At 37.2% G+C, this 60,948-nt stretch overlaps 1 protein-coding gene across 1 annotated transcript; it reads left to right on the top strand.

Annotated features, from left to right (window-relative positions):
- The first annotated feature begins 24,703 nt into the window (after positions 1–24,703).
- On the top strand, positions 24,704–25,910 carry LOC141609089 (auxin-binding protein ABP19b-like). Its single transcript, XM_074428307.1, has 2 exons — positions 24,704–25,199; positions 25,750–25,910. Exons 1-2 carry the CDS (start codon positions 24,713–24,715, stop codon positions 25,908–25,910), a joined length of 648 nt encoding a protein of 215 aa, XP_074284408.1. The 5' UTR covers positions 24,704–24,712.
- The last annotated feature ends 35,038 nt before the right edge of the window (positions 25,911–60,948 follow it).

Raw genomic sequence — 60,948 nt, 5'->3', positions numbered from 1 at the left:
GTTTTGAGGGAGTTTGGAATTGATTTGGGTGAATTTGGTTGAGAAAATTGATTTTTATGGATGGAGGAATTGATGGTTTTGAATGTGTGTTTATGTTTTGAATGAAGGAAATGAAATGGGGAAAGGGGGTTTTAATCCCGTGTTTTTGAATTGCAACACAGGGAGATGAGCGTCTGCAGCACGGGACGCTCGGATTGTTGCCCAGTCAGTTTTATAAAATGTAACCCGTGCTGAGACGAGCGTCTTCAGCATGAGACGAGCGTATTACTGTATGGAGACGAGCAGATTCCTTTGAGGACGCTCGTATTCAAAGTCAGGGTGAAATCCCAAATTCTGATATAACCAAGACGAGCGGATCTTTACTGAGATCAGCGTCTTTTGGTTGAGACGAGCGGATTCCTGAGGAGACGCTCGGATTCATACCCAGTGCAAATTTTTCCTTTTCAGCTTTGCCAGGATGAGCGTATTTCAGTCCGGATGCTCGGATTTTCAGCCAAGACGAGCGGCTTCTTCTTGAGACGCTCAGATTGCTCCTGTACCTCACGTGTTCAGTTCCACCCGTGGGTAATTTCATAACTTAAGTCATTCCGCCTTCGTTCCTTTGGTCTTCATTGTGGGGGCACTACGAAGTCTTGGATAGCCTAGGCAATTGCTATCCCCACACTAAGTCAAAAAGCTACACATCAAGAAACATTTAAGTCCCTCCCTCACTTTCTCTCAAAATGATAATCTTGATAAAAGTAAAATGGTAAATCCAAAAAATGACAAAAATGCAATAAGTAAAATGTAAATTAAGGGGTTAGAATATTTACAAATGGTGGTTTAGGGAGGACTCCACCAAACTCTCATTCATGTATGAGATGTGAAGAAGGTATAGCTAAGGTGTTGTTGATGTTGCTCAACACCTTGAAGAAGTAGTCGAAGGCTTGTTCATTGTCACTATAAAGATCTTCAATAGACCTTTGCATATGTTGTTCTTCATTGTGATGATTTGAGTTAACATGATCACCAAAGCCTTGGTCCACAGTCATAGCATTACCAATATAGGGATTGAATAACCCTTCGAACTCATCATCCCATAAATCGTATACTTCATTAGCTTGCTTACCAATAGTATCATGAGTTGATGAGAACAACTCCTCTTCCTTCTTGTCATTATGGCCGATAAGGCCTTCTTCTTCTTTTTTCATGAGTGGTGGTGAGCTATTCAAGCTCTGATTCTTGTTGAAACTTTCTTGCTCTTTGGATGGAGCATCTTGGAGGTTATCCACATTCTTTTCCCATATGGGTGGTGATTCTTTACCCATAGCTTATGCTTTGTATTGAGATGCCAACTTCTTCCTATCACTTTCTCGGCTATAATGATCAATCATGAAACATGGCTCATGTAAGCGGGGAGCTCTCATTGTCTTGTCAAGGTTAAAAGTGAATGTTTCATCTCCCACTTCAAGTGTGAGCTCTCCATGTTTCACATCAATCACCGCTCCCGCGGTGTGTAAGAATGGTCTTCCTAAAATTATAGGAATGTTGGAGTCTTTCTCCATGTCAACAATAACAAAGTCCACCGGGATGAAGAACTTGCCAATTCTTACCGGCACATGATCCGAGCGACTTGAAAACAGGCACGAGCTCACTGGGGTACGATCCGAGCGGATTGTCAAGGGAGACGCTCGGATCTTCTTGCTTCAGGATGAGCGTCTTGGTCACGGGACGCTCGGATGGTGGTGGGGAGACGCTCGGATCCTCTGTGATCCGCTCGGATCCCTTGGCAGACAACATTTCTTCTTTTCTTCCTTCATAATCTGCGAGGATCAATCCGAGGATGCAAGGATCCTTTCGTCATTGCCCGTTTCACTTTATTATCTATATAGGCCTTTAAGTATCGTCTTCCCTTTGATGTTTGGTCATTAGATGCGATCAATTTAGCTCCATTTCGCCAAGTAAATGCAAGGTTTTTACTCCTCTCCTACCAAGGAAACAAAACCTCAAAGAATATGCAAAATGGGAAACTAAAGATAGTAAATGACTCAATTATGCACTATAAAGCATAGGAACGAGGCTAATTCGGGGACTTAATGTGCTCAAATATGAGTCACATCACTACTCCTAGCGGGTAAGCCACATCAGGCCTTGTACAACATCACAACTGAGTGTACAAAGATTGGGAGAGCCCAAGCAGCTTCCTGAATCTATCTCCATAGATTCTTATTCAAAGAATATAAGCCGCTTCTCCCAAATCCTTTATGGAGAACTGTTCAGATAGTCAAATCTTTGTCTCTTGCATGGTTAGCACATCATTTCCTATTAGCAATATGTTAGCCACATATAGCACTAAGAAAATTACTGTACTCCCACTAGCCTTATTTGAGAAATATTAGTCGGAAAGAAAACAATCCAATAAGAACTTAATCATACATCATCATGATATGAACTTCCTCATAATGATATATAAGAATTTTAAAACATGCATGAGCCCTCTGCTTGTCAGGTCGCTTCTCCTCATAATTAAAATTTATCTGATTTTATCTTATAAAATCATTTCAGGCTCTACACTACATAGTCCCCTGGTTGTCAGGTCGTTCCTATCGGTGTAGTTGAGTTTATCCACTCTAATGACAGAAAATTAATAAATGTCATACCCTCTGAGTTGTCCAGACTAAAAGTACAAGATTAGTTAACTTTTCTTCACCCCTTATCATATACAATAGACAATATTATTATATCTTCGAACTACAAGCCCCCTAGTTGTCACGTCGCTTCTTGTAAATGAAAATAAAATAATTTTATTGTCTACCTGAGTGGCAACCTTTGACAAAATATCTCATATTTTATAAATTAAAACTCAATAATTTTTAATTGGTCAAGTTTTAATGCCATTCAAACAATTTGAATAACACAAGTGCTTATATCTTATATTAGCACTTAACAATTATATCTTATATAACTATCGTACACAGTTATCACATAACCATATTACTACAAGTTTTATGTGTCTTTTAAACAATTTAATAACACACTTGGTTATATCTAATATAACCCAACTGATAAGACTAACCCTTATATCTCATACAAGAGCCCGCTCCTCTCAGCATATACTTTGCGTGCTAAATAGCAACCATAAGCTTTAAAACAGCTTATACACTCATATGTTACTTAAACATTACAATGACATTATATTACCAATAAATGATCAAAATGTAATGCTTGAAACAATGATTAACACTAAAGTGGAAACGCCTTTTATATCCACATAATAGACCAAAGCTATTTATGCATGCACGTAATAAATTCGTTTTTCAACGAATTGCGAGAACCATTCTCGCGAGACCCAAATTTACAAAATGTAAATGCAAAATCGGCTCTGATACCAATTGAAGGGACCGCGGTACATCACATGTACCAGCAGAAGACAGAAACGCGGTCCTCCTGAGACCTATTGCATTTAAAAACTTGTAAAACCGAGTAAAGGGACACATACTTTATGTGTAGACAATAAATTGGTCTAACCCCGAAAATACGGAGTCTCTAGTGTATCCACACCGGTAGATAGACTAACGTTCTCAACCCTTGAGATGACCTCGGAGTATAGAGAAAACACTTTTCTCACTTTGTATGAATGAGGTAAGATGAGATCAGAACTCTTTCCGATTATCCTTAAAAAAGTCCACGGCCAAGCCTTCTATTTATAGGCAAATGGAAAACTTAGCTACTAAGCAAAAAGCTATTAGTCAGCCTTTAACTTTGCTAAGAATACCACAAATGAATGGCACATAGCAATTTGTGAACCAACATGCCATGCAATGTTACAATTCATAAGGCACGTAACATTACGTGGATATGCATGCCAACGTGGAAGCCTTCAAGACCTATCCACATTTCCATCTCGATTTCTCATACAACCGTCTTTCTGATATTAACTATATTTCCGTGTTAGCGGACAATATAAAAATATGTCACCGATATTATTTAATTAATTATCTCATAACAAATTAAATAACCGTAAACGTTAAATATCGACCGTAAGTCTGTGACCACATAGATTCATCGCTAAACCAGTAGTAATCAATCTCATTAACTATTAATCAAGGTTAGCATCTAACAACACTCCCCGACCGCCGGATAGCGTGAATAATACCAATATTCACTGTACTTGAACCTAGTAAAGGATACTGTATTTATTTTCCTCCGTCATTCCAACTCCGGATCATCTTACGGTATGGTTTGACTGTCAAACCTCACTAGACGACCACTATGTTACATGTCGAACATTATTGGTCGGGAATGACTTTAAGAAACTCCTTTCTTAAATCATTCGTCTACCCTGGCCAAGGTTTTTATATGACCAATAAGATTAATAACAACATAGAGTTCAAACTCTTTACCTTGAGTTGACGGATTCCATCTTGACTCACCACTAATTACATAGGTACTCAATTATACCCAATGACCATTCAACTAGGATTTTCACATACTAGGTGATACCCGTCGTTGTGAGTACCAAAAATAAGATTTATAATTTCCTATTAAGACTAACCTAGGCTAGTGGTAACAGGGTCGAACCACAAGGAGGCAGATGTAAATTCTAGTTGTCTAAATTCAGTCTAAGGTAACAATAGTGGGGGTTGAGTTGAGATGGTCTATAGCTAAGAATAAATAAAGACAATAAGCTAAAAAGACGGTTTAACCAGGTAAAGAAGGGGTACTAGGATGATCGGTTCATTAAAGCTTCGGCGGCAGCATATTAAACAGGTCTAAATCGAACACAAGTGAGGCGGGAAACAAGAGGTCCTCTCGGTCCACTCTTAAGAGATAGCATCTTTCGATCTCGCTATAAGTCTCTAATATCACTAATACTGACTCTCGTCCTGAAAAGTGACTAACGGTCTAAACTATACCTATCTTTCGATCTCAGCACAGTTTAGTCGATTTAATTGGTGGTCTAACAACTTCCCCTATCTTTCGATCTAATGGGTCAGTCACAAATTAGGTATTTAACTGGTCGCATGCATTCGATTCATTAAATACAACATTAAAATCAATTAAAACGAAGGGTAACCTCACGAGGTCAGTCGATCGACCAATAATGTCAGTCGATCGACTGACACGCGAATCAGGCCATGTTCAATACTTTGATGCCTACGCTAAAATTCGCCTACATCCTAGTACAAACTATTTAGCTACTCATGCTAAGAGTAAAAACAATAACTTTAATAATGAAATTAACTAATGGATTCATGCTTGAAACGACAAAGAAAACAATTAATATAAACAATAAATTGGCTGCGGAAATTAACTAGCAATTCTATACTAATGACGAAATAAGTTATAATCTAGAAATTAGAACAGAAGGAATACCGAATTTCGCAGAAGGAATGTAACGGAGTGATTGAAAGCACAATGAAAATCCAATGCAAAATAATATCCCCAAACCCTAGTTAATAAACTAAAACTCAATGTAAAATTTCTGATAATAAAGCTTGATCCTAAACTAGGTGTCCTCAGTTACGTTATATAGAAAGTATACGTAATAATTATTCCAAAACCTAAACTTAATGGGCTTCAAGTTCCTCGGTCTTTTAATTCACGTCTGGAACAGCAGTGTGGTCGATCGACTAAGGTAGTGAAGGAAATGTAGATCTTTATACATACTAACATACTCATATATGTCTTAATTAATTTGTCATAAATTAAATATGGAACTTATGCATGCAAACAAAAGATAAAATAGAGGAGAAATCATGTCCTTACATTTGTGATTTCGGTTTAATGGGCACAAGAGAGATCACCTTTCTCTCTTGTTCTTGAGCTTTCCCTTATGGATGAACCAAGATCCAAGTATAGGATCTCTCCCTAAGCTTAATACCCAAGGCTTTCTCTTAATTCAAATTAATATTATAAGTACTAGTATAATATTAATCTAGTAGAAAATTGAACCAAAATATTATTTAACACTTGAATATCTCGGTTTTTATGAGGAGAAAATGGAAGCTTTTTATCTCTCTAAAAACTTGTTTTAGATGATTGGGAGAATGAATAATAATACACACCAAATGAATGTAGTGTATTAGAAGAATATAAGGAAAAACCCTTTTGTTTTTCTTTTGTGAAAAACCGGGCAAGGAAGAGGATGGAAGAAAAATAGAGCCAATGCATGCATTAGTTTGCCTTCACAAGGTTAATAGGGTTGCATGGCTACTCTTTCTTTTTAATCATTATGTTTACCACTTAATTATAAACACAATATTAAACCTAATACTCCTCCATTTTCGGCACTTTAGTTAATATGGATTCCATATTATTTTTGTCAATTGTCAATATGTCACATGTCACATGTCACATAAATTTGTTATGTATTTTTAACATATTAAAAATCAACGTATTAATAAAAATACGTCACATACAAAAATCGACTTAGTAATTTCTTAATTACTTGTGCCAAAATATTTTACCGTTTATAAATTACAACAGATTGTATTTATAATAATTCATTCAATTTCAATTGTTTCTTTAAACAATAATTTCATCCGAGTAATGATACAATTCAATTACTCAGACCGTATCTCATTTAATCACATTTCAATTTGATACGTAAATTTTTACTTCCAAAATCGTCCGTCAATTTTCAAGTAATTTAATTAACTCGTAACATTATACGATTAATCAAATAATCAATTAAGAGTGTTGCCCTATAGGTATGACCTAGGGGGTCAACTGATCACCACCGTCACATGACAGTAATGTCAAACTCTAGTCGACCAATCATTACCGATATATGTTGACGAGGTTGACAAGATAACAATATTACTTCCCAATTGTATTCTTTATAATGAGATTTAAACATGTGATCATCATGATCAACAGTCGTGATCGCATTATTGTCGGAGGACACATATTCCAACAATCTCCCACTTGTCCTCGACAAGTGTGCGTCACCAATTCTCTTGTCCTATTACTATCTCCCACTCAATGCAAGGTGTCTTTCAGGTCGTACTTGCAAGTGATCATATCGAGAGTGGTTTCCTCGATCTGGAGAATAACTGATTGACCGGACTTATCTATCATAGATACTTTCCGAGCGTGGCCACGCATTTCGATTCATTACTCCTCGAGTGGCCCCGAGATATTGTTATAACCCCGACTAGGGGTGGACAATTCCTATCGCACTCATTCCCTTCGACTAGCCACAGCCATCATAACCCAAAATATGCCCATTTGACCCCATTTACGAAGGTCGTAGTAACACAAATCAAAGTTAATCGAAAACTGTGCCATCTTAGGTGAACAGTCTTTAGTCAAAAGAATCGACTCATTTGAATACTATAGTAGCTCTCGCCACGACCAGGCTATATAAATTTGCCAGAACTCTATAAGCGGTCATAAGGCCCGACAAAATGTTCCTATATCGCCTATGTGATCGACTAGTCATCTCACATGACTCTATGGCACTTGAACTTGCCATCAATCGCATCACACTCTAGTCACTTCGAGACGTCACCTCATATAAGTAACTATGGGCAAATACAATGTTAATCCATGTTCACTTTAACGGGTTCAATTGTCTCTACAACCCGTTTGGATATAACAATGTACAAGGTGAGTTAATAATAACTCAAACGACAAATGTCGACATCACACTCGGGTAGTCAATATCATATTACAACCTTGTGATGTATATCGTAAGTGTAAACACTTATTGATTGCAATAGAAGTTTAACATGCCATGTGTCCATGTGTTCAAACTTCTTACACTTGCAATTTCCTTCACATTCATGTTCTCTCTCATAGCATGAATCTTACCAAGTACACATCAAGGTTCCCGACCTTGGTTTTTGGTTCTTTAACTTGAAAGAACTTTCTTATCGATTATCTCATAACGAACGAATTTGTGATGAATGATATAACTTGTACTGATCAAGTACTCCATCCACACACAATGCACTAGGTATATGTTTTGTAGAATCTTGTAACAATTGACAAGATTATTAGCTTAGCACTTCTCACAAGTCCTAGCTTAACTAGGAAAGATTATTTTTGAATAACCTCTTATTCAACCAAGCATCTTTCCAAAACTTCTCATTTCTCTTTCTAGGCTTGAAAGAATTGGGATTCTCATAAATCCTCATATGTGCTCGGATTTTCTACAATATGTGCAACCTCTTAACACACAATGGAACATTCCGTCAAACACTGAAATCGCTCATCGGATTCTACTTGAGAATTCATGACGTTTCTATTATGGCTAACCAATCAATCATCATGCTCTTATGCATATGATTTATAATTGGACATGTACATGATCATTCTAATGGCGGAAACATTAGTTACTAATAATCATGAGATCAACCGTTCATAGATTCAATGAACGACCATGCCTGCTAATGGCAATTTCATTTTCATCTACATGAATAACCTATGTTAATGTTGATACGATGTGTATCTCTTAATACTAATCCAACATCCCTTGATGTAATTGGATTCATCATAGTCCATTTTCATCCAGAATTGAAAACTCAAAAGCTTCTTTATGAAACAAGGTATTAGCTCGTCATTCTTTAATGAGTAATGAGTTTTATACATTCAAGGATGATAGCTCCCACTAAATTCCATGTCTTCACATGAGAATTTCCTAACTCCCACTCAATTCTACACATTTCGAAATTGACTTCTCAATCGAAATTTATTCAAGAATTGAAATATAAATTTCATTGCCAAGTTATTAGGATAAAACCATATATGTTCCAACATATCCTTTCAAAATACCTATTTTGAAGTGGTCTCATCTCAACCTTACGTAAAGAGATTTTAAATCTCCAACACACTCATATCATAATGATGTGTAGTAATGTCATTATTCAAATATAAACAATGTCTAGAATACGTCCTTCGCAAATACCCTTTTGGAAGGAGGCTTAACCATTCCATAGTGAGGTTAAGCAATGACATTTGCGTGGTTAAAACTTTGGTCATTGAAGATATCGGTATATCAATCTTTGCTACTCGATCATAACTAGTATGTAACTTTGATTCATTTAGGCTCTTAAGTAAATCTCAAGGTTGAAACTATTGGTCAAATGTTTCATAAACTTAGTCAAAACTTGTTAAGACTTTACATTAGTCATTTTTCTTCCAAAACTTTCTTTTGGTCTCCTCGTGTAGTTATCTTGAGAATATACTCTTATGATTACTTCACTTGATCTCTTTAGTCATATAGAACTAACTTGAGACCATAGATCTCATCTATTCGGTATACTATGTAAATAGTTATACCTTCATTCAAATCATTCTCTCTTGTGTAGATCTTCATATACACAAGTACACAATTTTATCTTGCCTTGTGTGTTGTGTCCTCATTTTCCTCCCACTCTATCTTTAGAATAAATACACTAAACATTCAAAGATAGCATATGAGACACAAATTAATGATGTTGAAGTATAAGGAGAACTATCTCATAGATAGACTAATAGTTATTTATTTCATATGTGTACTTGGTGATTGACATTCCTTTAAGAGAGTTCATAGACTCAAAATCGCTTCATAAATGATCATACACAAGCCTTAAGCATGTGGACATATAATGAAACCCGTCATTATATTTGTCTATTAGATCACTTTAAGTGACTAATCTTATGTTTCAAAGTGCAAGCATTTAAAGATGAATTTTAGAACATAAAGGATAAATGATAAAACGGGTGACTTGGGTTGCAAACCAAGTCACCATCATCCAAAATACAAACCATTATCCAAAATACCTTTCCATGTCGAACACGGAAACTTAAAGTTCTAAAGATTCAATACATAATTTAAAATAAGACAATGAAAAGCAAAGCTCCATAAAAGCTATCCTTAGCTTCTCCATGGTTTCTTATGCTTGCTTTTCCTTTCCCTTGTCTTTGCTTGGTGGAGGCCATATTTACAATAAAAAGGTAGATACATTATCACAACTTTGCATCATATTACCATAGTTGAATTAGAAACATAAAAGAAGGATAGTCATTTACCTACTGGAGTGATCTTTCCAGCTTTGATATCACCAAGATATTTGGAACAATTTCTTTTCCAATGTCCCATGCCATTACAATAATGGCACTTATCAAGAGGACTCTTCTTGACTTTTGAGGTGCTAGCTTCATTAGGCTTAGCTTTGGTGAATGTGGGAGCTAGCTTCTTGCCCTTTCTCCCATTCTTCTTGAACTTCCCTTTACTCTTAGTGCTTATGTTAAGCACATCCTTGGGAGGGTTCACATTTAACCCCATGTCCCTCTCGGCTTGCACAAGTAACTTGTGCAACTCCTCAAGAGACACATCCTTGTCTTGCATGTTGAAATTCACCCGGAATTGCACATATGCCTTGTCTTTGGACAAGGAGTGTAGAATCCTATCTACGATGAGTTCTTTGGGGATTTCAACCTTTTGAATTTTCAAGGTCTCGACAAGCTCCATGAGTTTGAGCACATGAGGGCTAACCTTTTGGCCCTCTTTGAAGTCGAGATCAAAGAATGTCGCGGCCGCCTCATATTGGACGATCCGCGGAGTTTGTGAAAACATGGTCACAAGTTTGGAGTAAATCTCATTAGCATTGCCCATTTTAAAGGCTCTCCTTTGGAGGTCCGCCTCCATCGCAAATATCAAGACATTTTTCATTGCGGCGGACTCCTTTTGGTAAGCCTCATATGCTTCCCTAGTGGCCGCGGTGGACCTAGTAGAGGGTTCGGGTGGAGAGGCCTCGGTAAGGTAACGAAGCTTGTCGTCACCTTCGGCGGCTAATTTGAGTTGGGCATCCCAATCGGAGAAATTTGACCCATTCTTTTCAAGTTTACATCGATCCATAAAGGATCGGAGCCATGATGAACTAGCGAGAGGTGTGGCATTAGGAGTTGGTGTTGGTGTTGCCATTTGTTATGAAAAAGAAGTGGTCTATAAAACAAAATATAAGGAGTAAAACAATTGTCGTTTTAATAATACTCGTAAAAAGCATGATTTAAACAAGTTTTATGCATTTTTCTAGTGACCTCTACCCAACTAGATAAATGATTCCAAGACCCAAATTCATATCGACTTAGGCACGGTGGGGCCGATTCATCCTTTATCAATACAACTTGGTGGATTAACGTTTAATCGATTCTACTTTTAGAACTCTTGGTCGATAATATTACATTAACAATTATCTTTAGCCCAAAACACATCCGACAAGGGCACGGTGGGGCCGATACATCCCTTATCAAAAACTTTTGTTGAGTTCAATCCAAATTTCGAATAAATGTGTCCATGATCCAAACCCACATTAACTTGGGCACGGTGTGGCCGATACATCCCTTATCAACATGAATTCGGTGGATTAACATTCATCACCCACTTCCCCTACGTAACAAGGTTTGTACCCGGTGGGGCCGAGCGCACTCCCTCGCGAAATAGGTTTTCATGGTTTCTACTATTTGGTAAGGCTATGTCTCAATTAATTGTTTTAGCGAGAGGTCATGTCAATTTATTATCTATCACGTTTTAAGTGAACTAAAGCGGTGAACTACGATAATTTTAATTGACACGGTCGATAAACACGATAAAATAAGGATGCATGTTTTAGTTATGGCGATTTAGCGATGCATGTGACATAAAATAAAATGCAAGCATAAAAATAAATAAATCCTAGTATGGCCTTTCCTAAAATAGAAAACTATTTAGCTATTACATATTCGGAAACCAACTCCATTGGTCCCTTGAACTTCGGTTGTGGCACGCATTTCGAGGTAACACCGTCTTTATGTATCGCCATTCTTGAAGAAATCCGTCTTTGGGAACTCCGGAATGAATAAAATTACATAATAAAATACATAATTTCCTATTATACATTTGTAACTAAAATAAAATAAATCTATTAAATTACAAAACGGTGATACGAGATCACAATAAAAATTACAACCGAATCGATATTCCCATACATTTCGGGAAATACCAATTAAAATCTAAGGCCATACTAAGTAAAATTACATAATTCAAAAATTACATAAATTAAAATTATGACAATCATAAAGAAAATGCAGCATTATAATATGTATGAACATGCTCAATTTTATGCTAAATCGCCTTTAATTAGCCAATATCGTATATTGCTCGGTTTTTACGGATTTGCGTGATTTCAACATTTTATAATCACAAAAATACATAAACTCATATTTATGCATAAGTTAATTACCCTAACCTCTTAGGACTCAAAATTTAGTCTTCACTAATAATTTGACCATAATTAACCCATATTTATAAAATTGTTCATAAATGGATCAAAAATTACAAAAATAAGCCATAAACTTCAAATAAATCACAAAATTTCAAATAAATTTGAAATTTAAAATTTAAATTCATGAACATTCTGGAAAAATACCATGACACTCATAATGTTCAAAATCTTAGGTTAAAAATTTCGAAATTTTTCCGGAAAAACAATGTTGCGGTTTATCAATTTTTAATAAAATAATCATAAAAACATGGAAAAATTATATTCACTAACTTTTCAATTTTAGATCTGAAAAAGATAATAAAATGCAACATTAGACGTTTTTCCTAAGTCATAGATTATGTTTTATTAATTTTCCACTAATAATGTCACTATTTATGCTATTTTTCTTCAAAAATCCATAAATCATGCAAAAAAACTTCTTTATAGCCAATTATTTTACACACATCTTGTAAAATTGCATGTGACAACATATTAATTTTCTATGACCAGATTCGAAATTTAACTCATATTAACCTATTTTTTCACCTAAATCCGAATTTAATAATGAAAAATCCATTTTTCGAGCATAACAAGTCCAAAAATTATGAAAATTTACAGGTTATCTCAAAATAATATATGTGACAACATATCCAAAAATCAACTGAAAGTATAGCTAATTTTAGACCAAAAATGACATTTTAACTCATAAAATCATATTTAAATGTCATTATAGTATAATATGAACAATAAAAATCCGTAAAATTAACCAAAATATCCTAAAACATTTTAGGACCAGAAATATTAACATGCATGGATTAATTTCGTGATATCTCATAATAACACAAATTTTACAAGTTTTATTTGTTATTCTTATAACTCGGAAAAACTTTTAACCGATTTGCATGCAAACAACCGTGGCTCTTGATACCGATTGAAGGAAATGTAGATCTTTATACATACTAACATACTCATATATGTCTTAATTAATTTGTCATAAATTAAATATGGAACTTATGCATGCAAACAAAAGATAAAATAGAGGAGAAATCATGTCCTTACATTTGTGATTTCGGTTTAATGGGCACAAGAGAGATCACCTTTCTCTCTTGTTCTTGAGCTTTCCCTTATGGATGAACCAAGATCCAAGTATAGGATCTCTCCCTAAGCTTAATACCCAAGGCTTTCTCTTAATTCAAATTAATATTATAAGTACTAGTATAATATTAATCTAGTAGAAAATTGAACCAAAATATTATTTAACACTTGAATATCTCGGTTTTTATGAGGAGAAAATGGAAGCTTTTTATCTCTCTAAAAACTTGTTTTAGATGATTGGGAGAATGAATAATAATACACACCAAATGAATGTAGTGTATTAGAAGAATATAAGGAAAAACCCTTTTGTTTTTCTTTTGTGAAAAACCGGGCAAGGAAGAGGAGGGAAGAAAAATAGAGCCAATGCATGCATTAGTTTGCCTTCACAAGGTTAATAGGGTTGCATGACTACTCTTTCTTTTTAATCATTATGTTTACCACTTAATTATAAACACAATATTAAACCTAATACTCCTCCATTTTCGGCACTTTAGTTAATATGGATTCCATATTATTTTTGTCAATTGTCAATATGTCACATGTCACATGTCACATAAATTTGTTATGTATTTTTAACATATTAAAAATCAACGTATTAATAAAAATACGTCACATACAAAAATCGACTTAGTAATTTCATAATTACTTGTGCCAAAATATTTTACCGTTTATAAATTACAACAGATTGTATTTATAATAATTCATTCAATTTCAATTGTTTCTTTAAACAATAATTTCATCCGAGTAATGATACAATTCAATTACTCAGACCGTATCTCATTTAATCACATTTCAATTTGATACGTAAATTTTTACTTCCAAAATCGTCCGTCAATTTTCAAGTAATTTAATTAACTCGTAACATTATACGATTAATCAAATAATCAATTAAGAGTGTTGCCCTATAGGTATGACCTAGGGGGTCAACTGATCACCACCGTCACACGACAGTAATGTCAAACTCTAGTCAGCCAATCATTACCGATATATGTTGACCAGTTGACAGTAACAATATTACTTCCCAATTGTATTCTTTATAATGAGATTTAAACATGTGATCATCATGATCAACAGTCGTGATCGCATTATTGTCGGAGGACACATATTCCAACAGGTAGGTGGTCGATCGACTGCTTGGCAGTGAACAGTAGCTTCTGTAACCCGAGGGTTGGTCGATCGACTGAGAGTGGTGGTCGATCGACTGCTTTAGCTGCTACTTGACTTCTATAAACTCGTGGACTTGTCTTTTGGGTCTTGAAATGCGCACCAAGCTCGTTCCTTAAGCAAATACTTCTCGTCACATGCAATGCAGGATACTCGGAGACGGATTTAGCTTGATTTCCGCTGGTTTCTTCACATTTCTGCAATAATGTACAAAAATACGGAAGTAGACGGAAATAGGGAGAAATGTAGTATAAACTACATGAATGAGCTCTGAAATGCGTGTAAAATGGGATGGAAAACATCATATAAAAGACACGCATCAAACTTCCCCAAACCAAACCCTTGCTTGTCCCCAAGCAAGAATTAGACTCAATCTAATTACCTAATGGAACGAGCTCAATCTCAGAGCGAATTACAAACTGCAAAGCCTAAACCATTTTAATGCATTAACCAACAATCAAATAGTAATGTGAATCATGCAAACGAGTTATGGAGTCGTTAAAAAAAGTTGTTGAACCATCAACTATAGAGACTTATCAATTCGGACTCTCACGGGTCGCTCATATCACACATAAGCACAGGTGAATATATAGGAGAATAGGAAGATTTCATTTTGTAAAGACTCTCACCTAACTGCGACCTATGAAGACATGCCAGCAATAAAATATGAAAATGACCTCTATGACCGTACATATGCATTTCAACCAACAGATGACCAATGACACATGCCGAGGTATATATGGGATATGTGAGGTGTGGGTAAGAAGAGGCAAAGATAATTATGGAAAAGTGGAGGTACAGGTGATCAAGCTAGTACCAAAACGGAACCATATGGCAACATCCAACTTCTTGCTCATAATCAAACGAAACGGTGCTATAGCAAGCACAAAACTCACAAATCTCCAAGCTAATAAATCAATAAGCTCCCCATAAAATATAAATGAATCATGGGAGCAAAAATCGCCAAATAATAAAGACTAAATCATGCGAATTGATTTTTCCTTTTTCTTTCTTTCGAACTCCAGTCGATCGACTATAAATGGCAGTCGATCGACTGCTTCTACAGTACAGAACTCTTTTTATTATTTTTCTCTTCTTTTTCGAATCATTTTTTTTCTTCTTTTGTTTCTTTCTTTTCTTTATTTCCTTTCTTTCATTTTCCAATCATCATCTCAACATGAGCGTATGCCACCAAAAACGTAGTGACAATCCCAACAACTAAACTACTAGCTTGACAAAGGATAGGCTAGATGTAGGATGTAGTCAACGGGACAAAAGGCTATTTTTGGCAGTGTGGAGCTTATGGGCAAAATAAGAAAAGGGAACCTCTACCACATGTGTCGACAAACCACGGACCGAATGCATACAGGTATTAAGCAGATCAAGTTCATATTTATGCAAATTAAGAAAACATGTCTCATAAGGAGTACTACTCACATTACTAAATAAACCGGTCATGAATGTCACCAGTTATAGGCTCTAAATCTCAGAAATATGATGTAGCTTGCCAATTTTCTAAGTTAAGTCTCAAGTTCAGCCGATAATTTAACGAAAACTCGTAGGTATGCACTTATGCGATTCTACTAATAACATGTTAATCAAGCAAGGCTCAGGCAAAACAAGTGCAAATGCAAAATCATCATGGAAATACTACCGTTCCGACTCGACCTACATGCTAAAATAAACGTGCATTTTACGGAAATTTTTGAAATTTTTCAATTGTTTTGAATTTTTGTATATATAAGAGAAATGAAATAAAACAATGCAAAACAAAATTAAACGTGAATGCAAACAAATGATATGCGACGCAAAACCCTTCCCCAAACCAAATCGCACAATGTCCCCATTGTGCAACATCATATAATAACGAAAAGAGAAATGGGAATTTGCGAGAAAAGAAATAAAATATAATGACATGAAGTAAAGAAATCAGGAACTCACAAGACTTTAGGCGCAGCAAAGGAAACCTCCCCAAACCAGCGTGAGCTAGGAGGTTTCAGTAGCCAGCAGTGCTACCAATAAGTGCCTTAAGTCCGCAAATCGACCAAACACAGCAGGGGAGAGGTCGTGAATAGGTACAGCAGTGTCTTCGGTCGATCAACCAAAAGGGGTAGTCGATCGACTAGATGAACAGGAACAGAAGCTCCTGGAAAGCGCAACTCAGTCGATCTACCAATGAAGCCAGTCGATCGACTGAAAGTACTGCTGTACTCCTTACTTCTTCATATTTGCTCAATAACTTGAGCAAATGAGGTCTAAAAACCTGCAAACGCACAATAATACGCGCCCAAAATTGCGCAAAACCCAGAATAAAGTCTAAAGTACTTAAAAATCCTAAGCAAGCGAAATAAAATGCGAAGTTTCGCGCACACAAAAGCAATAAAAATTATCTTAACAAAAGCAAATAAAATGAAGTTTATAACGAGCTCGATCAACTAATAGTTGATCAAGAAGGACCACGGTATGGCCCACTTCGTCGGCTTCTGGCTACTAGAGGTAGCCTCAATGGTGCTTATCTGAGCGGCTGCACCCTTCTTAGCTTCCACATCCGTATGGCTCAATGGATCAACACTCTCATCATCTCCCCGGTCAAGGATCTCTTCGGGCTTATCAGAATCCAGATCAGACTTTCTGGCTTTAACTGGCTCGTCATCAACTATCTCATCAATTCCATAGCTCAGGCAACCAAGACCTCCTCTTTGAATGATCGGCTTTTTACACTGGCACAACTTGCAAAGCACTTCTTTCCCCAAACCAGCTCCTGCATTATCTAAAACAACAGATTCGTCCTCCTTTTTGCTCCCAATCTGGGGCGGAGGGATTAGCACAGGAGTAGTAATAGAGATAGGTAAGTCAGGAAGCACAAAGTACGATTTCCTTTCAGAAACCGTGTTACAAGTCACCGGCCACATGGGGTCCTTTTTCTTAGCCGGTTGGGCAAAGACAATAGAATGCTTTCCCACTTTGAAAGTCAAGGTGCCTAGACCGACATCTATGACTGCACCAGCAGTGTGCAGGAATGGCCTACCCAAAATAATGGGTATATGAGCATCCTCAGGCATGTCAAGTACAACGAAGTCAATGGGGAAGAAAAACTTCCCTATTTGGACTGGAATGTCCTCTAAGACCCCTATTGGCTGGACCGCAGATCGGTCAGCCACATGTACTGTCATGTCTGTCACGGCGAACCTAGTCAATTTAAGCTTCCTAGCTAGACTCAAGGGCATGACGCTTATACTAGCTCCTAAGTCACATAATGCCTTCTCAATATAGAAGGTACCTATTTTGCAAGGAGCGGAAAAGCTACCCGGGTCCTCTAGCTTATGGGGTGCAGTGTGAGACAAGTAGGAGCAAGACTCTTTAGTTAACGCAACAGTGTGAACATGTTCAAGAGATTTTTTCTTTGACAATAACTGTTTCATAAATTTAGTGTATGCTGGCACTTGGTTAACTAACTCAAGGAAGGGTACCTGAACATTCAAGCTACGAATAACTTTCTCAAACTTACTGAAAGATACCCGTTCCTTTGTCGGTACTAGTCTCTCCGGATATGGGGTTGTAAGAAGTACATTAGCCCTCTCCTCTAGGTTGCGCATGCCGGCATCCGTGGACTTAGGCTGGAAGTCCACTGCTTTCTCCTTGTTGAAACTTGAACCCTCCTCAGACCATCTCAAATGTGAGCCATTAACCGTCATTGGGTCAAACTTCGGAACCGGGACGGACCTATCAGCACTCGGGGCTGGTCCTAACATCTTCGGAGTTGTCGTGCCCCGAAACAAATGGTCTCTCAAGTTATCGGGCATCGGAGGACGAAATTCCTCGCTATCAGCAGTAACCTTGGTCGATCGACCACTCTCCTCAGTCGATCGACCGTTGTGCACAGTTCCAGAAGCTCCTGTAACCCGTATGTCAGTCGATCGACCGGGTGTATCGGTCGATCGACTGATATACCTGGTAGACGGCTGTTTCTTTGATTTATTCGTTGAAGCTTTCTTTTGACTTGTTTCCGGCTCATCTTTTTCAACAGCGTCCTCGACCATGGCAGGACCATCAAGGGTGGACCCACTCCTCAAAGTGATGGCATTTAAGGTCTCCTTTTGGTCAGTTTGGGTCGGCAAGTGTCCGGGAGCTCGAGTGTTACTTTTGCTAGCCAATTGAGCAATTTGGCTTTCTAGTAGCTTCATCCCGGCCTCTCTTGCTTGGGACTCCTTTAGCAACAAGTTTTTAAGCTCGGAAAATTTGACTCTGCGATTGTTCCGCCGAGGCACATAGGGAGGTTTCGATATTGTTGTTGCTTTTGATGAGGAGGCACATAAGGTTGTTCTTTGCGGCGGAGGTTGAGTTGGGTTCGGGACATTTTGACTCCTCCAACTCAAGTTTGGGTGGGCATTCGGCTCATAGTAGGTGTTTGTCTGCCTATAGTGTTGAAAGGCAAAGACAAGACTCAAAGGGACTAGGCAGTTCTTCGAGACGTGCCCCTCAGCTCCACACCTTTCGCAGACGAAAGGACCGTCTAACACAAACATTTACTTGGTACATCCCACCTTTAGAAACTCCTCCTAGTTCATACTTGTCAAATCTTGCAAAGAAGAGCCTCAAGCGCAAAGAAAGAGAGGAAGATTCAGCAGCTCTCCTCTGGTTCCCTCCGGAATTACCATACTCGGCCTTGTGGGTGGCTAGATCGTCAATGATATTCCACCCCTTGGTTGCTCCCAAATTCTCGAAGAATCGGCCATTGGCTGCAAAGATCCAAAATGGCCCCCTCGATCGTCGTACAACCCATTGTAGAAATGATTGCACAAGCTCCACTTTTCGAACCCATGGTGCGGTATGGTTCGCACCAGCTTCTTAAATCGGACCCATGCCTCGTGGAAGTTCTCATCTGGCCCTTGTTTGAAACTTGTGATTTGGGCTCTAATAGCAATCGTCTTAGAAGCAGAAAAGTACTTCTTGTAGAATGCCAATGCCAAGGAATTCCAGTCAGTAATCCCATGAACGGCTCGGTCCAGATCTCTATACCACTCCCTTGCAGCATCACGAAGGGAGAAGATGAACATGGTCTCCTTGATGCGGTCCTGGGTCACACCGGTGGGTGGGGGTATGGAGCAGCAGTAGTCAATAAAGGTCTCCATATGCTTAGCTGCATCTTCATTTGCAGCTCCCCCGAACTGGTTTCTCTCAACCATGTTGATGTACGAAGGCTTTGGTTCGAACTTTCTGGCATCTCCTGGTAATTCGAATCCCTTATATAAGTTTTCAGCTGTCGGCTCAGAATGACTAGCTATACTCGCTTCCTCGGCCATGACTGGAATTTCTGGAGAAGTAACTGTCTCGGCTGAAGAAGTGGAAACGGGTGAAGACTGTGGGTCTTCTTCAAACAGGCCGTTCTCGTAATAGCTTGACAGAGTACTCAGCTCTTCCTCTGTCGGTAATACCCTTTGTGTTCGTCTCAACTCGCGCAAATATTTCTCTAACTCAGGGTCAAATGGTACTAGTTCACCACCCTGTGACCTGCGCATAAGAAGGAACTACAAAAAGAATATAAGAAAAGTTTAAGGAACAGAAGTCCCTTAAACTAAGGAAGACTAAAATTAAAACAACTAAAATTAGGACTATTGCCTCCCCGGCAACGGCGCCAAAATTTGATACCCGTCGTTGTGAGTACCAAAAACAAGATTTATAATTTCCTATTAAGACTAACCTAGGCTAGTGGTAACAGGGTCGAACCACAAGGAGGCAGATGTAAATTCTAGTTGTCTAAATTCAGTCTAAGGTAACAATAGTGGGGGTTGAGTTGAGATGGTCTGTAGCTAAGAATAAATAAAGACAATAAGCTAAAAGACGGTTTAACCAGGTAAAGAAGGGGTACTAGGATGATCGGTTCATTAAAGCTTCGGCGGCAGCATATTAAACAGGTCTAAATCGAACACAAGTGAGGCGGGAAACAAGAGGTCCTCTCGGTCCACTCTTAACAGATAGCATCTTTCAATCTCGCTATAAGTCCCTAATATCACTAATACTGACTCTCGTCCTGAAAAGTGACTAACGGTCTAAACTATACCTATCTTTCGATCTCAGCACAGTTTAGTCGATTTAATTGGTGGTCTAACAACTTCCCCTATCTTTCGATCTAATGGGTCAGTCACAAATTAGGTATCTAACTGGTCGCATGCATTCGATTCATTAAATACAACATTAAAATCAATTAAAACGAAAGGTAACCTCACGAGGTCAGTCGATCGACCAATAATGTCAGTCGATTGACTGACACGCGAATCAGGCCATGTTCAATACTTTGCCGCCTACGCTAAAATTCGCCTACATCCTAGCACAAACTATTTAGCTACTCATGCTAAGGGTAAAAACAATAACTTTAATAATGAAATTAACTAATGGATTCATGCTTGAAACGACAAAGAAAACAATTAATATAAACAATAAATTGGTCATGGAATTAACTAGCAATTCTATACTAATGATGAAATAAGTAATAACTGAAATTAGAAAGGAAGGAATACCGAATTTCGCAGAAGGAATGTAACGGAGTGATTGAAAGCACAATGAAAATCCAATGCAAAATAATATCCCCAAACCCTAATTAATAAACTAAAACTCAATGTAAAATTTCTGATAATAAAGCTTGATCCTAAACTAGGTGTCCTCAATTACGTTATATAGAAAGTATACGTAACAATTATTCCAAAACCTAAACTTAATGGGTTTCAAGTTCCTCGGTCTTTTAATTCACGTCTGGAACAGCAGTGTGGTCGATCGACTAAGGTAGGTGGTCGATCGATCGCTGGCGATGAATGTAGCTTCAGAACCCGAGGGTTGGTCGATCGACTGAGAGTGGTGGCCGATCGACTGCTTTAGCTGCTACTTGACTTCTATAAACTCGTGGACTTGTCTTTTGGGTCTTGAAATGCGCACCAAGCTCGTTCCTTAAGCAAATACTTCTCGTCACATGCAATGCAGGATACTCGGGGACGGATTTAGCTTGATTTCCATTTGGATTCTTCACATTTTCGCAATAATGTACAAAAATACGGAAGTAGACGGAAATAGGGAGAAATGTAGTATAAACTACATGAATGAGCTCTGAAATGCGTGTAAAATGGGATGTAAAACATCATATAAAAGACACGCATCACTAGGTGTCCGGTATCTAAGTACAATAAGTAGTCTATTAACTACAATGATGATCTTAGGTCAAAGGATAAAATATACAATTACTCCATAAGAGAATTTCCACATTGACAGTGCATAGGTAATAATAACCATTTGGGAAATCTCAATGTTGATCACGTTCAATAATCATATCTCCATATGCATTATCTATATTATAACTTAATGAATGAGATCCATTAATACTCATCATATGGGTACCGTTATCAATATATTGGTCTATCCGGATTATCATAGTCCCGTTGTGATGATCCAACGACCAACACTACTACAAATCCAGGCAACTACAACGCCCCTTTAACAACGTTTATGCACGAAAATCACAATAGACGTTGTAGAATGTATGGCGCGATTTTTACTAAACTTAATTACAACGGGTATGGTTATATAACCGTTGTTATAAGTTTTAACAACGGGTCAAATTTGCACAACCGTTGTTAATAATTTGGCGCAAAATTGGCGCAAAGTTAGTGAAAAGTAATCACAACGGGTATTTTTAAACCCGTTGTTAAAACTTATTTAACAACGGTTGTTGTTTTACAACCGTTGTTAAAACTTATTTAACAACGGTTGTTGTTTAACAACCGTTGTCAATACTTTCCATACTATAAACCACACAAACACAGATCAGCTACAGCCACAAAACACATACATAACCTAACACAAACACAAACACAGACAAACACAAACACAAACACAGCAAACACACTTTCTCATCGTCTCTTTCTCTCTTTCTCATCGTCGCTTTATCATCTCGCCCGTCCTTTGTTGGTTTCATCGTCTCTTACTTTCTCTAATTATCGGGTAAATTTCGCCGTCCTTTGTTGGTTTCATCGTCTTTCATCGTCATTGTTTTCTTTTTTAAATTATTTCATTTGCATGTATATATGATGGGTTTTTATCGATCATTATTATGTTATTATTCGCTTAATTAGCTCGTAAAACAAATTAAATAAAATAAAACAAAGAAGAAGCAAGATGATAGAGAGGAATGCATGATAAACTTAATTAATAATTCATTAATATATATATATACATATATATATATATATATATGTATATATATATATATATATATATATATATATATATATATATATATATATATATATATATATATAAATACATAAATTAAAAAAGAATTACATTTCTAAAAATGTAATTCTTATATTTTCATAGAGAGTCTTATTCTCTTCTATGATATCCCTCCTCTCCTCCTTAGCTATTTGGAGGTTTCGTTCGCCAGATTACTATATCGTCATATAGCCGCAACAACGCCGCGCTCTGTCAAGCCATTTCTTTTGGCGTCCTGAGTGCGGCTTGAGCATCCACAAGATAGCTCCTAAAACTGTCCTCGATGTGGAGCAACCGGCGGATGAAGCTGTTGTTGTTCTCGGTCATAGTAAGAGTTTTAAGGATGTAATCGTTCATTTTGTTGATGAACTTTGGAGTTGTTTGAAAGATTAATTAGGGGTTGGAGATTGTTTTAGCAGTTAGGGTTTGAAGATAGTGAGATAATCGAATGGCGGTTGAGATAATGTATGTATTTATACTAAGTAATGTGTCCTTTGAATTGTTTTTTAATTAATATAATATATGCATGTTTAGGAAGTTGTGCCATAATCATCATATCTCCCTGCTTAAAATCTTATGTAAACCCTTCTCATTCCATATATTGTCCATTCATATGCATAGTACAGGGATGGCAGTAATAATGCATGCATCGGAATTATAACGGGCCCCGTAATTATGCATGCATCTAGTAATATTTAATTTCATTTTTTTTTATTTTGTAAAAACAAACAACAACGGTTATGTAGAAACAACCCGTTGTCTTTAGTTATAACGACGGTTCTTTGTAAATTAACCGTTGTTATAACTTTCCCACCAAAATTGAGTCACACTTTCCACAACGGGTTTTGATACTTAAAACCGTTGTTAATAGTTTTAATAACGGGTTGCTTAAGAAAACCAACCGTTGTTAAAACCTTTTACAACGGACGCTTTAACAACGTCCGCTATTTTATATAACAACGGTTTTTAGCCGTTGTTATAGCCTGTATCTGTAGTAGTGCAAGAATACTTTTAGACCAAACTCTATAATACTCGACTCTCATTATCATAATCTTCATTATGATGTCAAGTATACCGGTTTAATCAAGGATTTATCATCGTATTAATACTTTAATAAGATAATACGAAAAAGCCATCTAATTATTAATCTCCGTTAATAATTATACTGTATGAAATTCGTTCAAAACGTTTCATAACGATTGCTCTGGGGCATAGTTCCAACAGTCGCCGCCCCCACTACCTTACCACCGGCACCGCAACGACACTACCAATCCCACCATTGTCGACGTTGTCCCTACCCTACACTACGTACAACTACATACCATGTTCGAAACCCCTGCTCTACTACCCTAACCAACACAACTAACCCCAAAAAAATCTCTCCCCACCATCGAAATCCCCTTTTGCACTTCTAAGAACACCAGATCTAATGTTCTTAGGAGTGGGAGAGGGGATATCGATGGTGGGGACAAGATTTTTAGGGGTTAGTTGTGGTGGTTAGGGTGGTAGGAAAGGTTGAACGACGGAGCAGAATGTGGCAGCTTGGGTGGACGTCGGTCATAGGAGTGGTGTCGTCCGCGATGTGGGCAATGTCGTCGACGTCCCGGGCTGATGAGGGTGGCGGCCTTAGCTATTGGTGGTTCAGGATGTATTGAGTGGTTGTTGTACTTTGTCTTATCCCTTTTTATAAATGAACCAAACAAGTAGGAAAGAAAAGGGTAATCCCATTTCTTACCCCACTCTTTCTCTTTAGTGATTACATTTTCTTATCCTTTTCGGAACCAAACCACCCCTGTTCTAAAATTTTTATATGGTTATAGACATATAGTAACATAAGCAAGCACAAGTGGAATCGCAAGCATAGCAAGATACCATATACAATCCTATATATAAGGTGACGCCTGATTAACACTAATCACTCCCAAAAATACAAAGTAAAACTAAAAACTCCTTTAATCAAAGTTTTCATCCAAATTAATAACATGGTAATATTGAGAGTTGTCTTCCTATTTTCACTCCTAGTCCTTTTAACCGTTTCATCTGCTATAAGTGTTGTGGAATTCTGCGTTGCAGACTTTAATTACCCGGTGGGGCCAGCCGGATATCCATGTAAGAACCCGGCAAATTTAACCGTTGATGACTTCATATTCTCTGGCTTAGGTGTCCCAGGGAACAATTCTAACCCATTCAAACTCGGTCTGACGTATGCAATCGACAAAACATTTCCCGCTTTAAATGGGTTGGGCATTTCAATGCTCCGGCAGGACATCGCTGTGGGTGGAGTTGTCCCAATTCACTCGCATCGAGTTTCAGAGCTGATTTTGGTAATTGATGGTCCAATCGTTTCTGGTTTCATTGACGGAAATAATGTTGCCTACTATAAAACGTTAAATAAGGGTGACATTATGATATTCCCTCAAGGTTTGTTGCATTTTCAAGTAAATATGGGTGATAAACCAGAATTTTTTGGCAAATTGGTGTTTATTAGCAAAATAATTAGGGAGTTGGGATTGGTTTGAAACTATTTAGATTTATGGTGTCCACGTCATCAGTTTTTATTTTTTTTTCAGTTTTTATGGTAAGCCGCTAAGTTTCTTAGCGGCTTACAATTTTTTTTTTTTTTTTTTTTTAAATTTTTTTTTTTCAAAAAAAAAAAAAAAAAAAGTGAATAGTAAAGCCGCTAAGAATCTTAGCGGCTTTACTATTCACTTTTTTTTTTCAAAAACCGTCACCTTCTAACACTGTTGACAGCTTATTCTAGAAATGAATAATCACCAAAGCCGCTAAGAAAGTTAGCGACTTCCTTATTTCTCTATTTTTCATAAACTTATGACATTTATTATCAAAAAAATGACAAAGAGACAAAGCCGCTAAGAAACTTAGCGGCTTTGCCTAAAAATTGGAAAAAAAATGAAACTGATGAAATGGACACCATAACTCTAAATAGTTTCAAACCAACCCCAACTCCCTAATTATTTTGCTAATAAACACCAATTTGCCAAAAAATTCGATAAACCAGCCCTTGCATTTGTAAGCTTGAACAGTGCTAATCCGGGTTTCCAAACTACTACTTGTTCTCTGTTTGCAAATGATTTGCCATCAAATGTTATTGAGAAGATCACTTTGTTGGATGCTACTCAAGTCCACAAGATGAAGGAACTCTTTGGCGGATCTAATTGATTAGTTTCTTTAAGTCAAATGCTTGAATTTTCTTCCTGTAATATGTGTGCCATTTATGTTTACGGTTCAATAATTCGGACTCTATTAAATGTGCTAAACTTGTTACTTGTATGATAAATAAACAAAGTTATTGTGCCATTTATTTTGTAATAATAAAGAAATTATTTGATCGTACGGAGTATTTGCTAATATGGTTATCCGATTAACGACTTGTATTTAATAAAACCTTTTTTCTTTGTGTTTTTTGTAAATAACTCCCTTATATTTACCTTTTTTTACAAATAACCCCCTTATATGTCCATCTTTAGTAATAACCCCCTTAAATCTCACCTAATCCTAAAAATTACCACCAAAACTGAATTACGCTAACGAAACTTAAAAACCTGATCCAACTACGACATTATGACTCAAACTTATGTAACATACCTAAACTACCCTTTTATTACATTTACACTACCCTAAAGTCTCAATTAATTAACAAAAAAGTTACTCCATCTTCAATTCAATTGAATTACTCCAGTGCACTCTTTCCCCCTTTTCTATCTTTGCTCCCTTTTCCCCCTTTCTAACAGTGCTCCCTCTTCAACAGTAACATCCATTTTTCTGACTTCAATTTCTACTTGTTAGCCTTCTTCACCCTTTTCACTTGTTAATAGTTTCACACATCCTACATAAAAATTGAATATCAAAATTAACAAATTAAAAATTTAAATACTATTAAACGCAGCAAATTTAAACCCAGCAAACACTATTAACACCTACTAATTGTGTTAGGGTTTTAAGTACATTACAAACTTCTTTGTTCATTTGGGCTTCAAAGAGAATGAATACTAAGTGTTTATTTTGTGTTCCATCAGCCTAATTTTCTAACAAAAGTGCAGAAATTTATGGGGCAAACACTATTAAACCCAACAAACAAATTTACACTGTAGAAAAAACGCAAAAAATTGAGGGAGGAATAGGAAATACTAACTTGTATAAGCCGCACAATTAAGAATCAACTAAACATTTGCTAAGAATTAAGGGAGGAATTGGAGATGAATTAAAACTAAGGTCTATAATCGGGGTTGAATGTCTTACCGAATGAGTGAGCGAGCGAATTGGGTAGAATGGAGTACGTTTTTGTGTTTTGTTAATTAGTTTGGGGTAGTGTAAAAAGTAATAAAAGGGTATTTTAGGTATGTTACATAAGTTTGTGTCGTAATGTCGTAATTGGATCGGGTTTTTTAAGTTTTGTTAGCGTAATTCAGTTTTGGTGGTAATTTTTAGGATTAAGTGAGATTTAAGGGGGGTTATTACTAAAGATGGACATATAAGGGGGTTATTTGTATAAAAAAACGTACATATAAGGGGGTTATTTACAAAAATACACTTTTTCGTAACTAGGAGTACTAGCTACAAAGTACATTGAATACACTAAAAGTTTAAAACAGTCTTAAACTCTGTAAATACTACTCCCTCTACATAAAAATGTTCATCCCAATTCTTTCTGCATAAGAATTAAGACAGCCTAATAAACAATTAAAAAATAATGAAAAGGTACATTTAGACTCTTGATAATCTATGCTTAAGAAAACTCAAAGCGTCTTGCTTGTGACGGACTAATCCCGTCATAAGCTGAAGACCTCTCACAAAAAGAGAGAGGGGATAAGGTGGGGCACCCCCCATGTGCTTCCCCACTCACCTCTCATGGGTATTTTGTGAGAGGAAATGGTATCCGTCACAAGCTTGTGACAGATATCGCTGTCTTCAATGAGATTTTGTGAAGAAAACTGGTTAAGACATGTTTAAGTTTTTGATTTTATTTATTTATTTATTTTTATTTTTTTGACAACGGTAAAGAAAAGTTTTACAATTTTATGGCATGGCGGGCCATGTCATGTGCTATAGTATTAAGATACCTAGGAATATAAGAGAAACCTATACAATGAAAGTAAACATAATGACTATTAAAATCCTGTAGTATGTCCTTAATGGTATGGTTTTCCTTCTCAAAGCCTGGTTTTGATTTTATAAAACTTGCAAGGGGATTGACAATGCCCACCTCCCCTCCCCTTCACTCCAAAAAAAAAACACAAAAGAGAGGGAGATTTGAAATCTCATAAATGTTACCCCCAATTTCTAGTTCTCATACAACCCTTAAAAACAATCCATTTACAACATAAGCTTAATAAAATTACAAGTTAAAAAAAAAAACACATTATTTCATCTCTTCTTTCTTCTTCAACTCTTCCATCTTTTCGTTCCTCTTCATCTCTTATATCCTTTCTTTGAAAATTGGCCACGAAACTGCACTTTAAAAAAACGTTAATGCAATAATCAAAAATATAATCAAAAGAAAGAATACTATAAAGAAGTCTTGTTCAATCCTTAATCAAATTACTTCAATTTTGCATTTTGATTTACATGCACCATGGGAAATAGAAAAATGAAGATGCTAAGCACAAATTTACTACATTTAACATCATAAAATTATGTAAACTTCATCAACCTCTTTGTTTTTCTTAATTTAACAACTAAAAAACGTCTGTTTCACAATAAAAATAAATTCAAAACCATAAAATTAAGTAAACATGTTCATTTTATTCATTTTTACTCCAGATCTATCATTTTTACTTGAGATCTATCATTTTTAGAACCTCAAATTAACGATTGCAAAAAAGATAGGTGTGTAGAGGGAGTAATATAAATTAGACTCTTTCAAAAGAATGATTTGTAACAAACAGTCAATCTGCTTGTTGGCCTTATTGTAAAGCTCGTTTTGTTTTACACCCGCACGATCTTCATATGTAGGCTATGCACGATGTTCATGTGTAGTCTTTGCAGTCGTGTGGGTGCTAACCTAAGCTCTTGGCTAGTCTAACAATTGAATGTTATCAGTCAATCTGCTTGTTGGCCTTGTTGTAAAGCTCGTTTTGGTTTACACCGCACGATCTTCATATATAGGCTATGCACGATGTTCATGTGTAGTCTTTGCAGTCATGTGGGTACTAACCTAAGCTCTTTGCTGGTCTAACAATTGAATGCTATCAGACTCATCTTCAAGTACTAGTCTCTTAAGGGCCAATGTAATACATTATTGTTCCTAGAAAGAGTAGTTTAGGGGCCGTCTTCAATCGGTTCATGGGATTCCCAGAGAAGTTCTTGAACTATCATAAAGAATTTCCTGTATCCTAATAATTATAGGTTAGCTATGAGAGAATGAACTTGAAAATCCATGTTGATCAATAGAATTCAAATCTATACAATTTGGATACAAATCAGAATCTATTACTTAGATTTATTTAGAGGATGACAATAGAGCGCCAACGGGTGGTACTGAATTTGAGTACACCCTAATTAAAATAATCATTAAAAATGTAATTATAAATTCTTCATTTTGATTAGGGCCAAAAAAAAAGGTTAGGAGTATAATTCGACATCGAATTTAGGAGTATAATTCGACATCGAATTCTGTATGCATATTAGGCCATGTTCTTTTGGACTTAAAGTTGCTGAACTTAACTTAATTTTTCTGAACTTAACTTAATTTTGTTGAACTTAACTTATTTTTGCTGAACTTTTCTGAACTTAATTTTTCTGAACTTAATTTTGCTGAACTTAATTTTGCTGAATTTTGTTGAACTTAACTTATAATAGCTTAACTTTTCTAAATTAAAATAATCTTACTTAAATTAACTTAATTTAATTTCACTTACTACTACTACTACTACTACTACTACTACTACTACTACTACTACTACTACTACTACTACTACTACTACTACTACTACTACTACTACTAATAATAATAATAATAATAATAATAATTCCCTTCAAAAAAAAAAAAAAAAAAAAAAAAAAAATAATAATAATAATTCCCTTCAAAAAAATAATAATAATAATATTTAATAATAATAATAATAATAATAATAATAAAATATAACTAAAAACACAAAAATACTTTATTTATGTAAGTTAATATTTTCGTACACATTACCTAATACATAAAAATAAAAAGTAAATCACATTATTTTTTTTTCTTTCTAATCATCTAGTTCCATATTATCATCTTCCTCGTCACTTTCTTCATCTTCATTTGAGCTCACCCCGTCAAATCCATTGCCTCGCCAAATGTTCTTGACTATGTTATTTCGCACCTTGTACATAGCTTTTTTCCGCTTCTTATCAAACATGCCTAAATCTTTTGTCCCTAGAACGTTCTCATGTTGTATAACAGGTATCCCATGAGTGTGCATCGGTATAAAATTATGAAGTGTGAAATTAGAAACAATAATGGACATTTGATACTTAGGTGACATTTGAGGCATAACTTTTAACACCTTCCACCTTTTTTTCAATTGACCAAGTGTCATTTCAACTTTCATTCTCAATGACGAATGTCGGTAATTAAAATGCTCTAACATACCTTCGGGGGATAGGTAAGAATTCGGCTTTAAATAAATGTTTTTTTTTTTTGAAAAAATTATATAGAATAATAATTAATCTCGGATTGTTTATACAACCGATTTGAACGAAAATTGTATCTATTTTTTAAAACTCGTCAATATTATGAAACTTATTATTCTGCTTAACTTTTCTGAACTTAATTTTCTTGAACTTTTCGAACTTAATTTTTTTGAACTTTTTCGAACTTAATTTTGTTGAACTTAACTTAACTTAATTTTGCTGAACTTTTCTGAACTTAACTTAATTTTGCTGAACTTAACTTATAGAGAGTGACTTTAAGTCCAAAAGAACAGGGCCTTAGAGAAGGATTGGGTAAATGGCTATTAAACAAACAATAAGTCTCCCTTTTGACATAGACTATCCGTCACAAGCGAGTGACGACTCGGGTTACATATCATCTTATGTTCAAGTGGGTAAAGCTGCCCCATTTTGCTTTCCATATTATGCAGCCATAAAATAATAGGCACGATGTTACTGTAGTAGGGTGATTTGACTCATCACCATATGTTTGGGCTAAAATCTGCATGTTGACCCATTGGGAAGCAAGCCCAATTGGTTTGGTTTAAGCAAATTGAGTCGAGAAGCTTGGCTATTACAAGAGGCCCATGAAAGGAAGGAGCCCGCGTATTATGGAATCGTCAGAGAGAATTCAGGGAGATCAGGAAGAATAGGGCGTAAGAAAGCGTTTATGGAAAGAAGCGTGGTAGGACTAATATTGCTTACCATCAACGGAGTAGGATACGTCTAGGATTCTTGCCCTATAAATAGCAAAAGAGACAAGGAAGAAAGGGCATTCAAGAACTACCATACAAACATAACGTGTTGTACTAGCTAGATTACATTCCGCCTCCTTTGTACTCATTCCCATATTAATAGCTAGTGCAATCCTTGGAAGGGTACCGTCCCTTCCCGCGGTCGTTTCCCACATTGGGTTTTCCGCGTTACCAAATCTCAGGTGTCAACTTTTATTTACGTATTTAATTCCTTTACATATCATTAACATAAATATTCGCCCAACATACAACGAGTAAGACCACATTCACCTTACTAAACTTAATTCGGTAGAAAATTACCAAAACAGTTTGGCGCCCACTATGGGGCATTGTAGTCGTCAATCATTAATTACCCAGACATATAATGGACAAACAAACATCAGCAGCTGTGTCAGGAAGCGGTCAGCCGTCGATACCACCAAATCCAGTTCAAAATCCAGCATCAGCGGCACAAACTCAGGCCCCCGGACACACGCCAAGAACCACATCCGTGACAAAAGTCACTCTGCCTCCTAAAACTCCTGCTGTGGCGGCACAGCCCAGATCAGATAGGGGAACAACACGTTCATGCCTCACCCTACCGCCGAGTCCAACACAAACCATGCTTAGTGGCATGGAAAACCTTTAGAAGGTCATGGAAGGTATTCTAGAAGACCAGAAGAAGGCAGAAGCTGAGGGGAGGAAGAGGAACAAGAGGGAACTCTGGGCCCAGATAGACATCTTGAAGCAACAGTCCAGCACACCAGCAAGCGCGGGGGATGAAGGTCGGGCCCCAGTAGTAGATCTCACCCAGGGGGCATCAGGCAGCAAGAGTCAACTTCGACAAATACCAGCTGAATTGGTAACAAGATTAGATCTGACAACAATACCAACAAGAGAAATGATAACCCCGCAAGGACTTGGATACCTCACACCAGACAGCTGGCAGCCTGCCAGCCGCGTGGAAGTACAACCAGGTAACATCCCAGTTGTTAACCTCGTGATAACTAACCAAACACCCGGTGCAGGATCCACAAGTGGCCCGCGGGTAAGCTGGCACCAGGGAAATCTCATGACCTCAACCCCATTAGGTACCACGCTGCATAAGAACCTTCAAGAATTCAGGCCTGGAAGCAGCACTCCAAGTCAGCAGGTAGTAGGCAGACGTATCTCGGACTCAGGAAGCCTGACCAACCAGCAGTATCTAGAGCTGAGGGAGATGCTAAGCAGGGTCCCAGGACTGCCACCTCCACTTGAGAAGGCAGCACCCGATAGTTATGCTGACTCGCCATTCGTGGATGCCATATCTGTTGTTGCCATGCCAAAGGGATTCACAAATCCAAACATGCCTCTCTTTGATGGCACGACAGATCCCTTTGACCACATGAGCCAATACAAGCAGAAAATGAAGACAGTGACGGCTGTAGGACACGTAAAGGAGGCCTGTATGTCAAGGGGTTTGGATCCACACTGTCGGGGCCAGCACTCCGATGGTTCGTAAGTTTGCCTAACAGATCAATATCTATGTTTGCCGACCTGGTAAACGCATTCACTCAGCAATTCGCAAGCAGCCCGAAGCCGCAGAAGCATGCAGGCGACTTGTACAGAATTGTTCAAGGAGCAAGTGAGACCATTGGAGAGTACAACACTAGATTTAACAATGAGAAGGTAGCGGTACGGGAGTGTGACGTGTCAACAACAGTGGAAGCTTTCAGAAGAGGCTTGCACCATGAGTCAGACTTGTATAAACAGCTAACCATGCACCCTTGTCATAGCTTTAAAGCGGTACAGGAGAAGGGAGCGGCTGCAATCAGACTAGAAGAAGATATCTTAGCCAGAACCAGCATACGAAGTACGCCAAGCGTATCCAACACATCGGCCATGGAAAAATCAAATAGAAAGCAACCCACCAGTAAGAAAGATGAAAGATACATGCTATATTGTAGGGGAGTCAACAGAATTGATAACAAAGAAGAGAATCAGTGTAACACCCGCGAATTTCCCTTTTTGACATTTAAAATTTATTAAACCGTTTAATCACTTTATTATATATTTTGAATTATTCAATTTAAGTAATTTTATGTCAAACACGATTTTTATAAACGTATTATATAAAAGCTCATTTTTATAAAAATACGTATTATTAAATTATATTTTTAAGACATAATTTATATAAGAATATATGTATACGTATTTTTGGCCGGACAATAATAGTGACAGTAATAATATTAGTTTCCGTCTCAAGTTAAAATAAACTCGAGACATTTTTCCGTCTAGCTATAGACGTCACATTCCATTTTGTACCTACTTTAATCCGGGCCAACCATTTATCGACAACACAACACACCCACCTTACTTCTTACACTCTACTTTAATATATTATTATTATTATTATTATTATTATTATTATTATTATTATTATTATTATTATTATTATTATTATTATTATTATTATTATTATTATTATTATTATTATTATTATTATTATTATTATTATTATTATTATTATTATTATTATTATTATTATTATTATTATTATTATTATTATTATTATTATTATTATTATTATTATTATTATTATTATTATTATTATTATTATTATTATTATTATTATTATTATTATATATTAACATTATTATTATTATTATTATTATTATTATTATTATTATTATTATTATTATTATTATTATTATTATTATTATTATTATTATTATTATTATTATTATTATTATTATATATTAACATTATTATTGTTGTTGTGCCTTACCGTGTCCCAATAACCCCACACCCCTGCATCTCCCTTCCCTCACTTTCGTCCTCTTCTTATTCATTTCAAAAGAACAGCAGCCACATAACAACCCGTACCACCTCCATTTCTATTGACCTTCAACCTCCATTTTCTCCCTTATTTCTCAACCAAACTCCATTATTTTTGTACCATTAGCTTCCTCGTCCCTTCCTCGTTCTTTTAAGGTAAGAAAGCTTTGATTTTGTTAAATTTTCGAAATGGGCATCTTCTTACAAACTCGTTTTGTGACCCATGTTACTCGTATTTCCTCCTTTTTAGTTGAAGACTGAAGATAGGCTCGTGCTTTGGACGTTTTTACTCGAGAATTCGCGAGGTTATGAGGTAACGGTGATAGGTTACTCGACATATGTCGAAATCTATTGTTTTATGTCGTTTTGTGTGCTAAGCTCGTGTGTTTAAAGTTCAGTTACTGTAAAGTCTCATCCTTTTTTTGGTTTAACTTCTTTTTGTCTGAAAATGGCGTCTTAGCCGGGTAAGAGTTCAGCTCATTTGTATTATGTCTGTCGTCTTAAAACAACTCGTCTTTGGGACTGCTTTAGGCGTGAAAAACAGAGGGACTGGGGTACTGTTTTGAACCGTAATTTTGGCGTGGTGTGAATAGTGGTTGCGGGTATTCTGTTACGGTCTAGGTTGAGTCCATTGTGATGGTTTTAGCTGTGTATTTCTGTCTCAAATGGCATATTAAAGCGGCCGGTTTTCCTGTATTTTCGAGCAGTGCCAGAACGGGTATAGTGAGGTGATTTGTGTTTTAGTTGTGCTTTGTTTGCATCTCAAAAACCGCCTTCCATGCCTCTCGATATCGACCTGTTATGGACTGTTGGACTCTGTTTGGTGCTGTGAAATGACCAGTTTGGACCCTGTTCGGGGACGGATATGGTACCTGCCGGGACTATTTATCATGCTTGCCCTCTTCGTGTAAATCGTCACATGTTTACTCGGTTTTGGGTGGCTGTTTGGACGGGTTTTTGATAGCTAGTGGTGGATTTAATGTGGCTGTTTTGGGTAGTAACCGGAATTGGTTGGGGTTGGGTATGGCAGCTTGCGTAAGTCGTGTATGGTTGTGTATAGAGGTCGTGTATAGTGCGGCCAAATGACATGTTTGAATCGTTTCATGAATTGTTTTGGCGCTAGTTTAGTTTATTTGAAATTGTTTAATTTCCGTCTCGTACTTTATATAACGTAATTCGTTAATATCGTTCTTTCATATATTTAATTTATTGGGCTCATTTGACCTTGTTGTTGAGCTTGTTATACTTTACTAAGTTGGACTTGTTGTATTTTAATTATTGGACTTCACATGACAATTTATTTGGGTCTTACATGATCAAATGGTTGGGTTTCACATGATTAAGATATTGGGCTCCTTTAGTTTTGTTTGTTGGACTCATTCGGCTTTAAGTTTTGGACTTGTCATACTTCTTTGTTGGGCTTCATATAACTTAATTGTTGGGTTTAACATGAATTGATTATTGGGCTTAATGTGTCCTATTCATTGGGGGTCACATTGTTTGCGTATTGGGCTTCTTATAGCTTATTTGTTAGGCTCATAAACGAGTCACTTGAGTCGGTCACATTTTATTCCGTAATTTCACATAACGTAATTTATTCATTATCATTTATTATATTTTATTTAACCGGCATGTATAATTATGAAATGAAATGTTTATTTTATATGTTACAAGTATGAAAAATATTATTATAAATAATTACTTGTAAGAGTCGTATTCTTGTAGAAATGTCATATTACCATCGTATGTGCTTGACATACATTTTTGCCCTGCTTGTGTTGTTCTGGCAAGCACGGGTTTAACCTACTTGTGCTGTTCTGGCAAGTACGGTTTTGGCCTACTTGTGCTGTTCTGGCAAGTACGGCTTTTGGCCACTTGTGCTGTTCTGGCAAGTAAGTCGTATCTTAGTCTTTCCGCCACTTTCGTGCTGTTCTGGCGATTGGGGTACTCGGTCTCCTTAGTAGTCGAGTCTTGTGCGTGCGTCTTTGTCTTTGGCGCACGTCGAATCGGGATGTACACCCGAGAATCTGCAGATTTAGACTAGGACCGTATTATTATCATAGTCCTACCCGGGGAAATTATAGTCTAAGAGTGATAAATGTCTTGCATTATTTGGATGGTTACTTTGGTCATATCTCCTTGAAATACGTGCTCGTGGCTAAGTGGTCGTATCTGTTTCCTTGTCTTTTTTCTCCATTTATTTATTGTTGCTTATGCCTTACCTATTTATTCCATCATTTCTTTATTCCTTGTTGGTTTAAACACGTATGATCCCATGTTTAGTTATGATTCGATTCACTCATGTCTTATCTAATATGATTGTTTGGTTATGTTCTTTGTTATGTTCGTTTCGACATATTGTGGCTGGGAGAACCTTGAGTTACTCCCCACTGACTGTGGCGTTCATGTTTACATGAATGACAGGTGGTGAAGATGCTTACGTAGGGAAGACGTGTGGGCTAGCGAGAACTAAACCCTTGGGCCTTAGTTGCTAGTTTAGAAACCCCTTATATGTTTATTCGTGGGATATCTTTTCTCCGTTTTCTAGACCTGGGTTGTAATAACCTAAATTTGTCTATTGTTGTATTTGTTTCTTTTCGTTAGTGGCACCCGCGTGCTATTCTTTAACTAGTAATTTTAAAAGTTTTTAAAATATCACAAATTTCCGCTTCAATTTTATTAGTTATATTTTTCCGCTTTATCGCGGGGTGTCACAGTTGGTATCAGAGCCTATGTTGCTCCCGACGCACACACGTGTACCCCAAATTTAAACTTGAACTTGACTTTGAATAATGAATGAGAGATGGGTACACTTAAGGACCTAAGGTGGTAGTCTGTAGTGTGTTTGCTCTTTATTAGATTCTAACATGTTTGTTGATTGTCAATTATTTTTGTACCCTTGGATCAATGACCGTAAACTTACCAATGTGGTGATCAAGAGTTGGTGCCTATTCTTTGAGGATTGAAGATTTGTTCCACCTTTGAAGAATGCTCCTACTCCTTCGGAGATGTTTCTCATTCTTGTGTATCTTGCCTTATTCTTTATCTTTTGGTGCTTATCCTCCTTCTAAACTCTCCTCTGTTCTACTTTGAAAGTTACTCTTGTATTTCCTAACTTGTCATTTGTTCCTTGCTTATCCTCCCTTAACGTCTTTTTATAGTACTCTTTCTTTTGAGGAATGTTGACCTTGGTTGAAAATTTTGACTTTTGAGGAGTTTGTTTGTGGTTAACCCATAATCCTGATTTTGAGAGGATTTGATGTTAGGAAGGCTTAGGTAGTGTGATGAGGCATACTTGATGGTTCTTATACCTAGATCATTGATAACGTGTGTATATCTGCTTGGTGGGTTTTGTGTGTCAAGTGTGAGTTGCATTGGTTACTAAGGTTATAGAACTTGGCTTCGTTGTCTATGTTTGGGATACTAGTGCTTAGTACTTGACCTGAGGTGGATGAAATTGAATGGTGGATTTGAGGATGTAGGATTGACTAAGTAAGTCGAGTTTTTGATTGGCTTAATCACTTTGGACATGAGGGTTTGATAATGTATATGTTACCATATGAGAAATGCTTATTGTGGGATTATTATTGGGTTTAAGTGAGTGATATTGATTACTACTTGAGGTATGGTATGAGAGTGAGAGTAAGCTACATTGTTGGGAAGTCTTGGCACTTGTTTTAGTAACTAGAAAGGATAATGGTATGGTTGACACTAATTGTTAAATTAAAGGACATAGTTTCAATCTATGGTGTTAGAATAAGATTATAGGAGGTGGTAAAACGTTGTTACAACTAAGACCTTGTTTCTTGAGAACCTTGTGGAATATTTGAGGAACCTTTTATGGGAATTTAGAGCTTGGTATTGGGATTTTTGATTGAGGGTTTTACCATTTTGAGAAACCCATGGTTGACACCAGTTGGATACGAGTATAGCTTTGTCGGAAACCTTGACCTTGATCTTATGGAAGTTGTTTGTGGATGTTTGAGGATCTAGAGTGATGATATCACACTTATTGTGGAGTACCTTGTTTCATGGGATAACTTAGGGTGAAGTAACATAAGTGTTCTGAGGATTCTTGGGAGTGTTGTGATTATAAGTTTTGTTACTAGGGAGTTTTTTAATCGTTTAGGATGATGTTGTGGTTTGAGTACTGGCGCTTCCTTCTTGTATAACTCCCTTCTTCTTTGACCATAAACGTTACCGTTCATACCTCTCTTTCCTCGCTTCATCTTGCTCCTCCCTTGAGTTTGATGCTAGTGACCTATAAAACCCTACCTTTGACTTTCTTAGTGACTTGACTTCAATTCTTACCCTATGAAATTTATCATAGCTCTTTTGTTGGTTAAGTTTGGACTCTCTTAGCGTACCTGGTATTTATGTTGTCTAAATTGCTTTTCATTTAATACAATTCCTAAATATTTCAAGCTACCAGTTTCGATTCGTTGATTAAAAGTTGAGGTTACTTTTGAAAAAAACCTTACCTATTTTATGGATTTGAAAATGAAAATTTGATTTAATTTCATATTTGTTCCTTGAGTATAGACTTCTTTATCATGATTTTAATTGCTAAACCCGAGATTTCTTTAAATTTTATCCAATTTCGGTTAACTTTGATCTGTTTATGATTTCTTGGTGAAAGTTTAATGTTATATTTACATGAATTTGACTCCCTTTTTTAGTTTAAAAGTGAAACCCTTACCTCCATTTGGCTTTTGCAAAAGAAATTTTGAGTAGATTATCTTTTCTTTTAATTTTTAACGTTGACCGGATGTTGAACTCGTTATTGGAGACGTTTGATAACTTGTTCTACGCTTGTCGGCGAGTGATTTTTGTTTTAAATTGTCTTTGACTTGGAAAGATAGCGTTCTTGTGTGCACGACAAGAGAAATTTCGTTCCATGAATGAGACTTACACTTTTGAAAACTCTTCGTTAATGTTTTTGAAAGTGTTTTGATTTTGATTTATACAAATGAATTACCTTTCGATCGAGTTTTGTCGGAAAATTTTATTTGAAGCTTTTGAAAGAATTTTAATTCTTACGATAAATGACCTTTTTAATGTTTTGGTTACCGATTCCAAAATTCCAGTTTTATTTTTATAACCTTTCATTTCTACTTTCAAGTTTCGAGGACGAAACTTTTTAAAAGGTGGGGTGATTGTAACACCCGCGAATTTCGCTTTTTGACATTTAAAATTTATTAAACCGTTTAATCACTTTATTATATATTTTGAATTATTCAATTTAAGTAATTTTATGTCAAACACGATTTTTATAAACGTATTATATAAAAGCTCATTTTTATTTGGATGGTTACTTTGGTCATATCTCCTTGAAATACGTGCTCGTGGCTAAGTGGTCGTATCTGTTTCCTTGTCTTTCTTCTCCATTTATTTATTGTTGCTTATGCCTTACCTATTTATTCCATCATTTCTTTATTCCTTGTTGGTTTAAACACGTATGATCCCATGTTTAGTTATGATTCGATTCACTCATGTCTTATCTAATATGATTGTTTGGTTATGTTCTTTGTTATGTTCGTTTCGACATATTGTGGCTGGGAGAACCTTGAGTTACTCCCCACTGACTGTGGCGTTCATGTTTACATGAATGACAGGTGGTGAAGATGCTTACGTAGGGAAGACGTGTGGGCTAGCGAGAACTAAACCCTTGGGCCTTAGTTGCTAGTTTAGAAACCCCTTATATGTTTATTCGTGGGATATCTTTTCTCCGTTTTCTAGACCTGGGTTGTAATAACCTAAATTTGTCTATTGTTGTATTTGTTTCTTTTCGTTAGTGGCACCGCGTATTCTTTATTCTTTAACTAGTAATTTTAAAAGTTTTTAAAATATCACAAATTTCCGATTCAATTTTATTAGTTATATTTTTCCGCTTTATCGCGGGGTGTCACAGTTGGTATCAGAGCCTATGTTGCTCCCGACGCACACACGTGTACCCCAAATTTAAACTTGAACTTGACTTTGAATAATGAATGAGAGATGGGTAGACTTAAGGACCTAAGGTGGTAGTCTGTAGTGTGTTTGCTGTTTATTAGATTATAACATGTTTGTTGATTGTCAATTATTTTTGTACCCTTGGATCAATGACCGTAAACTTACCAATGTGGTGATCAAGAGTTGGTGCCTATTGCTGAGGATTGAAGATTTGTTCCACCTTTGAAGAATGCTCCTACTCCTTCGGAGATGTTTCTCATTCTTGTGTATCTTGCCTTATTCTTTATCTTTTGGTGCTTATCCTCCTTCTAAACTCCCCTCTGTTCTAATTTGAAAGTTACTCTTGTATTTCCTAACTTGTCATTTGTTCCTTGCTTATCCTCCCTTAACGTCTTTTTATAGTACTCTTTCTTTTGAGAAATGTTGACCTTGGTTGAAAATTTTGACTTTTGAGGAGTTTGTTTGTGGTTAACCCATAATCCTGATTTTGAGAGGATTTGATGTTAGGAAGGCTTAGGTAGTGTGATGAGGCATACTTGATGGTTCTTATACCTAGATCATTGATAACGTGTGTATATCTGCTTGGTGGGTTTTGTGTGTCAAGTGTGAGTTGCATTGGTTACTAAGGTTATAGAACTTGGCTTCGTTGTCTATGTTTGGGATACTAGTGCTTAGTACTTGACCTGAGGTGGATGAAATTGAATGGTGGATTTGAGGATGTAGGATTGACTAAGTAAGTCGAGTTTTTGATTGGCTTAATCACTTTGGACATGAGGGTTTGATAATGTATATGTTACCATATGAGAAATGCTTATTGTGGGATTATTATTGGGTTTAAGTGAGTGATATTGATTACTACTTGAGGTATGGTATGAGAGTGAGAGTAAGCTACATTGTTGGGAAGTCTTGGCACTTGTTTTAGTAACTATAAAGGATAATGGTATGGTTGACACTAATTGTTAAATTAAAGGACATAGTTTCAATCTATGGTGTTAGAATAAGATTATAGGAGGTGGTAAAACGTTGTTACAACTAAGACCTTGTTTCTTGAGAACCTTGTGGAATATTTGAGGAACCTTTTATGGGAATTTAGAGCTTGGTATTGGGATTTTTGATTGAGGGTTTTACCATTTTGAGAAACCCATGGTTGACACCAGTTGGATACGAGTATAGCTTTGTCGGAAACCTTGACCTTGATCTTATGGAAGTTGTTTGTGGATGTTTGAGGATCTAGAGTGATGATATCACACTTATTGTGGAGTACCTTGTTTCATGGGATAACTTAGGGTGAAGTAACATAAGTGTTCTGAGGATTCTTGGGAGTGTTGTGATTATAAGTTTTGTTACTAGGGAGTTTTCAGAATCGTTTAGGATGATGTTGTGGTTTGAGTACCTGGCGCTTCCTTCTTGTATAACTCCCTTCTTCTTTGACCATAAACGTTACCGTTCATACCTCTCTTTCCTCGCTTCATCTTGCTCCTCCCTTGAGTTTGATGCTAGTGACCTATAAAACCCTACCTTTGACTTTCTTAGTGACTTGACTTCAATTCTTACCCTATGAAATTTATCATAGCTCTTTTGTTGGTTAAGTTTGGACTCTCTTAGCGCACTGGTATTTATGTTGTCTAAATTGCTTTTCATTTCATACAATTCCTAAATATTTCAAGCTACCAGTTTCGATTCGTTGATTAAAAGTTGAGGTTACTTTTGAAAAAAACCTTACCTATTTTAAGGATTTGAAAAAAAAATTTGATTTAATTTCATATTTGTTCCTTGAGTATAGACTTCTTTATCATGATTTTAATTGCTAAACCCGAGATTTCTTTAAATTTTATCCAATTTCGGTTAACTTTGATCTGTTTATGATTTCTTGGTGAAAGTTTAATGTTATATTTACATGAATTTGACTCCCTTTTTTAGTTTAAAAGTGAAACCCTTACCTCCATTTGGCTTTTGCAAAAGAAATTTTGAGTAGATTATCTTTTCTTTTAATTTTTAACGTTGACCGGATGTTGAACTCGTTATTGGAGACGTTTGATAACTTGTTCTACGCTTGTCGGCGAGTGATTTTTGTTTTAAATTGTCTTTGACTTGGAAAGATAGCGTTCTTGTGTGCACGACAAGAGAAATTTCGTTCCATGAATGAGACTTACACTTTTGAAAACTCTCCGTTAATGTTTTTGAAAGTGTTTTGATTTTGATTTATACAAATGAATTACCTTTCGATCGAGTTTTGTCGGAAAATTTTATTTGAAGCTTTTGAAAGAATTTTAATTCTTACGATAAATGACCTTTTTAATGTTTTGGTTACCGATTCCAAAATTCCAGTTTTATTTTTATAACCTTTCATTTCTACTTTCAAGTTTCGAGGACGAAACTTTTTAAAAGGTGGGGTGATTGTAACACCCGCGAATTTCGCTTTTTGACATTTAAAGTTTATTAAACCGTTTAATCACTTTATTATATATTTTGAATTATTCAATTTAAGTAATTTTATGTCAAACACGATTTTTATAAACGTATTATATAAAAGCTCATTTTTATTTGGATGGTTACTTTGGTCATATCTCCTTGAAATACGTGCTCGTGGCTAAGTGGTCGTATCTGTTTCCTTGTCTTTCTTCTCCATTTATTTATTGTTGCTTATGCCTTACCTATTTATTCCATCATTTCTTTATTCCTTGTTGGTTTAAACACGTATGATCCCATGTTTAGTTATGATTCGATTCACTCATGTCTTATCTAATATGATTGTTTGGTTATGTTCTTTGTTATGTTCGTTTCGACATATTGTGGCTGGGAGAACCTTGAGTTACTCCCCACTGACTGTGGCGTTCATGTTTACATGAATGACAGGTGGTGAAGATGCTTACGTAGGGAAGACGTGTGGGCTAGCGAGAACTAAACCCTTGGGCCTTAGTTGCTAGTTTAGAAACCCCTTATATGTTTATTCGTGGGATATCTTTTCTCCGTTTTCTAGACCTGGGTTGTAATAACCTAAATTTGTCTATTGTTGTATTTGTTTCTTTTCGTTAGTGGCACCCGCGTGCTATTCTTTAACTAGTAATTTTAAAAGTTTTTAAAATATCACAAATTTCCGCTTCAATTTTATTAGTTATATTTTTCCGCTTTATCGCGGGGTGTCACAGTTGGTATCAGAGCCTATGTTGCTCCCGACGCACACACGTGTACCCCAAATTTAAACTTGAACTTGACTTTGAATAATGAATGAGAGATGGGTAGACTTAAGGACCTAAGGTGGTAGTCTGTAGTGTGTTTGCTCTTTATTAGATTATAACATGTTTGTTGATTGTCAATTATTTTTGTACCCTTGGATCAATGACCGTAAACTTACCAATGTGGTGATCAAGAGTTGGTGCCTATTGCTGAGGATTGAAGATTTGTTCCACCTTTGAAGAATGCTCCTACTCCTTCGGAGATGTTTCTCATTCTTGTGTATCTTGCCTCATTCTTTATCTTTTGGTGCTTATCCTCCTTCTAAACTCTCCTCTGTTCTACTTTGAAAGTTACTCTTGTATTTCCTAACTTGTCATTTGTTCCTTGCTTATCCTCCCTTAACGTCTTTTTATAGTACTCTTTCTTTTGAGGAATGTTGACCTTGGTTGAAAATTTTGACTTTTGAGGAGTTTGTTTGTGGTTAACCCATAATCCTGATTTTGAGAGGATTTGATGTTAGGAAGGCTTAGGTAGTGTGATGAGGCATACTTGATGGTTCTTATACCTAGATCATTGATAACGTGTGTATATCTGCTTGGTGGGTTTTGTGTGTCAAGTGTGAGTTGCATTGGTTACTAAGGTTATAGAACTTGGCTTCGTTGTCTATGTTTGGGATACTAGTGCTTAGTACTTGACCTGAGGTGGATGAAATTGAATGGTGGATTTGAGGATGTAGGATTGACTAAGTAAGTCGAGTTTTTGATTGGCTTAATCACTTTGGACATGAGGGTTTGATAATGTATATGTTACCATATGAGAAATGCTTATTGTGGGATTATTATTGGGTTTAAGTGAGTGATATTGATTACTACTTGAGGTATGGTATGAGAGTGAGAGTAAGCTACATTGTTGGGAAGTCTTGGCACTTGTTTTAGTAACTAGAAAGGATAATGGTATGGTTGACACTAATTGTTAAATTAAAGGACATAGTTTCAATCTATGGTGTTAGAATAAGATTATAGGAGGTGGTAAAACGTTGTTACAACTAAGACCTTGTTTCTTGAGAACCTTGTGGAATATTTGAGGAACCTTTTATGGGAATTTAGAGCTTGGTATTGGGATTTTTGATTGAGGGTTTTACCATTTTGAGAAACCCATGGTTGACACCAGTTGGATACGAGTATAGCTTTGTCGGAAACCTTGACCTTGATCTTATGGAAGTTGTTTGTGGATGTTTGAGGATCTAGAGTGATGATATCACACTTATTGTGGAGTACCTTGTTTCATGGGATAACTTAGGGTGAAGTAACATAAGTGTTCTGAGGATTCTTGGGAGTGTTGTGATTATAAGTTTTGTTACTAGGGAGTTTTCAGAATCGTTTAGGATGATGTTGTGGTTTGAGTACCTGGCGCTTCCTTCTGGTATAACTCCCTTCTTCTTTGACCATAAACGTTACCGTTCATACCTCTCTTTCCTCGCTTCATCTTGCTCCTCCCTTGAGTTTGATGCTAGTGACCTATAAAACCCTACCTTTGACTTTCTTAGTGACTTGACTTCAATTCTTACCCTATGAAATTTATCATAGCTCTTTTGTTGGTTAAGTTTGGACTCTCTTAGCGTACCTGGTATTTATGTTGTCTAAATTGCTTTTCATTTCATACAATTCCTAAATATTTCAAGCTACCAGTTTCGATTCGTTGATTAAAAGTTGAGGTTACTTTTGAAAAAAACCTTACCTATTTTAAGGATTTGAAAATGAAAATTTGATTTAATTTCATATTTGTTCCTTGAGTATAGACTTCTTTATCATGATTTTAATTGCTAAACCCGAGATTTCTTTAAATTTTATCCAATTTCGGTTAACTTTGATCTGTTTATGATTTCTTGGTGAAAGTTTAATGTTATATTTACATGAATTTGACTCCCTTTTTTAGTTTAAAAGTGAAACCCTTACCTCCATTTGGCTTTTGCAAAAGAAATTTTGAGTAGATTATCTTTTCTTTTAATTTTTAACGTTGACCGGATGTTGAACTCGTTATTGGAGACGTTTGATAACTTGTTCTACGCTTGTCGGCGAGTGATTTTTGTTTTAAATTGTCTTTGACTTGGAAAGATAGTGTTCTTGTGTGCACGACAAGAGAAATTTCGTTCCATGAATGAGACTTACACTTTTGAAAACTCTCCGTTAATGTTTTTGAAAGTGTTTTGATTTTGTTTTATACAAATGAATTACCTTTCGATCGAGTTTTGTCGGAAAATTTTATTTGAAGCTTTTGAAAGAATTTTAATTCTTACGATAAATGACCTTTTTAATGTTTTGGTTATCGATTCCAAAATTCCAGTTTTATTTTTATAACCTTTCATTTCTACTTTCAAGTTTCGAGGACGAAACTTTTTAAAAGGTGGGGTGATTGTAACACCCGCGAATTTCCCTTTTTGACATTTAAAATTTATTAAACCGTTTAATCACTTTATTATATATTTTGAATTATTCAATTTAAGTAATTTTATGTCAAACACGATTTTTATAAACGTATTATATAAAAGCTCATTTTGGAGGAGGAGTTGTACATGGTACAACCCGAAGGTTTCATAGATCCTGAAAATCCTAAGAAAGTGTGCAAGCTTAAGCGTTCCATTTATGGACTTAAGCAAGCTTCTCGGAGTTGGAATCATCGTTTCGACCAGGTGATAAAAGAGTATGGTTTCACTCGATCGGTCGAGGAACCATGCTTATATATCAAGTCGAGTGGGAGCAAGATTGTTTTCTTGATATTGTATGTCGATGACATACTCTTGATTGGGAATGACATTCCTCTCTTATCTTCGGTTAAAGGATGGTTGAAGAACCATTTCCAGATGAAAGATCTGGGTGAGGCACAACGCATATTGGGAATCCGTATCTATCGAGATAGATCACGACGGATGTTATCACTGAGTCAGGAGTCTTATTTAGATAAGATTCTTGAAAGGTTCAGCATGACCAACTCCAAGAAGGGGAACCTTCCAATGACGTCTGGGATGCATTTGAGCAAGTCTCAGTCACCCACGACACCTAAAGGGATTGAGCGCATGAGTCGTGTTCCTTATGCATCAGCAATAGGATCAATCATGTATGCCATGATATGCACACGTCCAGACATGGCATATGCATTGAGTATGACGAGTCGGTACCAAAATAATCCAGGTGAAACACACTGGATAGCTGTTAAAAATATCCTTAAGTACCTACGGAGGACTAAGGATTGGGTATTGACTTATGGAGGAGATACTAAGCTATGTGCAATCGGTTACGCAGATGCTAGCTTCCAAACGGATCGAGATGATTCAAAATCTCAGTCCGGGGTCGTCTTTACTCTTAATGGTGCTGCGGTCAGCTGGAAGAGTTCCAAACAGGAAGTTGTAGCAGATTCTACTACTGAATCTGAGTACTATGCCACTTCGGAAGCAGCAAAGGAAGCTATATGGATGCGTCATTTCTTACAAGGACTTACCATAGTTCCTAGTTCGAATGACCCGATCACCATCTATTGTGACAATAGAGATGCCATCTTTCAGGCCAAGGAGCCTAAGTCTAGAAATAAGTCTAGACATGTACATCGGAAGGCTCACCTGATCCGTGATTACGTGGAGCAAGAGGAGATAGTGATTGACAAGATTGCTTCGGATGACAACATCGCGGACCCTCTCACTAAACCATTAAGATATGATAAGCATGAAGGGCACGTTATTTCCATGGGAATTAAACGTGTTCCTGAGTTGTAGTAGTTGATTATGGATTCGATACATTATCTTTTTCATATACTATTTATAACTTCATCGTTTTATTATAATATTTTGTTTTTCATGTGGATTGTACGACAACATTGAACGCCACAAAGTGAACTGAATTACATTATATTTGTTTTGGTCCGTAATCGCCTACATGAGCTGCTAACTCTGGCTATTATTTTGTGAAGTTGATTGATGGTGGGTTCAACGAGCCATAAGTCAAAAAGTTGGCTGATCGATCACAGATGCGAGTTATAACGATACCTCGTAGGACCAAAATTGTGACAACGTAATGGAGTCCTAAATGTTTAAAAACATTCGGTGCCAGGTCGTGGATTGGACGTCCATTGTGTTCCTAGAGTCGATTCTTTTGACTATCGACTGTCTCTTGAGATTAAGGCAGTTTTTGGGTGACTTTGGTTTCTTTCTCATGGTCTGCCGTAACAGGAGGCTAAGCAGATTGTCACTGGGTCATTTCATACTGTGCTTATATCTGCAGAATTCGAGTTGAAGAAAATATCCAACCTTTATCAGGTTTAGTTATTTCTCAGGGCCACTCGAGGAGTTGTAACTGAAATGCATGGCCATGCTCGAATGATGATTCGTTTATCAGTTAAGTTACTCTCTAGTCGGGAAAACCACTCTTGATATTGATCACTTGTAAAATACGACCTTTGTGAATACGGATTTTGCAAATTGTTTTACATTGAGTGGGAGAAATTTTAGGATATGAGAATCGGTTATCGCACATACACTTGTGAGGACAAGTGGAAGATTGTTGGAGCTAGTGTCCTCCACAATTAGTGTGATAACATTTATAAATATCTTATAGGTTCACAAGGGTATACTTAGTATTTTATCAGTTGATTAACGTTTACTTAATAACGGTTGACTTGCTAGAAGTTTGACGTTATTATCATACTGATGGCGGTGATCAACTGGTCCCTAAAAGTCACACCTAAAGGATGTGTATGAGAGATTTGATTGTATGAAAATATAATCACATTGATGCCTGACTAAAAGGTTAGTCCATGTATTTGACTAAACAGTTAGTCAATGTGATGATGAGACGATTATTTAATACAATTAAATAATATTAGCTGAGACGAATTAACTGTCAATTCGTAAATTGAATATAATATATTATATTTAATTATTGTATATAATGTTAGCTTAAATGAATTAAGATGTTAATTCGTAATTAAATGTAACCAGTTATATTTAATAAGAAAATTATAAATATGCGATATTTATAGTTAATGTATATATTATACGATATTGTCACAATAAATATTGACAGACCGGTATTAATAAATCGACTGCAAACTGTTATAAGTGGACTTATTAATACATGTCGATATAATAGACAATTGATAAAATATACACATTATATATAGTTTGACAATAACCGAAAATAAGAGGATTTTATCCTTATTTTTGGTTGTTGCTAAAACCGAAAAAAGGAAAGAAATATCTCCCCTTATTCACTCATTTTACACGGTTTAAGAGGGTGAGAGGTAGATCATTTTTCTTGACCGAATTTTTGACCTAATTCTCTCATCACTCACACAAAAACCCTAAAAATTTCATAACAATTTTGGGGATCTATTCTAGCAAGAACAAGGGAATTTCTCATCACATTTTGGGTGCAACGATTAGGAGAATATCGATTTCGATATTGTTCTTAGGCCAAATTTGCTAGGACCAAAGGTTGATTCATATCTCTATACTTTTGTTTATGTAATTTCATTTATGACTCGTTTTTCATTATTATAATTTCGTTATAATCCTAAAATTTATAGAGGAAGTATACCGATATTTCCCACATAATCAAGTTCCTACAAGCCAATATGGATTGTTTCGTGTGGTCCCATGACGACATGATAGGAATAGACCCGTCCATCATAACGCACAAACTCAGCGTAGATCCAGGATGTAAGCCCGTCCAGCAGAGGAGAAGAATGTTCGCGGCTGAAAGGAACAAAGTAATCAACCAGGAGGTAGACAGCCTGCTAGCGGCAAACATGATAAGAGAGGTAAAATATCCAGAATGGTTATCAAACGTGGTAGTGGTGCCCAAAAAGAATGGGAAATGGAGGGTATGCGTGGACTTCACCGACCTCAACAAGGCATGCCCCAAGGACCCCTTCCCGCTACCACACATTGACGCAATGGTGGATGCAATAGCGGGATATGAAATGTTAACATTCTTAGATGCCTGAAGCGGTTACAATCAAATCAAAATGGATCCAGCAGATCAAGAGAAGACATCATTCATGTCTGAGAGAGGAATATACTGCTATAACGTCATGCCCTTCGGCCTGAAAAACGCAGGGTCCACATATCAAAGGCTGGTCAACCGGATGTTTAAAGAGCAGATAGGAAAAACCATGGAGGTTTATATTGACGATATGGTGGTGAAGTCAAAGAAAGCTAAGAATCACATGCAGCATCTGGTAGAAACATTCAGCACCCTCGGAGAATACAAAATGAAGTTGAATCCATCCAAATGCACCTTTGGAGTTTCTTCCGGCAAATTCCTGGGCTACATCGTGACTCAAAGGGGAATAGAGGCCAACACCAAACAGATTAAAGTCATATTACATCTAGAATCACCAGAAAAAGCGAAGGATGTGCAAAGGCTATCTGGCAAAGTGGCAGCTTTGAGCAGATTCATCTCGAGATGTTCGGACAACTGCAATCTATTCTACGACATATTGAGAAAGAGCCAGAAGTTTGAATGGACTGCAGACCACGAGCAGCCATTCAGGGAGCTGAAGCACTACCTCAGCACCCCACCACTACTATCAAAACCAGAGTAAGGAGAACCATTGTTCCTCTATCTAGCTGTCACAGAGGTAGCAGTAAGTGAAGTTCTAGTCAGAGAGTAGGACAAGGAGCAAAAGCCAGTCTACTATGTAAGCAAGTCTGTGCTGCCAGCGGAGACCAGGTACACATCTCTTGAAAAATTGGTACTAGCACTCGTAATTGCATCTTACAAACTGCGCCCCTACTTTGAGTCCCACACCATACATGTCGTGACCAATTATCCACTGAAATCTGTAATGAGGAAGCCTGAGCTGTCAGGCAGAATGTCAAAGTGGTACGTACATCTTAGTGGATACGACATCAGGTATGATCCAAGAACAGCAATAAAGTCGAAGGCACTGGCAGACGTTGTGTCAGACTTCAGCCCAGCTATCCAGAATCTGGCAGACGAGGAGATCCTAACCCTCAAAGAGAACAAGGAAGCAGAAGTCTGGCAGATGCACATCCATGGAGCCTCCAACCAAAGGAGGGCAGGTGTAGGACTAATCCTACGATCACCGCAGGGAGATCTGATAGCAAAAGCAGTAAGATGCGAATTTAAGGCAACTAACAATGAAACAGAATATGAAGCCCTATATTAGGAATGCAGCTAGCTCTGGAGTTAAGAGTCAGGAACCTACAGATATTCAGTGACTCTTTACTAATAGTCAGCCATATGAATGATGAATTCATAGCCAGGGACACAAAGATGATCGCCTACTTAAAAGTGGCAAAGGAGCTAAAACAAAGATTCAGAGATTGCAAGCTCAAGCAGATCCCCAGAGACCAGAATGTGGAGGCAGATGCCCTAGCAACTTTGGGGCAACCTTCAAACCAACCGAGATGGCTAACATCCCCATCGCGCACATGTTGGAACCTTCCATCCAAAAATTAGAAGAGGCTGACAAAGGAGAACTGGAGGATCAGCAAGATGGGGCAGCAGTTCTACCAACCACGGATGGCCAGACAGCTGTCCAGCCAGGCAATCAGCCAGATGGCCAGACAGCTGCCCAGCCAAACAGTCAAACAGTTTACCAGACAGATGATTGGGACTGGCGGTCACCATACCTAGACTGGTTGCGACACAGCAGGCTGCCAGATGACAAGAAGGAGATAAGGGGTTTTAAATTTAAAGCCTCCAGATTCATACTAATGGACGATGTGCTTTTTAGAAAGTTACTAGCAGGACCCTACTTACGGTGCCTGGATAAACAAGAAGCACAGACTATGTTGCATGCCCTCCACAGTGGCGAATGTGGAAACCATGCAGGGGGCAGGAGTCTGTCAAACAAAGCCCTCAGTCAAGGCTACTTCTGGCCCACAATGAGGGCAGACTCGACAGAATATGCCCGGAAGTACGACGCCTGCCAGCGCTCAGCACCGATGATCCATCAGCCAGTAGAGCCCCTACATCCCATCATTTCTCCCTGGCCATTCATGACGTGGGGAATGGACATAGTGGGTCCTCTGCCTAAAGCCACGGGAAACAGAATATGGCTGCTAGCAATGACAGACTATTTTTCCAAATGGATAGAAGCAGAAGCGTTCACGGAGGTAAAAGACAAACAGGTAATCTCTTTTATCAAACGTAACATCATCTGCAGGTTTGGTATCCCGTCAGAAATTATATATGACAATGGATCACAATTCATCTCAAACGATGCGAAAGGATACTGTGCCAGACGGAACATCACTCTGAAAAAGTCAGCACCCAGGACTCCAAAATCCAACGGGCAAGCTGAATCCAGCAACAAGATCATCATGGATAACTTAAGAAGAAGGTTACAGGAGTTAGGAGGAAAGTGAGCAGATGAATTGCCACTAGTGCTATGGTCAGACAGAACGACACCAAAGACGGCGACAGGCCAGACACCCTTCAGCCTGGTGTTTGGTGCAGAAGCAATAATTCTATCAGAGGTTCTAGTTCTAACTTATAGGTATGGATTTTTGACAGGGGAACTAGACAGTGCAGAGATGATCAGGAGCCTGGACACGATAGACGAGTTGCGAGTAAGCGCAATAATATGTCTGGCTGCCTACAAGCAGTTAGTCGCCAGAAGTTACAACAAGAACGTAAAAGTCAGGCTCCTGGAGGTAGGAGACCTTGTTTTCCGTGAAGTGTTCCAAAACAGATAGAATCGTAAGGCAGGCAAATTTGCCTACAAATGGGAAGGACCATACCAGGTAGAAGGCGTTGTTGGCCATGAGCGTAAAGATTAATGACCATGGACGGTCAAATCATACACAAACCATGGAACATACTTCACCTGAAGAGGTATCACTTTTGATAGTAAGTAGAGTTTAGTGTACAGTGTAGTGTATTAAGAAAAACCAAAAAAAAATGGTAGTAGGCATACTACCAATTTTGTGTCGTTTTCTTTTCTTTTATCTCTTTAAACTTTGAAAGCTACTATTGGAGTTGTGTGGTATGTAAGCTTCTTGGGACCACAATTGCTCTGGCGTCCCATGAGATGGCATCAGGTACTTCACATCACTCTAGTAGAATTTCCTATTTTCAGGCTTCTCTAAATGCATCACTCTGGACTGTAATATCTATGGTACATTGAAAGAGTTGTTAGCAGGACTGTCAACTGCAAACGCGGGGTGACAAGGCACATGACACTCCAACATGCCTAACCTAAATTCTCCAGTAGGAGCACCCTCACCAGGCGGCTTGTGGAAGATATGAAGGGGAGCTTGGCTCACAGCTTAAAGCTCATCCAGCTACCCTGGATACCACCCCCAAAACGTAGCTCGCAATACCGAGTACTCGACGCAATCAATCTGGGCCCCAGCATATATGCACAAACATATGGAGCGCAGGGATCTCTGAGCTACCAGAATCCTACAACGTTCCACTGGTCCTAGAATGACGATAAACTTGCCTAAGGTACGCCCATGTTGGCTTTAAACATGATGAACACACCTTGCGTCATGAACAAGGTTAAGTAGTCAGAATGCGGCGTATGCCTAAATCAGTCATTGGACTGACACGACAGCTAGCTAAGTCTAAATCAGCCTTTTCAGGCTGACACGACTGGTCTAAATCAGCCTCATAGGTTGACACGGCCACTTCACCCAAAATGCAGCATATGCCTAAATCAGTCATTAGACTGACACGACATCTAGCTGAGTCTAACTCAGCCTCAACAGGCTGACATGACCAGCCTAAATCAGCCAGCAGGCTGACACGGCAGCTTCCTAAGCTAAAGTGCATAAAATAAAAGAAAATCAGCACTAGTTATGACATAAACGAAACTTGCCAAAACTAAGGCAAGGGGCATTTTAAAATATGGCCAAAACACGACCCCAAGTTCAGTCAACCGCCACCATGGCGGAAAATGCAAGAACAAAATATTTAAAAATTTTCTTACAAGTCTGCACCACACAGGGTCAGACTACCATTAACAGAAATAATTTTTTTGAACTGGAGGCCAGATTAATGACCTCCCTTTCTGGCACCTCCTCTGTCTTCTCCTGCTGACCTCCCATTTCAGGTATATGACCAGGTTGCACACCCTCAGTACTAGTGATACGTGTCGTTAAGCGTATACAAATTAATAATTTATAAAACCTATCTTAACCTCAAAAATAACAACGTAGTAAAGGATAATTAGGGTCGATCCCACGGAGAGACTGGAAAAACTAATTAACTATTGAGTACTTTTATTCACTAACTTACATATATACCATTTATTTACATATTTATGGCTATTAACATTATATACGATTAAGGGGGGTTTCATTGTAGTTTTGAACTAAACTTAAAGGACTAAATACTAAAGCTAGATGCGAAGTTAAATACCCCATTAAGCTCATATTCTTATGGTAATTTTAGCTTGTCAACCGATTATTGTTTACGTCAAATCTTAAGTATATTTATAGATTAATTGCGGAATCCAAGATAACAAGAACTCCCTATCTTCTCTTAGATTACAACCGACCTGAACTAAGCCTAGACCGATTCTTAACTAACCGACCGATGTAAGTTTGTCACGCCTTACTAAAGACCGTATCAGAAGCATTATCGAACCAAAAAGACGTCATTAACCCAATTAATCCCTTCAGTGTCGTCACTACCTAAAGATTAATATACCAAATTTTACTCCTAACTTAAACTAACCCCAATTCGCAGAGATCAATCTAAGGTAGCTGCCACACGTATTATGCAACTCGAACTAAGCCAGAATCACACAAATAGCAGAAGTATACAATTCCAATCATAATAAGATAACAAATTACCACTGAAAATTGCAACTGTCAATAAAGATTGAGTAAAGCTTTGGATACAAATTACTGAACGATTAACAATTAAACAACAACGGTTTCAATACTAAAATTAATCAACGAAAATAAACCATAAATTGAATACTAGAGAGGTAGAGAGAACTTAATTACTGCCCGGAATTTGTAGTCGGAACTTCGGATGTCGCGCCTCAGAAACCGCTTCAAATTCGCCCTTACTCGAACGTGTGCTAAGACTCCGACCGAGAACGGTCTCCTACTGCTCTCATGACCCAATTAGGTCTCAAAACGTCACTCAGTTCCGCTCAATTTCTCTAAATAATATCTGGGTATTCGGCTCTTCGCCTCTCGCCTCCTACTCTGACTGATAAAATAGGTATTTATACTGATCTTCGCATTATACGGGATTAACTTTGGGAAGTTTTGGGATAGATTTTGTATAGGGGAAATTATTGAAGTAGATAGAATTTGGAAAAGGGAATCCGAGATAGAATAGAGTTTCCGTTGTATGAGTTCTCCGTATGTAGCTTCAGCTTCTGTTCTTGGTCTTGAATTTGTTTATGGCTTTTTCCTTTGTTCACTTGGAGTTTGATCCACGTACAAACCATTTGATTCACTTGGTTTCTTTATTGACTTTTGGTCCGCTTCTCTAATTTGCTCCCACAATTCGCAGGGTCTTACTCTTTCGTTCCATCAGCCCATAATTCATGGGTTGCGTGAGTAATTAATTAAAGATTACGTACGTGCCTGCTTGCGTGCTTCTTTATTTTCAATGCTTCGCTTCTTATTTTGCTTCTTGGTCCGTTTTACACATCCTCGTGTCATACTTTTGATCCATTAAGCGCGTCATTTGGCCCGTTCTCTTCTGTCTTGTAATCTGCTATATCAAAACACACTAAATAAGCCCATTTGCTTTTAAAATAATAATAACAGTAATTAAATCTCGAAATTAACGAATATATAATAATTTAGCTCAAATAATGCAAAAGACGACACTAACAATATACGGATATGGGATAAAAACATATATAATTATGGGCTTATCAAATTCCCCCACAATTAGCTTATTGTCGCCCTCGACAATAACAAATCATGAGCTATACGTAAATTATCAACCTCAAAAATTCTAGACATAAGTTAGAATATAGGGATAAATGGCATGGTATACAACTCATAGCTATCCATACTATTGACCCACTTAAATAGCATTAATGCAACAAATCAACACCAATGCTAAGGAAACAAATGCCAGACTTATACATGTTGGACTCTCGCGGTTCGCTCATCACTCGTTATAAGAATAGGTGAGTATAATGTGAAAGAGAGAGAAAATATAAGTCACTCACCTAACTCGACTTATAAAAACATGCATGCAATCTAACATGAAATCGATCTCTACAACCATACATACGCATTCCAACCAAATGAGGACCAAGACACATGCCGAGGACTTACAAGAGGTGCGAGATGAGGTAATTGGGTGAAAAGGGGCAAATATTTTTGGATATGTGGAGGTAAAAGTCAAGCTAGTACCGACCATAACCAAGATTACACGTATTCCGCTTAGAAACCCAACTTACAAAGTGATAAACGATGCCATACATGGCATAAACTCGCGCACAACAAAGATAACTCCTCATATGTAGAATATACTGTCAAGAATAGGAGTTTAATTATAAGGGATTTTTTTTTCTTCTGTCAACAATTCTCATTCATTTCCTTTTTTTCACATTGATTTTTCTTATTTTTCTTTTTTCACTCTTTTTTCTCTTTTCATTCAGTCTTTTTTTTCATCTTGTTTTTTTTTCCTTTTTCCTTCCATTTTTTTTTTGTCCAACTCCCTTTTCAAGATAATAGCACGATACCAAAACTGACCACAAAGAGCGTGCCAAACACATCAACTAGACTAGCTTGACTAGGGTAGGCTATTTAGGAACGTAGTTGATCGAATGGGTGAAAACAAGTCAATTTGGCTAAGTGAAGTTCAATGGTAAAACAAAAGGGAAAGGTTGCCTCTCCACATGTGTCACCGCCACAAACCCGAATGCATACAGGTTAAGAGACAAATTTCATGCTTATGCAATTTGATGTTACATGCCTCATAAGGAGTACTACTCTCATCCTATAAATAGAAACCGATCATGAATGTCATCGGTTTTGAAGGCTCTAAATCTCAGAAATTTTAGTAGTTTGCCAACATTTTAGTCAAGTCTATTCGTTCAGTAGTATCGGTCACACACTCGTAGATATGAAAATGAGTATACAAAATATAAGTGCTGATAATGCAAGGCTAAAGTGAGAATTTAAAAGCATAAAAGCAGTTTTATCATCGTTGTACCACCATTCCGACTCCCTTATCCTAGTTAGTCTTATAAAAGCAGAGGTTATTTCTAATTCTGACCAAATTTTGACAGCACCTCCCCTAAAAATGGTCATATCCAAAAATTTTTAAAACCTGTAAAACACATTAAAGACCAATGGCCACCTGCCAACTCCAATTTCAGCATCAAAAATGCACAATTTACCTCTCCCCCACACTTAAATTCGACATCGCCCTCGATGTTCAGCATATATAAAAATAAGAGGGAAGAAGGAACTTAGCGGATTCATGTGAAGCATTCTCAGCAAGATGCTCCAGCTTTTGTAACATTCTGTCAAGGCAGCACAGTATGCAACTCCAGTAGCACTGTCCGTTAGTGATTGTCACACCCAGCCTCCAAGTATGATCCCATATTCCTTGTCGATCCCCTTTTCTGCAGCTTGCAGCAGGCTTCTTTGTTTTTATTCCATCATCAACTCATAAGCAGTCCGATAGTAGCACTCCTGCAAAATATAAGAACTCGACCAAGATCCGTGAAATATGAAGGAACGAAATACCCAAAATACCAGCAACTATTTTTATTCTTTACCTAGACTAATTTTTTTTTTGTGCAACCGACACTATTAACATCCCCCTACAAAGGTTGCGAAACTCAGGGAGGCACTTAAGCCGACTCGACGAAGTAACTTATAAAGCATATAAAATTAAACAAACATGAAAGCAATAAAAATTAAGCTTGGGTTGCCTCCCAAGAAGCGCTTTGGTTTATGTCGTGGCTCGACACTCTTAATATCCTCAAAGATCAGCCATATCCTCGATAGCCAACTCAAATGTACCCAGCAAGTACATAGCTCAAAGCTTTAATAACTCCTCAAAAGTCAGTCCATCGATATGTTGTCGGCTAATGTTTTGTATCAGCGTATCTATTAAGTTTTCACCAATCACCAACTTAAACACCACTCTAGCTTAAGTCCTCTATGAGCAATAAATTATAAAGCCTCAAATTTTTACTCCCCAACACTTACTATTAACCACAAGGAACTTTCATAATTAATTAAGGTAATAAAAATATCATATGGGGAGGCTATGCATTTACGTCCATAAGCAATGAAGACAACTAATATCAGCTTTTATAGACACCATATATGAGTGATTTGCTTGGGAACCTTCAGTACCAACAATGATAATCCATGACCATTTATAAGACTGCAAATTTTCATATTCTAAATGCAAAACCACCAAAATTCCGATTGTTTTTCACCACGTTCAAACCTCAATTTCCATAATTAACCATGTTCTACCTTCTCATATTAATAATTACCTTCAGTCCTGACAAACTTCTAAATCCGTCCATTTCTGTCACATCCGACCAGCTAGTTCATGTCATTCTTTTAGCATTCCAAGCATTCTTCATTAGAACATTAAACTAATAGATCATATCTTCAACTAAACAAACACTAACACATAGAATAGGATAGCAAAATATCAACGCCAACTTATAAGGTGGTCATTTATACCATTCAGTTAGATATCGATGACAGGCATTCTTAAGCTTTAGTTTCCAGATTTTTTTCTTCACACACCAGCAAAGACCTTATTTTCATAAGCCACAATAGCCTCACAGCAGGGTAAACAAAATTGCAAGAAGTTGATCACTCTTCTTCGACTCATGAATTACGACCCCATCACTCTCAACAAATTAGACTATAACCCAACATCAATGAAACAAGGTCCATTCATTTATCCTCAAAAAAGCAGCATATGCATCTAACTAAAGCAAATCCAAAGGACAAGCATGCTAAAATTTATATTTCAAACTATATATATAAAGCTAATATATAGCATATAAAGTTCAAGAAGGGTACTTATAAATTGCAATACTATGAATAAAACCTACAGACAAATGAGAGAGAAGACATACAAACAAGTTATTTGAAAAATACCACTTTCTATGTAAATTTCTATTATGACAGTTAATATAGCCAGACTCAAAAATAGGAAGAAACCAAATGAGCAAACAACACGCAAAAATTGTAAGGAAACCTGCCGGCTGCTCAGAATTTCTACCTAAAAGAATCCAACCAAAAATTGTAAATTAATGCAAGTTAGTGTCAAAAATATACAAGATACATAGAAAATTAACTCTTAACATCAATCACCCCGGCAACGGCGCCAAAATTTGGTACGTGTCGTTAAGCGTATACAAATTAATAATTTATAAAACCTATCTTAACCTCAAAAATAACAACGTAGTAAAGGATAAGTAGGGTCGATCCCACGGAGAGACTGGAAAAACTAATTAACTATTGAGTACTTTTATTCACTAACTTACATATATACCATTTATTTACATATTTATGGCTATTAACATTATATACGATTAAGGGGGGTTTCATTGTAGTTTTGAACTAAACTTAAAGGACTAAATACTAAAGCTAGACGCGAAGTTAAATATCCCATTAAGCTCATATTCTTATGGTAATTTTAGCTTGTCAACCGATTATTGTTTACGTCAAATCTTAAGTATATTTATAGATTAATTGCGGAATCCAAGATAACAAGAACTCCCTATCTTCTCTTAGATTACAACCGACCTGAACTAAGCCTAGACCGATTCTTAACTAACCGACCGATGTAAGTTTGTCGCGCCTTACTAAAGACCGTATCAGAAGCATTATCGAACCAAGAAGACGTCTTTAACCCAATTAATCCCTTCAGTGTCGTCACTACCTAAAGATTAATAGACCAAATTTTACTCCTAACTTAAACTAACCCCAATTCGCAGAGATCAATCTAAGGTAGCTGCCACACGTATTATGCAACTCGAACTAAGCTTAATCACACAAATAGCGTAGTATACAATTCCAATCATAATAAGATAACAAATTACCACTGAAAATTGCAACTGTCAATAAAGATTGAGTAAAGCTTTGGATACAAATTACTGAACGATTAACAATTAAACAACAACGGTTTCAATACTAAAATTAATCAACGAAAATAAACCATAAATTGAATACTAGAGAGGTAGAGAGAACTTAATTATCGCCGGAATTTGTAGTCGGAACTTCGGATGTCGCGCCTCAGAAACCGCTTCAAATTCGCCCTTACTCGAACGTGTGCTAAGACTCCGACCGAGAACGGTCTCCTACTGCTCTCATGACCCAATTAGGTCTCAAAACGTCACTCAGTTCCGCTCAATTTCTCTAAATAATATCTGGGTATTCGGCTCTTCGCCTCTCGCCTCCTACTCTGACTGATAAAATAGGTATTTATACTGATCTTCGCATTATACGGGATTAACTTTGGGAAGTTTTGGGATAGATTTTGTATAGGGGAAATTATTGAAGTAGATAGAATTTGGAAAAGGGAATCCGAGATAGAATAGAGTTTCCGTTGTATGAGTTCTCCGTATGTAGCTTCAAACACTTTCTTGGTCTTGAATTTGTTTATGGCTTTTTCCTTTGTTCACTTGGAGTTTGATCCACGTACAAACCATTTGATTCACTTGGTTTCTTTATTGACTTTTGGTCCGCTTCTCTAATTTGCTCCCACAATTCGCAGGGTCTTACTCTTTCGTTCCATCAGCCCATAATTCATGGGTTGCGTGAGTAATTAATTAAAGATTACGTACGTGCCTGCTTGCGTGCTTCTTTATTTTCAATGCTTCGCTTCTTATTTTGCTTCTTGGTCCGTTTTACACATCCTCGTGTCATACTTTTGATCCATTAAGCGCGTCATTTGGCCCGTTCTCTTCTGTCTTGTAATCTGCTATATCAAAACACACTAAATAAGCCCATTTGCTTTTAAAATAATAATAACAGTAATTAAATCTCGAAATTAACGAATATATAATAATTTAGCTCAAATAATGCAAAAGACGACACTAACAATATACGGATATGGGATAAAAACATATATAATTATGGGCTTATCAACTAGCAGCCTCTTGAGCTCCCTCAGCCACGGCAGCCTCTTGAATGGAACCAGCCTTCTCAACAGCTGTCTGCTCCATCAGCGCAGGAGAATTCACCTCGCTAACCTCAGGCATCAGCACGCTCAAGTCAGGCTGAACAGGGTAGAGGATCTCCAGCTGCCTCTCTTCGTCCTCTATAGTCTGCAGGGTTGGGGGCTCATCAAGTGCAGCACGCATCCCGCTGATCTTACCTCGCCAGGTAGCATAAGCAACGATATTAGTGGCGAGGGTGATCAGCTCGCTGATCTTTTCATCAGACCGCTTAAGGGATTCAGCAAAAGTACTGCACACTTCCTGGGTGCGCGCCAGCTGGTCAGCCCCCTCCTTCAACTTCTTCTTGGCACCAGCAAGCTCAGCTTTCAACTTCACCACGCGTCCCTCAGATCAGAGCGCTGCTGCTCCAAATCAGCGATGGTCCCAGACGGCTCTTGGTTCCTGGCACTGGTGGTTCGACTGGTGGTCTGCACCACACTGATCATTTTTCTATTATAGAGAGCTGTCTGGAAGCAGAAAAGGAAGAGTCAGTAGGTTTGACATAAATAACTCAGAATAGGTAGCAGAGGAAGAATACTCACCATGAAGGCGTTGTGCACATCGTTCTCAGGCATCTCTTCGGGGAATATTCTAAGAAGGCTTCTACCAAGGAAGGGAAGGGGATCTGGTCGATCTCAGGCCAGTACGGCACCTTGTCTATGTTCCCAAAACCCTCAGGGAAGTGAGAAATGATGCCACCACTGGCAGCAGCAGTAGGACTAGTAGGTGGGGTAGGA

This window comes from Silene latifolia, chromosome 10, assembly GCF_048544455.1.
Source record: "Silene latifolia isolate original U9 population chromosome 10, ASM4854445v1, whole genome shotgun sequence".
Classification (NCBI taxonomy): domain Eukaryota; kingdom Viridiplantae; phylum Streptophyta; class Magnoliopsida; order Caryophyllales; family Caryophyllaceae; genus Silene; species Silene latifolia.
This window is presented reverse-complemented; position numbering and strand designations above follow the sequence as displayed.

Coding starts and splice junctions, on each gene's coding strand:
- LOC141609089 (XM_074428307.1), top strand. CDS start 24,713: ATGGTAATATTGAGAGTTGTCTTCCTATTTTCACTCCTAGTCCTTTTA. Junction 25,200..25,749: donor TGATAAACCAGAATTTTTTG/GCAAATTGGTGT, acceptor TCGATAAACCAG/CCCTTGCATTTGTAAGCTTG.